At 38.7% G+C, this 72089-nt stretch overlaps 1 protein-coding gene across 1 annotated transcript; it reads left to right on the top strand.

Annotated features, from left to right (window-relative positions):
• The first annotated feature begins 7047 nt into the window (after nucleotides 1–7047).
• On the top strand, nucleotides 7048–36261 carry MEOX1 (mesenchyme homeobox 1). Its single transcript, XM_051994338.1, has 3 exons — nucleotides 7048–7956; nucleotides 33103–33275; nucleotides 33956–36261. The coding sequence occupies exons 1-3, from the start codon at nucleotides 7500–7502 to the stop codon at nucleotides 34076–34078; spliced, it is 753 nt and encodes a 250-aa protein (XP_051850298.1). The 5' UTR covers nucleotides 7048–7499; the 3' UTR covers nucleotides 34079–36261.
• The last annotated feature ends 35828 nt before the right edge of the window (nucleotides 36262–72089 follow it).

Below are 72089 nucleotides of genomic sequence, written 5' to 3' on the forward strand. Positions count from 1 at the left end.
TTTGCCAAAAAAAACTCAAATGGGATTTTAAAGAGTTGTACACAACTGAAAAATACTGAAATGAGTTGGACTAATTAATCTCTGAGATCCTTTCCAATTCTATGATTCTGAGAGTAATTAACCAGTAAGAAGAGAATGATCCACAACATTAAATGTTGTAAAGAGGTCAAGAAACAAAAGGACCAGAAAAAATCCCTTTGGGTTTAGTGATTAGAGGTGAGAGCTGCCTTCTGAAAGAGCAATTTCAGTAGATTTGGAGGGAACAGAGGTCAAACCACAAAGGGCTGAGGAGACAGTACATCTCAATGGAGAAGCAATAATTATAGTTTTGAAGATGTGAAAGGGCAAGGGAAGAGTAGTTAGATGAAGTAGAAGAGTTAAGGAAAAATCTTTTTTAGGACTGAGGAAATCTCCCAAATTTTCAGGTAGATAGAATGAAGCCATTAGGAAGGAATGAAGAGGCAAGGAAAGAAGAGGATGGCTGGGGAGGAAGGGGCGGTTGGGGTGAGAAGTTGACTAGTATTCTAAGAGAATGGTCAGTGAAATATTAAAATGTCTGACCATCAAATGAAAGATGCATTGGGAGACAAATTAAAGCGAGAAGAAAGCAGAAGACTAGAGATGGGTTAACGAATCAGAAGTCATAGTGAAGATAAAGAATAGGTTTAGTTTGAATGAGGGAATGGCAAAAGTGAAAGGAAAAGTAATTGCTCATTGGAAAGTAGGATTTGAAAACTTGAGATCTTTTATTTTATGAGGAAGAGAGCTCTAAGAAATGGTCACCCCAGAGTGAGGTTGAAAGAAGAGTGGAAGAATAGAAAAGGTTAAGGACACATTAAGATGGAGGTCACGTTTTATAATCATAAAATGTTATGAAAACATTCTCCATTATTTCAGGAGGTCTTCAGTCTCATCCTTGTGGGATTGCCTCCAGCGAAGCAGTTCCTAGCTTAATTGTGCCTGTTCTTTCTATAAGACTCTGGTTCCTATATTCTCATTAATCTCCCAATCTCTTGGCATTATATGTGAACAATAGAACAAGTAGGCTGTCCATTAGTTATCTTTCTTTTTTTAAAAATAATAGCTTTTTATTTTCAAAATATATGCAAAAATTGTTTTCAACATTCACCTTTGCAAAACCTTGTGTTCCAAATTTTTTTCCTTCCTTTCCCTTCCCTACTCCCTCCACTAGAGAACAAGTAATCCATATGTTAAATATGTACAATTATTCTATACATATTTCCACATTTATCATACTGCACAAGAAAAATGAGATCAAAAAAAGAAAAAATGAGAAAAAACAAAAAGCAAGCAAACAACAACAAAGGTGGAAATACTATGTTATGGTCCACATTCAGTTCCCTTAGTCCTCTCTCTGGATGCAGATGGCTCTCTCCATCACAAGTCTATTGGAACTGGCCCGAATCACCTCATTGTTGAAAAGAGCCATGTCCATCAAAATCATCAGTTATCTTTCAGTCTCAGTACGTGATCAGCCCATCATTTTTGTAGAGTTTTGGAGGGTCATGTTTCTCTGAAACCATCTATTCCAACAGGAAAAAGTGCCAACTGGATTCAAAAAACAACTGGACTTAAATTCTTCCCCTAAGGCTTATTTCATATGATCCTTGGCAAGTCCATAAAGCTTCTTAGGTTTCATTTTCCTCATCTGTAAGGTGAAATGTTCGACTTGATGATTTCTGAGTTCCCTTTTAGTTCCATATCTGTGATCCTCAATCTCATCCTTTACACTTGAATAATCCTTTCTTTGTAACATGTCACAACCAGCTTTCCTTAATCCTACTTTCATGTTTGCTCTACCGACTTCCTCCTCCCCCTTCATTTCTTAAAAAAGGATTTTATAATTAACATTCCCAGCAATCTCTGAGTGATCCTCAACTCCAGTTCATCAGGAATGATAGAATTCCATATTTCATGGTCATTCACTATCACCAGGAGAATACTGATGAAAATGGGTCCTTGTTCCAAGATGCTTAGGATTTACATGAACTGATGCAGAGTGAAATGAGCAGATACAGAAAAACATTGTACACAACAACAGCAATATTGTATGATGATCAATTGTGAATGACTTAGCTATTATCAGCAATCCATTGATCTAAGACCATTCTGAAGCACTCACAATGAAAAATGCTATTCATCTGTAGGGAAAGAACTGATGGTATCTAAATGCAGATCAAAGCATACCTTTTTTATAACTTCCTTTTTTTTCTTTTTTGGGTTTTGGGGAAAATTCATGTTTTTTTTTACAACATAACCAATATGGAAAAAAACCTTAGGGGGAAAAAAGCATTTATTAAGTACCAACTATATGTCATGCATTATGATAAGGTTATTATTTCATTTTATTTCATTTGAACCTCACAACAATCCTGAGAAGTAGGAATTATTTTTATTCCCACTTTATGAATAAGGAAACTGAAGGACTGGAGTTGAGGATTACTCAAAAGTTGCTGGCAATATTGATAGCTGTGTGACCCTGGGCAAATCATTTAATTTCTACTGCCCCAGTTACACAGTTAGCACCCAGCATATAAAGTATAAGGGATTGTTATTCTTATTGTTGTTGAGCCATTTCAGTCATGATCCTTTGTGACTCCATTTGCCATCTCTTTCTCCAGCTCATTTTATAGAATAGGAAACTGAAGCAAATAGGAACAAGTGACTTGCCCAGGGTCACACACCTAGTAAGTGTCTGAGACTAGAGTTGAACTTGTGGCTCCAGAGCCCACATTCTATCCACTCTACCTCTTTGTTGCCTCATATTATTTTTGTCCGTGGATTTGGAATCTAATCAATATGAATGTTCCCTCTAATGATGCAGATTATAATTCATCTATACCTGTCTATCCTCTGTGACACTTGACTCTGCCCTCCCATAATTTTCTTTCTCTTGTTATTTTGTTTTGTTTTTGAGAGGGAATCGGAGTTAAGTGACTTGCCCAGGGTCACACAGATAGGAAGTAGTAAGTGTCTGCAGTCGGATTTGAATTCAGATTCTCCTGACTTCAAGACTGGTGCTCTAGCCCCTGCACTACCTAGTTGCCCCTCCCATAGTTTTTCTAAACAGAATTTATTCAATGTGCTGGACACAGCACCTTTCCTTGCTTTCTCTTGACATCGCAAAGTCAACAGCACATTGTTTATTGATTATTCTTTACTTTTTCCACACAACCAATTCATTTTCTTTTCCAACCATACATTCCCTTATTGACATCCTTATTCCAGTTCTTCTTCTAGGCTCCTTGCACTGTTTTGCAGTCCATTTACTCACCCTGAGCCCTGCCATTGCTGGCTGAATGATTATGATGATAATCATTTGTGCATAATCAGTAATATTAGCTCACTTTAGTATAGTGCTTTAAAGTTGACAAAGAACTTTTGAGAAAATATCAAGTTCCTGGGAACTCCTTGGGTATTATGGACCAATATGCTCATCTTCTCTCATCTTCTTCATTCATTCATCATTCTCTGCTCTCTGGTTGCCAATAACTCACATTTGTGTCACTATACCGCAATGATTCTACCAGGATGAATCAGAATGGTCCCACTTGACTGACTCCCGTCTCCCTTCCTCCCATGGCCCTAACAAAGTGGGATTGTTGGGTTTGGCATCCATAGCTCCTTTCTTGGAAATCTCTAGTTCGGTTTGTTGGTTCACTAAGGGATTTTCTTTTGCAAACAATTGTTTTCCATCCATCTTGGCCTCTTATCCAGACCCAGATATTGACAAGAGAAATGTTGACTTTAAGAAGGTTAAAGGTGCCAGTCCCAGCAGCATCTAACAAATGGGTTTCAGTGACAAGGAGGAATTGTTGTTTTTTTCTGGTTTCAGAAGAGCCAACTGTCAGGAAGATGTAGAGGGCAAACAACACCCCTGGAGGGGCGGCTGACAGACACAGGCAGCTGCTGAGGGTGTCAGGGGGCTGCAGGGCCAGTGCGTTCTCACCATAAGAACACTGCCCTCTGCCCACCTACTTCTCCTCTATGTATCCCACCGTTCACATCCCATTCCATAGTCCTGCTGCCAAGCTCCAGGGGGAAAGAGAAAGCAGAGAAGGGCATTTATGAGGGACAAACCAGTCTGGACAATTCAGGCTAATGGTTGAGTACTCTGGGTAAATCAACCACTCAAGCTCCGGTCAAGGGCCCAGTCACAGCCATTCCTGGGTCAATAAGCCTGATTTTGAAAAGCTTTCCGGTGTTGCTCAGGAACATTTCCTTTCTATCCTCCCATACATGACTTTCAGAGCTCACAATCAGATACTATTCCCTTAGACTTCCCTCTTCCCTCTTTCTTCCTTTAAAATGAATGCAATCATGTGGTTTATTTTTATAGGCTACGGTTCAGAACCACAGAGACAGTGGGGTGTAGTGGTTAGAGTACTGGACTTGTTATCAGCCCTTATGACAGATGTGCTCGGGGTGAGAGACATCCAGCCAGGCCTGTAGGTCTATTCCAACCAGGAAAAGCTATATTAGAGAAAGTCAACAAGGAGAAGCTACCTTTATTATCTCACGGAAGGGCCTCCCTGTCCAGAGATTGAAGCTAATAGGCAGAGGGAGTCAGGTCTTTATTGCAGATATGCAATAGCCCAGCAGGCTTTAGGTATTCTCTTGCTTCCAGGGAATGGCTGTGAGCCTTCTTCTAGGTATGTTCAATTATAATAGTAACAACAACAATGATGATAATAAGAGGTAATATGGCAAAAGTGAGAGGATAATAATAATAATAATAGAGAAGCAAAACCAGTGTTCAGGTCTTGCCTTTGACACATCCTGGCAGACAGTATGACCCTGGGCAAGGACTTTATCTCTCCGCACCCACAGGCAACAGAATGACAGCTGCTGATCTGCAATTGGTAGAGGCATTTTCCTCACTGGGAGTGCCCCATAGCAATGCAATCACAAGTCCTATGTAACAGTAATAATAGCTGACATTAATATAGGGCTACAGGGTTTCCCAGGCAGTTGTTGTCAACTATTATATCATTTGATGCTGGGTCACAACAACCCTGAAAGAGTCATCTATAGCACAGATATTATTCCCATTTTATAGCTAAGAAAACTGAGACTCTAGAGGTTAGATGACCTGGTTGGGATCATATAACTAAGGAAAGGCTGAGAGTTTGAATCTAAGTTTCACTTGAATTCACCACATACTACTTTGCAACACTTTTTTATGACAGGGGAATCCCATTGCCTTCTGCACCATTATATATGTCATTCTCACATCCTGGAATTCCCTTTCCCACTTCTTTGATACCAGCCTATGCCCCTCATCTCCTTCCAAAGCCATTTCCTTCCAGGAAGTCTTTCATGAGGAGCTGCACCTGCCTTTGGTCTCATGTTTACACTCGGTCCCCTTAGTTCTAAAACACTCAGTTTACACCACATTAACCTGATAATCCCCTTTTTCATTTAGGTATGTACCACTTTCCCAACTAAGTTATTCAGTCCCCGAGAAAAAAAATTGCTGTCTTTTTCTTACCTAAACTTTACAAGTAGGAACTCTTGTAATACCATGCATCCTCCCCCTCCCACATACATATACTCACTCATTACTCAATGCTGTTCAGTGCCCTGCACGCACCAAGGGCTCAATATGTATTAATTAAGTCACTGACTCAAGCTTCCATATTGTCTTAAAAGGTATGACTCCCCAACCAACTCTGCAATGTCTGCCAAATGAGAAAGCCCCCACCCCCTACCACCGACTCTCCTGTCAAGCCACAGAGCTAAGATCTCTGTAGTTCCCAGCATGGGGGATCCCTGGGTCTGCATGATAACAGCAGAGACAAAGTTAAAAGCCTAACCTCCAGACATGGGGCTGTCTACATTTTCTGCACCCAGATCCTACTGCTTCTGCCCATGGAGACATTCCAGATGGCACTGGCTGCCCAGCTCCCCATTAGAACGAGAGGAGTTCTGCTCCCCATGTGTTCAGTGTTATTTCTCTAAGAAATTACAGTAACTTTTCAGGAATGCTGCAGTGCATGGAGCATTACATGGAATGATGTACTTGATTGAAAAATCACTCAGGGAGTGATATCTCCCCAGGAGATCTCAGATCTCCATTACCAGCTAGTCCCAGAAATTCATTCCTAAGGTGAGTAGATGATGGGCTGGGAAAGCCCACGAGCATATTCTGGCTAGAATACTGGAGTTCATAGTAATATTATAAGCAAGAGTCTGGGCACAATTTATAATCCCTTTGCCAAAGATAACTGCTTTGGAGAAGTCGGGTCTCCCCCCATCCCCTTTTCCATCACAGATGGTAAAAAGCATTGACCATGAAAAAGGCAAGTCTGAGGGAACCAAAAGATGGGGGAAGTGGAAAAGGAAAGCAATATGGAGGCAGAGGATACCTTCCATTAGAACTCAGGAAATTCCTGCTCCTATTAATGTGAGGAAGAACCATTTCTGCTACCTATAAAGCAAACCGGTGAGAATGACAGTCTATTGATAGGAAGGAAGGTATCAATTCTTGTGTCAAGTTTCTGGGAAGAGCAGAATGGCTTTCAACAACTCTGTCTTTATATAACTAGATTAAACCATGGTCTTCTATCAAGACTTGGGCAAAAGTCTTAGAAATAATTCTGACTTTTGGAGTCTCGATGAGAACGGTCTTTAAATCAAATGCAGTCAGCAAGCTTGTCTCTTGCTTCTTATTCCCTGGAATTTGGCATCCGATGGATTCTGGATCTGGTTTAAGGCTTTTTCCAAATCCAAGACTTGGGGAATTTTGTTAACAGTGCAATAAAAATAACTTAATAGTGTTACAGGGAAACATGAAAGACTTTCTGTGTGTGTGCTGCTCTCTCCCGTTTTAAAAAAAATACATACAATGTTTCTTTAAAAAGTCTCCATCTGCAAATCCCATTAGATGTGCATATAAGGTTTCTGATGATTAATAGCTGACTGCTTTGCTTTGGTTGGAGGATCTAATGTGTGCAGGTTAACCCCTCCTTCCCCTCTCTCACATTTCACTTCAGAAACTTGTCATTCTCTCCCCACCACAGCATTTAAAAAGTGTCTCCCCAGCCCCCCCTGTCCAGCCTCTCACAGGAGTCTCAGGGCCTTGGGAAGTGCATTTGGGCTGGGCTGCTAGCGACTCCTACCCAGCTGGTGGGTCTGAGCCAGGACAGTGAAAATGTTCATTGACATCCACCGCTTCCCAACAAATACATTTACAATAGAACCAAAATAAACAGGCTGACTCTTTAGAAGGTGGGAAGTTAGGAGCTGAAGTTTTATATAGGTGGAGAGAGAAAGAAGTGGAGATATATTTGATTTTTTTTTTGTAAGTAAAGGGAGAGATTTGTTTGTTTGGGGGTTGTCTGGGTGGGTGTTCTGTTGTCTTAGGTGGTTTGTATTTTTTTTTTTTGTGGTTTCCTTTTAAAAAAAAATCTGAATTAAAAAGGGTAAAAACTGAACTCGTGGGAGGACTGAGCACAGCACAGCAGCCGGAGACGCAGATGGATTCAGCAGCCAACAGCTGTATGAGGGGCCCCCATTCTCCAGCCCCACTGTGGGGCTGCCTGCGGAGCCCCCATTCCGAGGTCAGCGGGCCCATGGCACTGCCCCACTACCCTCCTGCTCCATTCTCCTTCCACCAGAAACCAGACTTCCCAACGTATCCTGACTTCTCTGCCTCTTGCTTGGCCGCTGCACCCCACAGCCTGCCCCGGGAGGAGAGGCTCCTGGCTGACCAGCACCCTGCCTTTCCACAGCCCCCTGACTGGCACTTCCCGGGCTCTGAGGCACGGAGGAGGCTCACCCCAGGCCCAACCTTGAGTTCTGGGGAGGTGGGTGAGAGCAGCCCTGGCCTCATGGATGCTCATGTAGGGAGCCTGGAGGAGGACTATGGGGTCCCTGGGACCACTGCCAGTGAAACTGAGAAAAAATCCGCAAAAAGGAAAAAGGAGACCTCAGGTAAGTGCCATAGGGGCGATGGGAGGGACAGATGGATACTTAGAAACTGTGTGACTTTAGGCAAAGTGTTCAGCCTCTCTGGGCCTAGCTCCTGGTCTGTAAAATCAGAATAATTACTCCAAGGCAGAGGGCTGGGTGGGATGGTCCCTTAAAACTTTGTCTAGTTTGAAGACCTACTACTCTAGAATTCTACACCATATGGAAACACCGTGACAAGGAAAGAGTTTGCTGAGAAAGGAAGGAAAGGCAATTTCTAGGGTCTAAATCCTGCCAAATAGTCTCTTGACCCAAGGGAAGGGATAGACAGCCAAGTGGAAGTGAAGCTAAGGGGAAAAAAAGAGACTGAAATTGCTTCTTCAGGTGCTACCTCAATACCTTTGAGTCACCTTTCTCCCTGGCTTGCTTGACCCCCACCTACCGCCAAATAAATCCTAAATCCTAAGGCAGAGTCCATGTAGTTGGCCCTTAGAGAAGCAAGTGACCACTTGCTTAAACCCATGTCTTCTTGGAGTGACAGTCCCACCTTTGACAATTATTAGCATTTGAGTCTTCAATAAAGACTCTCCATCTAGCAATTTTGATTGTCAACCCAAATCAAAGCCAGCGGCAGAGCTAACTGCAAGAGAATGAATAGGGGAATAGAGGCTAGGGGAAAGATGGGATTCAGAGGGGCTGGGAGAGAGGAAGTAGAAATCAACATAAAATGCGATGTCCCCGAGTGATTTAAAGAAGGGTTAATCAAGGTCAGAATCCCATGAACCTGGTGAAAGGGGTAAGGATTCCAGAATCTCTGAGTTGGAGGGGACCTCGAAGGTCGTCGAAATCCAACCCATAACCGGAAAAGAATCCTGTCTTCCACATACCAGATGAATGGTCATCCAGCCTGTGCTTGAAGACCTCCAGTGAGAATGAACTCAATACCTCCTGCAGTAGCCCATGTCACTTAAGTATGACTAATTGTTAGGAAGTTTTTCCTTACAACATGTCTAAAGCGGTTTCTTTGCAACTTGCAAATGTTGCTCCTAGCTAATCGATAAAAGGGAGATATAAAAGAGGCTGGGACTAGCACAGGAGCAGGAATGAATGGGTGCTGGGATATCGCTGGGATATCAGTGCTACAGAATGGACTGGCATGAGACAGGGAATGCCATAGAGGTCTTCCTCTTCTCTCACCCTGGCACAAACAGGGGGAAGGTGATATCACTTTATGCCCAAGTATCCAAAGAACAAACTTATTTATCACAAAAACATAGGTGACTGGCCTAAGGGCCTGCCCAGGATTGGAATCAGGCTCAGAAAAAAAACTATTTCATTGTGAAAAATGCAATATAGTGTTTTAGGGAATCTTCGAGTTGGATGGACGTCAGAAATGCTCAGAACTAAAGGCAAATGGGCAGATTGAGCCTTAGAGTGGACACTGATGACAAAGCTAGTAATTTATATGGTACTGAAGGACTAGAATTACCTGATAGAATAGTTTTGGTGATGCCTTAAATGAATCCTTCTTTTGTCATTATTCAGTTGTATCTAACTCTTTGTGATCCTATTTGAGATTTTGTTGGCAAAGACACCGGAGTAGTTTTGTCATTTCCTTCTCCAGCTCATTTTACAAATGAGGAAACTGAGGCAAACAGGGTTAAGTGACTTGCCCAGGGTCACATAACTAGGAAGCATTTGAAGCCAAATTTAGACCTAGGAAAATGAGTCTTCCTTAATTTCAGATCCAGTACTCTATCCATTGCACTGCTCGGCCATCTCCAAAATTAATCACTAGTCGTACGAATATTTTCCATTGTGATAATGATATTCTAGTACAACTAGGATCTTTGCTGTCATAATTTCCCCAGCAATGTATTCTAGAGTTGCAGTGGAAAATCTATCTATGATGGGAAATTGATTCTTTTCCATCTTCTTTCATTACTACTTTCTTCCCCCCACTTTACTTCATTTTCCTTATTTCTCCTAACCAAAAATAGCATTTAGTGGGTCTATAGTACACCAGTCTGATTTTATCTGGAGGATCCCAAATGAATCCTACATCACTCCCCTCTCGAAAAAAAAAAAAAAAAAAAAAAAAAAAAAACAACCCTCAGACCTTGGCAGATTTTATAAATTACCAAAGAAGTCATTCCCTAATATAAACTTGCCAGTGAAATTATCTATATAAATTACTTTGCAAAGTTTAAAGTGCTACATAAATGTTAATTATTTCTTCTTATTATTTCATTCTTCTCACCTTTCTGTTCCATGGAGTTCAGATAGAAATTGTCCTGGAACAAGTTGTTAGCTTGCCATTTATTCTTGATGTTTAATGTTCAGCAAATTATTGTGTATCTGAATAGAATGATGGAGTTTTCATTGAGTGAAAGGTTTTCTATTTTTCTATTATTTATTATTTTCATATTATTGCCTTATCATTCTCTATTACTGTCATTATCATTATTCCCTATCTAGATTGGTGCTCAGATAGGCAATACAGTCTGCTACCTGAATTGGGTTCAAGAGTTTTCAGGGCATGATGGATCTGGCCAGACTTGTGTCCCAGTGGCTTAGGTTTAAATAACCTGTGCATTCCTTCCATGACTTATCAGAGCAGGACAGAACTGAAGCAAATTTTCACATGGATATCTTTGTGAGTGTGGTAAGGGAAGAGAGAAGGAATCTATGATTTCATCAGCTTAGGAAACTTTGTTGTTGTTATTCAGTCATGTCCAATTTTTTATGACCCCATTTGGGATTTTCATGGCAGAAATGTTGGAGTAGTTTGTCATTTCCTTTTCCAGCTCATTTTCCAGGTGAAGAAACTGAGGCAGAGTTTAAGAGACTTGCCAAAAGTCACATAGCTAGTAAGCATCTGAGGTCAAATTTGAATTCAGGTCTTCCTGACTCCAAACCCACTAAATCACCTAATTGCTTAGGAAATAATCTTCATTAATAAAATCTGTAATTTATAGTTTTAGAAAGTTGCCTCAGGCATAAAGGTGCTTACTGTCAAACAGTCATTATGTGCCAGAGGCAATACTTGAACTCTCTCTAGCTTCAAAGTTGGCTATCTAGATACAATGCTATGCTGCCTCACCACATGATGCTCAAAACAATTAAAGCTCCAAAGAAATAATTTCCTTTATTTCAAAAAATGGCATGTTTTAAGTTTTTTAAAACTGCTTTTCATTAAACAATCTTTGGGATCTCAATTAGGTATAATGCTTTTGCACATACCAATAGATTTTCCCCAAATGTATTCCTATTTGCTAAACAGAGGTGACCCTTTAAAGCCTCAGTGAAATAAGTAATCTGAATAACCTCCCTCCTGTCCCTTCCCACTTTTACTAGAGCTCTGTGAGTTAAGGTATAGATTCCCCTTGTCTTCATCCAGAGATTCTAAGTAAGTCAGCTCCAGCACTAAATTGGAAAGATCTTATTTTGTATTCTCACTATTTCTCCTCCATCTCTCAGTTCTCTGTAAAGGGAGGTTATATGTGTCTCCCAATGGAACAGTGAATGAAAACAAACTTGGGATGGGACAGGGAAAACCCAATGGTTGGTCAGGATTTGACAAATTTGCTCCAATTATTTTTCATTGCTATAGATAGTCAAGCAATCTTGCTTAGTGCTCGCAAATGGCAAGGGTACTTCATTGAGTTGGGTTGAATGCTCCTCTGTGTTATTCTGGTTTTATTATTATACAAATAACACATGGAGTAATTTTGTTTAGAAAGTTATTGCAATAACAAGGTCTCCATCCACGGAGGTGATGTTGCTGAGCGGCCATCAGGAGACCATATGTTCCAAGTTGTTTTTTCTGTTGAAGATTGGGTTAGTGCCGTTGTCTGTTCCTCCTTGGGAAAAACAGCACATATTTATGAGGTGAGGCTGTCAGTGGCCCTGGTATTTCATTTGCTCCCATATTGTCCCAGAAATACTATTCAGCCCAACACAGGAGATGCTGTCTTATGTTTAAAAAATATAATAATAACAACGACAACATTTATATAATGCTGACTATGTGCCAGGCACTGTAATAGCTAGCTTTAAAGTCTACAAAGCACTTCACAATTATTATCTTATTTGACCCTCACAACAACTGGGGAACATGTGCTGTTATTATTCCCATTTTACAGTTGAGGAAATTGAGGCAGATAAAGAGTGAAACGACTTGTGCATAATCAACTGTCTTTCTGACTGGAGGTCTAGTTCTATCCACTAAACCTCTCTGTGTGTGATATAGCAGAAAGGATGCAGGAATTGCAATCAGAGGACCTGAGTTGAAATCTTAGTTCCCCTACTTATTACCTCTATGATCTTTGGCAAATTCCTTAACATCCCTAAATTTCAGCTTTCCTCTTCTATAATTGGAGAGGATTCTATGTTAAATACCAAATGATTGCCTGAGAGGCAGTGTGATATAGTGGAAAGACTGCAGGCTCTGGATTAAAATCTTACTTCTGATGCTTACCAGCTATGTGATCTTGAGCATGCTGCTTAATTTTAATGAGACTCATTTTCCTCAAAAAAATAGGAGGTAGAATTGGATGACCTTAAAGAACTTTCTGTTTCAAATATATGACCCTATGACCTCTAATATCCCTTTTAGCTCAAAATCCATGATCAAAATACAAATTTTCCCCAAACTGAGCAGGTACGTTTCAGTTCCAAACAAACAAAACTTATCTCAGAGACAATACTTCTACCCCTTCCCACTACTCCTACCACTGACCCCAAGTAACTCAACATGTGGTTATCTCTCATCTCCAGCATCCCAGAATAGTTTAACCAATAGGATTAGGGAAAGCACTATATCAAGTGCTTTGGAAGCTATGGGGATGAATAAAACATAATCCCTGTCTTTAAGATGCTCATAACCACTACTCTGTCTTGAAATTCAGGGTGTTAAATCAGTTGGAATCTTCCAGGCTTTGGTCTAGTGGGTGGAGAGGAGGCAAGAAAGAAGGGACACTAAAGAAAGCTCCTCATTCATCTTTTACCAATAAAACCCTTAAGGGGTGTCTGGACACCTGCTTGTTTAAATGGCACATGTTTCCTTTGCCTGCCCCCCTTCTCCCCCTACTCTCCTCCTGAGAGCTAAACTCTTCACTCCACTCCGAAATCTCAAGTGACTGCCCACACTACTGTTCAAGCATATGCCAAACTGCCATTCGCTTCTTTTGGCTCAACTTCCTGTCATTGTCAGCAGTGTGGGTAGGACATAGGACTTGGAGTTAGGAGGATTTGCCTTGGATATTAGATAAATCGACAACTCTCTACCTCAGTTCCCTCATCTGCAAAATAAAGGATTTGTATTTAATATCCTCTTAAAGTTTCTCCCTGCTCTTTCTATTCTCCTATGAAATGTAATATTATCTTACATGGGACCGTTCCAAGGATCTCACTGTTATCAAAGTAAACACCCTTCAGTGATGACAGCTGTTTGGCTCTCTGTTTACTCATCCTTTAAACTAACTGAATGATGGGACCTCCTCACCCCGCTCCCACCCCTCAAAAAAATCATAAGTCAATTGACTATCATTGTGAAAGAAATTGCCAATTTCATGGTAGAGTTCAAAGGAAAAAAGTATTTAATCATATGTAAAACCCCAATTATCTGAGCCCTGGTTCTGCTCTCCTTCCCCTGTCACATTTCTTCCCTGCTTTAATTATGTTTGACACCAGCCAGCCTTACTCTCCTACCTCAGAATCTACATATAAAATTACTATTTGACCACTCAAATATTCTTCATCCTTGGTGCTGCTTTTATTCTTGATGGTTCTGATCCATCAATCAATAAATATTTGTTATCAATTAAACATCTACTATGTGCCAGGCACTGTGCCAAATGCTGGGGATGAAATTCAATAAAGGAAAAACGAAACATTCAAGAAGTTTGCATTCTAAGAGTAAGATGGGATGAGAAAGACATATGTCCGTTTAAAGTCCACTGTGAGGGTTTCTTGGGAATGAAGCCCTTTTGCTCTGGGTACCCCCCTGAGCTACAGTAACCAAGACATGACTTGATCTTTCCATGCCTGAGAGAGGCACAGAGCTTGTGGCAGTAAAATATGCCTCGGACATAAAACTAGCACCAAGAAGGGCAAGGGTCAGTGAGAAAGAAAAAGCCCCACTTTGAGCCACCGTCTGGGCTGCGGCTTCAGATTACACAGAATGTCAGAGCCGAAAAGGACCTCAGAAGCCACCTAGTCCAGATTGTACCAGAGACAGAACTCCCTCTGCAATGCTGCTAACAAACAATCATCCCAAAGACTGGGAGACTTTCACGGACCAGGAATTCATTACCTCACAAGGCAGCGCCTTCTACTTCAGCACATTGTTTCCCCTTATCCTGAAAGGCAATGTATCTCTTGGCAACTATCACCCACAGTTAGGGATTTAGCTATCTGTATTTTAGCAAACCAGCCCCTTCACAGAGTGCTCCAGGCAAATGGCCTCCCAAAGAGTGGAAAGGAGGTTCCAGTCACACACTAATATAAAGGCTAATCCGAAAATAGCATTTAAGAGGCTCCTGAGATGGGATAATTTCTTAGCCCTGGAGTTGTGAGCTTGGAGACAGGGTTTTCAGTTCTACAAAGAAATAGCAATATTTGGAGGGAAATTTCAAGTACAGATTTTAAGGGGGTGGCAGCCAGGTGCTGTAGTGGATGGAACACCAGCCCTAGAGTCAGGAAGATCTGAGTTCAAATTCACTTACTACCTGTGTGACCCTGGGCAAGTCACTTAACCCTGTTTGCCTTCAGTTTCCTCATCTATAAAATGAACTGGAGAAGAAAATTACAAACCCCTTCAGTATCTTGCCAAGAAAACCCCAAATGAGGTCAGGAAAAAGATGGGGGCCATTCTGACCCCAGCAAGGGAACATTACAGGATGGGAGGGGTGAAAAACTTAGGCAAAAACAAAGCAAAACTAAATTTAAAAACTATAAGTAAGCAGATGATGCTTACTTCTAAAGCAAAGCACAAAATGGCACAGGCACAGAATTAACATGAAGAAAGAGGAATAGGGACATATGGTAAAATGGAAAGAGAGTTTCTGGACTTTGGAGTCAAGGGACATGGGTTCAAATTCTAGCTAAACTTAATTTTAGGCAAGTTACTTAGTCATCCTGGATTTCAGTTTCCTTATCTGAAAAATAAAAGGATGGCATTAGATGTCCATTCCAACTCTAAACTGATGCTCCCGGGGTCCAGAAATTCAGCTCCTCCACAAGAACAGAAGACAATGGAAAGGTTCTCACTCCCTTCCTCTTTTCAGCTTCAGGACAAGCATTGATATGGACAGGGTTCAAGAAGAGAAACTAGTTAGTGTTTCAGTTCTATTGTGTTTGTGATGGCATAAACACACAATGGAAACTGGAAAACTTGCGTCCCCAAAGACTCATAGGCAAGAGAGAGCACCAGCTGGAAAGTGATTTTCTAATTGACTTTACCCTCCATCAAAATGCTAAATGAAACCGGGAACAGTATGAAATTGGGGACAAGCAGACCCAGGTTCAAGAGTTCTGGTGCCAGCTTTGTTATTTGTTAGCTGTGCACCCTTAACCAAGCAACCTTTCTCTGCATTTTAGGTTTGGATTGCTTTTTTTCCCCCTTTGTAATAATAACTATTATTATAATTAAGGATGGTGAGGGGTTGAACTGATTATTTTTCCCCACTTAAAAGTATTTTATTTTTTCTAAGCACATACAAAGGTAGTTTTCAACACTCATTTTTATAAGATTTTGAGTTTCAAATTTTTTTCCTCCCTTCCTTCCCTCCCTCTCTCCAAGACAACAAGCAATCTGATATAGGTTATACGTGCGCATCGTTTTAAACATATTTTCATATTTTGTCGTGCTATGAATGAAAAATCAGAACAAAAGGAAAAAAATAGGGAAAAAGACAAAACAACAACAAAAAAGTAAAAATAGAATGTTTCGATTGGCATTCAGTCTCTCTAGTTCTTTTTCTGAATGTGGATGACATTTTCAATCCCAAGTCAATTGGAATTGTCTTGGATCACTGTATTGCTGAGAAGAGCTAAGTCTGTCATAGTTGATCATCACACAATCTTGCTGTTACTGTGTACGGTATTCTCCTGGTTTTGCTTACTTTACTAAGTATCATGAACTGATTTTTTTTTTTTTTTGAGAGATCCCTTTGGTAAACTTGAGTGCTTTTCTCTAGCTTTGGGCTTATCCTTTCTGGGAAATAGACACAGATGCCAGTGTTGATTGAAAATGCGGTAGGATGTGACTCAGTGTCCCTCTCCGGGCTTTGCAGGAATTGCTCGGATGTTTCTGCCCTTCCTTCCCAGTTGTTGGGCTTGATCTGTTTGACCTTCCTCAGGCAGTTAATTCTGCACTCTCCATCACTCTGCTCCCTCCCCTCTTTCACCCATCCCCCAACCCTCCAAGCGAGAGGCAGCCGGAAGTTGGTCTGAATGACTACACAGCTGCAGGCTGGCTAGAAATCCCTTCTCTAGGTTTACAGCCCTCGGGGAGGAAAACGAAATTAAGATCCAAGACTGTGGGTAAAAGAATAGATTTAAAACTGGAAGGGAATAAGGGGAGGTCTAGTCAAATCCGGCTTCAAAGAAGGAACTATCGCTAAAAGTAGCCCAGGATCATCCTTTTAAGTACCTATGGTAGCATTAGAACCCAGGTCCAACATTTGAGTCTTTATACCATGCGAGAGCCCAGAGAAAGTAAAGGGGGAAATTTTATTGTTTATTAATGGTTAAGTGACTAAGCAACTGAATTTGAATAATTTATTAGCTTTAGCCTGTGGGCTACAATTAATCGGCAGTGCTCTGTGTATAGTGGCCACTTAATAAGTGTGTGTTGAACCAAAATGACGGAGCTCCCTGTGTCCCTCCCTTTGCCTCCAGGACAGATGGTACCTATGCCAGATACTATTTCCAGTCTTTTCCAGTAAAAGGATAGCTTTTTGATGTCTAAAAATTTCTTGCCACTCCCTTCCACCCTCAAAGGTGAACTATTCATTTTTATTGACTGAAAAAGTACCCTGGAGGCAGTTAGGTAGTGAAGTGAATAGAGTATAGGTCCTGGACTCAAGAGGATCTGAGTTCAAATTTGCCCTCAAACATTTACTAGCTGTGATTGACTAAAAGAAAAGAAAAAGTACAGTAGGACAAATGCTATTGTGAACTCATTAAAAGGTGTGTACTTGTTTCTTCTCAACAGCTTTTACAAACATTTGTAAAATAGTAATTTATATGGTTATACTCAAGATCTTTTATCTATTGGAAACATAGATTGGTTTCAAGGAGAGAGGTCAAGCTTTGGAGAGGGGAAGACTAGGGTCCTCTTAGGCAAGTCAGAGAATCTCTCGGTGCCTCAGACAAAGCTCTAAGACCATCAGTTTCAGACCAGTACCCCTCTGCACCTGTAGAAAGTGTTTCTACAATAGGAATTTTTCACACTGACAAATAGAGTGTCGTGGATTTAGATCCATAGGGAAGGCCTTAACAGTCATTTTGTCCAACTCCTTCATTTTACATTTGAGGAAACTCAGGCTGATAAGGTTAAGTGATTTAGATCCATAGGCTCCCAGACATAAAGCTAGAAGAACCTCAGAGGCCAGAAAAAAACTGAGACCCAGAAAGGAAGAGAAGGGACTCTCCCAAACTCAACGAGGCATTTAGAATGTATTTTACTACTTAGTGAACATTGACAAATATTCATTATTTAGGAGGGACTGGATTCAAGCTGATATATGTGTACATATAGGTAACAGAGACAGAGGGACAGATATAAGGAGAGACAGAAATAGAAAGAGAAAGACAGGGAGACAAAGAAAGAGACAGAGACAGAGATATGGGGAGAGACAGAGAGAAGAAACACAGAGAGAAGAGAGATGACAAAGACAGAGATACAAATATGGGGAGAGACAAAGAAAAGAGAGAGAGAAAAAAGAGAAATAGACAAAAAAGAGATACAGATATGAGGAGAGACAGAGATAGAGAAGAGAGACAAAAAGAGATACAAATATGGGGAGAGACACATAGAGAGAGAAAAGAGAGACAAAGACAAATATGAGGAGAGACAGAAAGAAATAGAGAAGAGACATAGATATGAGGAGACAGAAAAATGGGGAGAGAAAGAGACAGAGAAGAGAAACAGAGAGAGAGAAGAAGAAGAAGAAAAAGGAGAAGAAGAAGAAGAGATATGTGGAGACAGACAAACAGACAGAAGTGAGGCAGAATCAGAGAGACCAAGATAGAGAGAACACTTCATATGAATTCAGTTCTTTCTAACTAGTGAAATACATATGTATATATGTATATGCACTCATGTATACATGGTATATATATTGTGTATATATATATGCATAGGATAGTGAATATATACTCATGTGTATATATATATATATATATATATATGTAATAGCTAGTGCTTTGAGTTTGCAAAGAAAGCACTTCATAGACATTATCTCCTCACAACAATATTGTTATCTCTGTTTTTATAGGTGAGGAAACTGAAGCACAGTGCAGTTAACTTATTTGTCCAGGGGCACATAGCTAGTTAGTGTTTGAGGCAGGATTTCTATTCAATTGGTTTAGGGTTGTTTTTTTGTTTTTTGTTTTTTTCCTGATTCAGGTCTAGCACTGTATCCACTGTGTCATCTAACTGATAGAATGATACATAGATACATAAATGTATTGTCTACACTTATTTATTAGATTGAATCATTTAAATGACTTTCAGTGACTCCAAACCCATCCTCAAGACTCACACCAAAGGTAGAAGTCACCTAGTCTTACCTCATTTTTACATTTAAAACTGATGTCCAATGAAGTGACAACTGACAGAAATTTGAACCCAAGACCTCTGACTCCAGTGGAATCCACCCTTCTTTCCTCTGACTATTTAAAGGTATTTTGCTGAAAAGCTGTTTTCTTCCTCCCTGGCTTTCAAACATAGAAAGCCTCTCCCAAGCTCATCTGTTTGCTGCCCCCAGCCCTGAGAAGGGGAAGGATTAAAACCCTGGGGCCTGAGCAGATCTTTTGGGCTGCTGCCTTATAGTAAACTTGCTTCTAATTGGCAGCCCTCCATTCCTCCCAAAGTGAGCAGGCTCACCTTCCCAGCCAGCCCCCAGCCATTCAAGTGAGGCTTTCCCACCCAAACTGGCTCCTAGGCTATGGGCCAGGAAAGACTCCCCTTCCTTCTACTTTTTTTTTTTACATCCTTCTTTCCCCCCAAACCAAAAATCCAGAGAAATGGTGTGAGCCGCCCCGGCACTCAGGCATGCTATTTCCTTCGGTGACAGCTAAGAACAGCATCTGGAACTTATAAAAATAAACAAAGCCAGAGGGGGCCTTAGCCCATCCCCCCTTTCCCTTCCTCCAGCTAGTGTGCCCATCTGACCTTACCCCCTACTGTGAGATAGCCCCTCACCTCCCAGTCATTTCCCCACTCCCGCTGACCATCACTGCTCTCAACCCATCCCGACTCAACCTGCCCTCTCTGCCTCATCTAATCCTCCCATCCCCATGACTGACAACACAGTCCCCCTTCCCTCTGTGTCCCCATCTCATCTCATCTCCCCCACTGTCATTCCTTAGAAGTTTAAGTAGACACCAGTTCCTGACTTTCCCCTTCTATGTGGATTCTTTCTCTTCCCTTAATGATATTTTTAAAAAAATATTCATCTAATACTGGAACCTCCATTCATGGTGAGCAGCATGATACAGTACAGAGGAGGCAGAGGACATGAGGGTTCAAATTCTGGCTCTGCTACTCACATCCCGTGCAAATTATAAGCTCTCTGCTTTTTCTTTTCTTATCTGAAAAATAAGAGGAATTGTGTCAGGTGTTCACTGAGATTCCTTTCATTTCTATATCTTTGACCTGAGCAGCCAGGTGGTTCAGTGGATTAAATGTAAAATCGGGAATTAGGAAGAGCTGAGTTCAAATGTGACCTCAAACACCTCCAATGTGACCTTTACCAAATCACTTCACCTCAGTTTCCTCATCTGTAAAATTGGGATAATAATAGCACCTGCTTAGGGTTATTGTGAATATCAAATGACAAGGATTATCATTTAGCACTTAGCACACAGTAAAAACTTATATTGGCAATCATCATTTTTATTACCTGTGTGATCTTAGGCAATCCACCTAACCTCTCTAGACCTCAGTTTCTTCATCTGTAAAATCAGGGGAATTGTATTAGGTCGATTCTAGCTCTAAATCTGTGGGTCCATCATCTTGTGTAACCTTGGAGAAGTTAACCTCTTTGAACCTCATTTTCCTCTTCTGTAAGGTGAAGAGATTGAAGCAGATGACTTCTATGGTTCCTTCCAGGTCTAGATCTGAGTTTCCATGATCATATAACTTAAAAGTTTCTTTGCAATAGAGCAGCAATGTTTTCTTTCCTCTTCCCTGTCTTCAAGATGAGGTGTCATTTCTGTCTTCCTTTCTTTCTTCTTTCTTTTCTTATTTCGTTTTTCTTTCCTTCCTTCTTCCCTTTGTTCCTTTTTTCTTTCTCCTTCCTTCTTTGCTCCTTCCGTCCTTTCTTTCCTTCTTTCTTCCTTCCCTTCTTTCCTTCCCTCCTTTAATTATCCTTTCTTCCCTTTTTTCCTTTCCTCCCTTCATTTTCCCTTTCTTTCTTTCCTTTCCTTTCTTTTTCTTCCTTCCTTCTTTTTCCTTCCTTTCTTCCTGGCTTCCTTCTTTCCTCCTTTTTTTCTTTATTCCGTCTTCCTTCTTTCCTTTATTATTTCCTTACCTTTTTCTTCCTTAATTTCTTTCTCTCCTTTCTGTCTTTCAAAAAAAATTGATTGACTTTTCAGTGGAAAAAAAAGTACTAATTCTGTCTTCAGAGAGCCTGAAATCATAACTTTTATGTTTAGTATATGATATCATGGGGAAATAATTTAACTTTTCTGGACCTCAGTTTCTTCATTTGTAATATAAGGGGTTTGTATGAGATCACTTGAGATCCCTTCCAATTTTAGCTTGATGCCCCCTTTTTTATACTATTCACTTTTCAATGACTCTGCTTCCTGTTCCCAACTAGACCTCTCTCCTATAGCACAGAAGTACAATTAAAAAATTCAACACATTGGTTGTTTCTGGGGCCACATGCCTCATTCCTCATCTACAGTCAACCACCTTTCTATTGAGAGGCAGGAGGAAGGACTTCCTATTAATGTGAGGTATTATTTCCAAGTTAATCCACTGCCTGACACTGAAATTGAACTTCATAGGTTCGGAGTGGTCAGTAGTATGCAAGTGGGTTCCTCCAAGAAGTCTGACCTCCTAGAGTTTGAGCCTTCTTTCAGCCAAAATTAAAATGCTGACTTTAGGCAAGACTGCCAGATGTGACAGCTCTTTATGAAATAATCTGCTTTGCACAGCATAAAAGTACATCATAGAAACCACAATAACACACACATATACATCCATTCGGCAGCTGTGAAGGCACACTCAAGGATTTCATAAAAGAATTTCTGTATTGGTATCTTCCTATAAACAAGAAACTTGAGTCCCGTTGACCCATGTAATTGTTGACTTGGGATAAACTCTCCAAAGAAGGTTTCTATGGCTTGGCATGGGGGTTAGGGGCATTGGGCTCCTGCCCACAGACAGGACCAGCCAATGCTGAGCTATTGGAACTTTTGAAGATGTATTTATTGCTATGTCTTGAGGAGCCAACATAGGAGAAATAAACTAGAATTTTGTTATAATCAATCAGTAAGCATTTATTAACCACCTACTATGTGTCAGTTACTGTCCACTCTAGGAATGCAAAGACAAAAATAAAATATCCTTGACCACAATATGTACTCATATAGCTACATAGATATAGATATAGATATAGATATAGATATATATATATATATATATAGCTGCATGGGCAGCTAGATGGTACAGTGGTTAGATCACTAGGTCTGAAGTCATGAAGACCCAAATTTAAATTCAGCTTCAGATATCTTCTAGCTGTGTGACACTGAGCAAGTCATTTAACTCGATTTGCCTCAATTTCCTCATCTGTAAAATGTAAAATTTCTTTGCCAAGAAAATCCTAAATGGGGTGACAAAGTCAGACATGATAGAATAATAACAATTTGCTGCAGCCTGTATGTAGTAACAGAGATAGAATTCCAAATCCAACTATGAGAAAATATATTTTTAAAAACCAAGCGTCTTTTAGAGGATTTTTCATGCAGCTCAAGGTCATGTGGAATGTCTGTTGTGATGCTTGGGATTCCCCCTCACTGACTAACCATGCTAACAATAAATATGTCTTCCTGGATTAGTGCATTCCCTGCTCTCTTTATACTCCATCTGTATTTACAGTAGGGAAGGAAGAAGAGAAGAACAGGAAATCATGTTACCTGTCCCCAGTGGGGACAGAAAGCTCCATGGAATTTAGGGAAAGGGGAAGGGAGACCTTGGAGAACAGGATGACAGGAGGGGCCCCAGGACCTGCCTGGTATATTAGCGTTCTCAGATTTAAGGCTGGAAGAGACATCAGGAAATACCTAATCCAATTCTGACATTTTACATCAGAAGAGGAAGAGAAGGGAAGGGTTTAAGCACAAGGTCCCACAGAAAGTAAATATCAGAGTTAGAATTCGAATCTAGGCCTTTGACTCCAAGTCTGTGCTCTTCCCTTTATATCACACCCTGCTGCCTCATGTACTACATCCTTCTTGCATATTATGCAACTACAACAAACATACATTTGAAAAAACAAGAGCCAATAGATTTAAAAAGTAATACACACACAAAAACCCCAAGAACTCAGATGGGAAGGCACCAGAGGAAATCATTTAATCTTTCAAGATTTCAGTTTTCCTATTTGTCAAATAAAGGTATTGGACAAGAAGGTCTTTCTATCTCTAAATCAATGCTCTATGACCAAGTTGAAGGGATAGGCTAGGAATTCCTGATTCAGCTACACAGAACAATCTGTTCTACCAAAGTGTGTAGGGGAAAGGATCTCCAAGAGATGCTACAAAATGACCACTCCCAGCCTCAGTTCCAGTACCCACCCAGCCTGGGAACAAATTATCTGCTGAAGAGATCTTTTCAAGAGATATGTGCATGTCTCTTCAAGCCTTAGACAAAGGCTTGTCCCAGAGCAAACCAACATAGCCCTGCTCCTTTGTTTCAAGTAAGGAGCGTAGGGGAGAGAGACTGAGGAGGACTAGACTTAGGAAAAGCTTCCTAATGATCTGAGTGGTTGGAAAATGGAATGAAATGCTTTGAAAGGAAGTGAGTTCCTCATTTGAGATATTCAAACAGAGACAATAGAAAGGGAAAGAAGTCTTAGAGAAGATGTCTTTGCAGGCAAAGGTTGATCTAAAAATTTGTGCCTCTAAGATTCTGTTTAGAGAAAGGGACTAGGTAGGGCTCCCATATCTGGCTGAGGGAGTGACATGGAGCACTCCAATCATGACATCAAAACTCTCAAGTCAAACCATAAAAAAAAAAAAAAACCCACAAGGATCGAGAAGGAGGAGTGGACTCAAAGAGGCCAGCCCTTTGTCCTATCCTGGTTAGGAAAGCAGAGACTAGATGAGAGCAAACTCTTCCTGTTCTTGTGGTCCTCCCTTGATCATCTTCTCTCCTTATTCCAGGAAAGGGAGATGAGATAGCAAGGGAACATGGAAATGGCTTTATTGATCAGTCCTTTCCTTTCCATGGACCATCTAAAGTCCATGGAAAGATATATGGTCACCATACACTGAAGCTTTGTGTATGGGTATAGGTGGTATCCTCAAATCTTAGTCCAAGCTCTAAGAGTACAAAACTGAACCAATACTTTTGGGACATCCTGTATGAGTGTGGTTTGTGTTTTATATTTCTTTCCATAGGGAATTAGAAATTAGATCTGTGATTTCACTGTTATAGGAAACTCCCATATGGAGAAATTCCTTGTTCTGCTGGTGCAGGTCAACACCTCTTCTGAAACTTAGTGTTACATAGTCCTTGAGAACATTGAGAAGTGATTTGCCCAGGACCACTTGGCCAATATGTACTAAATGCAGAATTTGAACTCAGGTTTTCCTGGCTCCAATCCTATCTAATTTAGAGAGTTGCCAAGAAGCACTGAGAATTTGTGACCTGTCCAAGTATAGCTGCCATAGCTGGAGGCAGCTGTGTAGTACATAGGATAAAGCACTGAACCTGGAATCAAAAAAATCTGAGTTCAAATCCAGCCCCAGATGCTTATTAGCTCTGTGACCTTGGACAAGTCATTTAAGTTTGCCTATCTACTATACCAAGGTGCCTGACTTAAAGTAACCTGTTACCTTGTTTCCACCAAAAACAACTCTGGTGGGGCTGGGGGTGGGGGGAAGGAAATATCATTATATCCATTTTATAAATAGGAAAGAGCAGATGTCATTATACTAAAGACAGAAAAACTGAGGCTGAAAGAAATTAATTTTTCCCCTTTGACATAGTGTTGGTTAGTAGAAGAGTTAAGGCAGAAAAACTCTGGATTTTCCATTGTTTTCCAGGAGGCTCAGGACCTCCCAGTTTATATGTTGTTAGGAGGGCCAAGTCCATGACAGTAACCTTATCCCAGGGTTCAGGACCCAAGTCCAGCTTTAAGTTAGCCAAGATCTTTTCAACTGCTCTCTCCCTTCCTGTCTCTATCCCTCTTCCACCCTCTCCCCAGGGTTTGTCCTTCATTAAGAGCTCTCTATAGTTGAATTATAGAAGTTAACACCTAGATGTTTGGGAGAAAAAACTAAGAGATTTGTCCAGAGGACAGAGTCCATAACCAAGGATAAGATGTGACAGCTGATCCCACTACATTTCTTTCCAACCCTCATCCCCCCTCCCATTCTCTATCTTTCCCCATCCCTTGCCTGAACTATGACCTATCTCCTTGACCTGGCAATGGAATGTAAAGAAATTCATTATTTGAGCTGATGAGCAAACCCCCCACCCCCTCCCAAACGGTTGCTTCTTCCAAGCAGACTTAGTGGTAGGCAGGCTGGAGTAATTCCTTCCTTGGTTAATGATCCCTGACAGAAAGGCAGGATCAGGAATCCTCAGGGACCCAAACATTTTTGGCCCTGTGACCCTGAGCCCTTTCCCCTCACCTCACTTCCTCTTCCCTCCTTACTTTCCCCAGTTTCTGTTTCTTGAAAGGTCTGACCCCTCTCCTTTCCCAAGGTGGGCCGGCTGTTTTCCCTGCCAAAAAAAAAAAATGACCTCTACTTTTCTCCCCACCTCTATCCCTAGGGTAAAAGGGGCTCAATGATGAGCAGACCTGGAATTTAATTCATATATCATCTGTTAAATGAAAATATTTCACTGCCTACTTTATCAAATTCTTACAAGGAAGTGTGTTGAATTGTAAATAAAATAAAATTGTATTTTTAAAAAGTTTTTTAAAAGAGGAAGTGCTTTGTTAATCTTAAAGAACTATATGGACAAGAGCTGTTATTATGGTTAGATTCTAAAAGCTTTGGAAAATATTGTATCAATAGTCATAGCCATTTTCTCCAGCAATTTCCTAATATTATTATTTTTGTTTATTTATTTCATTCATGACTTCCGGATCCCATTTGGGATTTTCTCTCCAGCCCATTTTACAGATCAGAAAACTGAGGCCAGCAGAGTTAAGTGATTTGCTCAGGATCACACAATTAGTAAGTGTCTGAAGCCAGATCAGAACATTAGAAAATGAGTCTTTTCTGACTCCAGAGCTGCCACCCAGATGCTCAAATTATCATTGTCATTGAGAATCTATTGAAAGCAAAAGTCAGGCTCATCTCCTCATTACCTTCCCTATCCCCATTCTCCATTTCCCACTCCCACCAAAACCCCAGCATCACAAGGTTACTCCTGTATTTGGTACTTCTTTGTTCTACTTCCCTGGAATGCCCCCCCACTGCCTCCTTTCTCTCATATCCCTCCCATCTTGACTCTTAGTCTAAGTTCTTTCTACCTTATAGAATCCTTCCTAAGCTTTTTAAACCACCCTATCTCTAAACCCTCCTATGCCACACATACTCAGTACCAGAGAACTGTTAATGTTAATTATGTTAATCATGAATGTCCAAATGTATTGTCAATTTCTTGGGGACCATATTTTATGTTCCTATGCAGGGAAGTGTTGGAGTAGATAAAATCAGTTCCCAAAGGATGGTAAAATTTTCAGTGAGTATTTATACTTCTGAGATCAGCAAACAGCTACAAATCAGGGCTTGATTGTTTTGTTTATTATCTTGACTTAAGAAAGTGATGGAGAAAAATGTGAATGCAGATTACACTTGAAAGTCTGTTGTGCATTTGTGGGGAGCCAGTATATTCGTATTTGTGCTTTTATGTTCTACACAGTTTCTAATGTAGTACTACACATAACAATAAATATTTCCTGAGTATTACACATTTTTTAAATTGGTATAAATATCCACAGATAATGGTTGGCTTGAATCCTACCAGGTTCTTGAATAAATTAATGAACAAGCTTTTCATAACCTCTTACTATGTGTCTAGAACTTCAAGTGGACGGATATATCCCAGGACAGCAAAATTCCCTGGAAAAGAAGCACTGATACCAGACTGCAACCCCCTCCCTCCTCCACACTCAGTGCCTCCCACCTGGCCCGAGGCTCCAATTCCAAATCCTTGTTGATTTGGGGTGTTTGTGGCTTTCTCTGCACTTTGTCTAAATGACTTAAGGGGGAGAATCCAGACCTCCTCAGAGGCCCTGCAGCCAATTCATCTTAATGATGTAAAACCTGAGGCCACATCATAGAAATTACTTGGTAGAGGGATGGGGGTAGAGTGGAGAAGGGATTAACAAGCGCAAAGTGGTTTGTGCAGAGGAAGGATGGGGAAACCCAACACTGTCTGCTCACGAATTGTTTTAGCATGAGTCTTTCCTTGGCTTTTCTGCGGAGGGAAGGAGCCAACTATTCCCCTCTCCATTTCCTCATGTGCTCCCCAAAAAGCCCAGGATAAGGAAAGAAGCCCAGGACAGAGATACTGAAAATCTCAATTGTTTGCTAAGCATATTTCCCATAATGGTAATGGTGACAGTGGTAGTAATGATGATAGCAGTAGTAATTGTGAGTGAAGGTCATAAGATCATAAATTTAAATTAGGGTGCTACCCACTGTGAGTTACCTGCCCAACTTGGCACTTCCCAGCAGCCAGCTACTACCTGGATTCAAAGTACTCTGTGGATCTATTTTCTATAGTTTATAAGCCCCCATCAGTGTGTTTCCCTTTTATAGACAACAATTACACAAAATCAGCTCAAAGCAAAGGCATTTACTGAAATAAGACCTAAAGAACAATAGCTACAATGTTGTCCCTTACTATGAATCTGGGGGAAATTCTTCAACAGATACATTAAGCATCAGTGGGAAGAATGAACACATATACAAAGTATACTGGTTGAGAGACGAAAATATAGAAAATACTTGTAGCCAAGACAGCCTATACATCTGACACTACAGAGCCCAGATATTATTTCTTTTCTTCTTACAATTCTTCCGTATGTCATTTCTTCTAGGCATGTCATTCAGCTGAGTTCCTAAGACCTTCTCTTCTTTGAATCTGTTTTCAAAATTTCAAGACTATTTCTCCTTTAAATTTCATATCTAGTTCTATTTTCTGCTTCCCAATGTCATAATTTCTCAACTCTCTACTTCTTCCCTTTCAATATAATGTCTCTCTTCTAAGGAAGGAGATATTCCCTCTCAAGATTTGGGTCTTAACTTCACAGCTGAGTTTTTTCTCTGCTACTAAAGGTCACATTCTTCAAAGCTACCTGGAATTGGTGTTAATGACTGGCTCCTGAAGTTTGGCTGAAAACTTTTTTCACACTTCTTAGAAAGGGGAAAGGAGTGTAACAAAATTTCCTTCTAATTCTATCACCTTTGAGTGACAGATTCCTTAAGGCTTTCTTTAAGATTTTAAAATCTTGTCCTTATTATGACTCTTAACTTTCTATTTTATTGACTGGGCCCGAAAGGGAAGAAACCAGTAAATTAGTTGATCCAGGGTGTCCTGATCAGCTCACTCCACTAAACTAGTAATAGTAATAAAAAAAGAAAATGATGATGATGTGAGGTAATGGTTGGAAAGATAGACTGGCTTAAAGTCCCTTGGAGACATATTGGCTCTCTGGGCAAGTCACTTAATTTCTCATTGCCTCTGAGAAGCTCTCTAAAACTAGAAATTAACAGGTGCTAAATCTGTAAAAGTAAAGGGAGTTCCTACTGGGAATTCCAGACAGCAGTGAGATCACAGTTAAGATCTAACAACAATAAAAATGTTTACATTGAGCCTTATATAGCACACTATAGGGAGTGGAATATTGGATTTGGAGTTAGGAAAACTAAGTCAAATCCTAACTGTGTGACATTGAGTGAGTCATCATTTCTTTTACTTCAGTTTTCTAATAGGTAAAATGAGAATCCTCACAGAGTTGTTATATGTGAATAATAAATAATAATAGTAGTAACATGGAAAGCTAATAAATTATTGCAAAGTATCTTTTTGATAACATGGAATAATGTGTAAGTAAACCATAAGTCAATATATAAAGTTCATTTGTTATTATGAAGTGCTTTTCTCTTTGTATCTTGGTGAAGCAGTTTGTATAAAGGTCTCTATCCAGATGTTATAATCAGAAAATGGAAAGGTCTAATGAATTCAGGATTATGCAGCTCAAAAATGTTAAAAGTCTCTCTCCCTATTGCCAATTTAGTATACTTTTCTTCCATCCCATTCTATACCTCTTATGTCATGATGCAGGACCTTTTGTTATAAGTTTTTGTAGATAAGAATCAGAAATTTCTGTGCATGTGGCGAGAGGAATAAGAAGACCTTGGTTTGAAGACCAATTCTGCTACTCAAACCTTATGTTACCTTAGACAAGTCATTTTCCATCTATAAAGTATTATCTTAGATGATCTTTATGATCATTTCCAGTTCTAAATCTACAAATCAACAAGCTAAATCTTACTCATCCTTCAAGATCTAATTCAAAATCTTCCTCTTCCTTGAAGCCTTCCTGGACTGATCCAGTCTAAGCCTTCCTTTCCCTGAATTCCTAAATAGAGTAGTCACTGTCTGCATCATTCAATTAGTTTTTCTTGTGTCCTAGGCCCAATTAGGTTGTAAGTTCCTTGAGATCAGGAGGTCTGTCTGGGAAAATAGAATAGGAATCAGGAAACTCAATTTTGGGTCTTGGCTCTGGTGTGACCTGAGGTAGTCACTTAACCCCTCTGCATTTAAGGTCATATAATGCCAAGGATATTGTAAGGAAATAATTCTATGACCTTGAAAGTATTATAAACATGTGGAAATTATTAAATGAATGAATGACTCAATTCATTATCTTTCCCAAAAAAACTTCCTCTCTTCCAAACTTCCCTATTGCTATTAAAGGAACTACCCTCCTCCCAATCACCTGGACTCACAACTGAGGAGTCACTCTTTGTCCCTCTTCTTCTTTCTCACTCCCTGTATCCAATCATGGTCAATCATCAAATTGATCTTACAAACAAGTATTACCCTATCACCCAATATCTACTTAAGGGTTCCCTATCTCATCTAAAATCAAATATAAATTCCCCCTCTTGGTATTCAAAGCTTTTTATAATCTTGCCTCTTCTTACTTTTCCAATCTTTTTTATTTTTTTTTTCTTTTTTTGGCAAGGCAGTAGGACTTAGATGACTTGTCCAGGGTCACACAACTACTATCAAGTATTTAAGGCTGGATTTGAATTCAGGTCCTCTTGATTCCAGGATGGTACTCTATCCACTGAGCTACCTAATTGTCCTTTTTCTAGTCTTCTTAAGCCTTATTTCCCTCTACAATCTCCAATCTTATGACACTGGTTTCCTTGATGTACTTTGTATACCATACTCAACCTATCTACTTTGGGCATTTTAAAAAATTATTTAATATTTTATTTTCAAACGATTTTAACATTTATTTTTTAATTTTTGAGTTCCAATTTTTCTCCTTGCCTCCCTTCTCACACCCAAACCTATTGAGGGTTTACCAATAATTCAATTTGGGTTTCACATGTATAGTCATACAAAACATATTTCCATATTAGCTATTATATATTTCCATATTTCCATATTGTGAAGGAAAACAGACCAAAAAAACTCAAGAAAAAATAAATAAAATATGACTCAATTTGTATTTAGATACCTTCAGTTCTTTTTTTGAATTGAAAGGGGATGGATAGCATTTTTCATCATAAGTTCTTCATAGTTGTCTTGGATCATTGTATTGAGAATAACTATTCATTCACAACTGATTATCTTACTATCTTGCTTACTTTACACACAGTATATCTCACTTTCTATCAGCTCATGTAAGTCTTTCCAGATTTTTCTGAGAACATCCTGAACAGCATTTCTAGCAGCACAATAGCATTCCAACACAATCACATAGCACAGTTTGTTCAGTCATTTTGATGGGCATCCTCCCCGTTTTCAACTCTCTCTCTACCACCAGAAAAGAATTGCTAAAAATATTTCCATGCATACAGGTCCTTTCCCTTCTTGTTTTTAATCTCATTTTGGATACAAACCTAGTAGTGGTATAGCTAAATCAACAGTTTGCATTGTTTTATAGCCCTTTGGGTATAGTTCCAAATTGTTCTAAAGAATGGTTCAATCAGTTCACAACTCCAAAAACACTTCATTAATGTCTCATTCCCCCCCCCAACATCTCCTTCAACATTTAGCATTCTCCCTTTCTGTTCTATTAACCAACTTAATAGATATGAGGTGGTACCTCAGAATGGTTTCAATTTGCATTCCTCTGAACAATAGTGATTTAAAGCACTTTCTCATATGTCTATAGATAGCTTCAGTTATTTCATCTGAAAATTGTTCCTATCTCTTGATCATTTCTCACTTGGGGAATCAATTGGTGTTATTTTATTGTTTCTTGATTTGTTATAAAAATCATTCATTTCCATTTGCTCAATTTGCTTCAGTGAGCTTTTGTACTTCCTTTTCCATTTGGCCAATTCTACTTTGTAAGTTTTGTTGTTGTTTTTTTTCAGTCCCTCTGTTTTCATTAGGCTAATTCTTCTTTTCTAGGCATTCTTCTCCTCACTGGTTTTTTTGTATCTCTTTTACCATTTGGCCTAGTCTGTTTTTTAAGGTATTATTTTCATCAGTATTTTTTTGTTCCTTTCATATCAACCTGTTGACTCTTTTTCCATGATTCCCTTGCTTCATTCTCATTTCTCTTCCCAATTTTTCCTCTACCTCTCTTAACTGATTTTCAGAATCCTTTTTGAGCCATAACCTGAGACCAATTCATATTTTTCTTGGAAGCTTTGAATGTTGGAATTGTAACTTTATTAATGTCTTCTGAGCAGATGTTTTGACCTTTCTTGTCACCATAGTAACTTTCTATTCTCTGCCATTTTAACTCTCCCTCCTTCTCTGGCATTTTCCCTGGCTTTTCCTTCCACCTGGAATGTTCTTCCTCCTCTCTACCTCCTAGTTTCCCTGACTTCCTGGCAATCTCACCTAAAGTCCCATGTTCTGCAAGATGAGCAAGATGATTTTCCTAATCTTGAATCTCAATGCTTTCTTTCCCTCAGAGATTACCCAAGATTTATCCTGTGTATCTTTTATTTGTACCTAATGGTTTTCATGTTGTCTCCTCCTATTGGACTGGGAGCTCCTTGATAATGTATTCCTAGCACTTATCACAGCAGTGGAATTAAATAAATATTAGTTGACTATTGGGAGCAATTAGGTGGCACTGTTGATGGAATGCCATACCCAAAGTCAGGAAGAGCCATCTTCCTAAATTCAAATCTGGCACAGACACTTAGTAGTTGTATGATCCTAGACAACTCATTTAGCCTTCTTTGCCTCAGTTTTTTCAGCTGTAAAATGAGCTGCAGAAGGAAATGGGAAACCACTCTGGCTTACTTTAACCAAGAAGAGTCACAGAGAGTTAGACATGACTGAAAAAATAGTTGACTGACTAACAATGATTATCTAAGCATACCCAGCTTTCCTTGTCAGCATATCCTTTTACATTTCAAAAGAAAAAAATTGTATTTCCTTTTCTCCTTCATTCCATCTCCCCCTATCAAACACATTGAAAAAACTGATCAATCTATGAATTTCTAATGTTCTTTAAAATAGAATGTAGACTCCTTGAGAGCAGGAACTTTTAGTTGTCTTTGGGTCCCACGATCAAACACGATGAACACAATTAGGTGTTTAATGAATGCTTATGATAATAAATTTAGAGCTGGAAGGGAGCTCAGAGAAGAGCAGCTAATCCAATCTTATCATTTTACAAATGAGAAAAATGAGGCCCGAAGTGTTAAGTGGTTTAGTCAAGGTCATACAATTAGTATCGGAAGTAGAATTAAGGACAATTCCAATAGATTTGTGATGGAGAGAGCTATCTGCATCCAGAAGAAGACCTTGGGGACTGAATGTGAATCACAACATAATATTTTCAGCTTTTTTGTTGTTGCTATTGTTTGCTTGCTTTTTTTCTTCTTTCTCATTTTTTCCCTTTTGATCTGATTTTTCTTGTGCAGCATGACAAATGTGTAAATATGTTTAGAAGAATTGCACATGTTTAATTTATATTGGATTACTTGCTGTCTAGGGGAGGGAGGCAGAAAAATTTGGAACACAAGATTTTGCAAGGATGAATGTTGAAAATTAGCTTTGCATGCATGTATTTTGAAAAATAAAAATATTATTGAAAAAGAAGTAGAATTAAATTTAATTGAATTATATTGTTGAATGTTTTATCTCTACTTATCTATATATAAATGTATTTATAACTATAGGTATTTGTATGTATATAAAGAGTTATATACTGTTATATGCTGTGTATGTATATGTAAGATAGGTACAATTGAAGGGGTTAAGAGGATTTAGAACAAGAGCAAAAAGAACAGTCCAAGTTACTTGAAAGTGACACACTGTAGAGGTGAGGGAGGTTAGACAAAGGTGCTATCTTTTCCATTGGAGGTCTTTTAAAATGGAAAAGGAGAGGAACAGACCTACTTAAATGCAGAAGGAAAACACAGTGGCTTCTAGAGAAGCCTTCTCTAGGCTTCTGGATTCTCCAATTAGTGTCTTCCTTCTGAGAATAACAATTTCTCTGCATCCTTTGCACTTTCTCTCTCAACCCCCAGAAAACCAGGATTGCAGAGGAAAGCCAGAAACCAGCAGCAAAGCTCGCAAGGAAAGAACCGCATTCACCAAGGAACAGCTGAGGGAACTAGAGGCAGAATTTGCCCATCACAACTACCTGACAAGACTCAGGAGATATGAGATTGCTGTGAACCTGGACCTCACTGAGCGCCAGGTGTGAGAACCTATTTGGCTTTCATTTTCCCTATTCTTTGTTCTTTTCTTCTTATCTTCCCATTTTCTTTCCTTCCTTTCCTTCCCTATCCCTCCTCTTCTTTCATTTCCATTCTCCCCCTTTCCTTACTCCTTCTTTAACTCTTTCCTCCACATTCATTTTTCTATCCTTCCACTTTCCTCCTCTATCCCCCTTTTCCCAATTGCCTCTCTTCATCCCTCCTTTCTCTCCATTTTCTTTCCTTCTCCTCCTTCCTTTTATTCCATTCTTCTCCTTTTTTCTTCTCTTAATCCTTTCCTCTTCTCTCCTTTTTCTCTCTTCCCAATGCCCCTTGCTTTTTCCTTATTTTCTTTCTCCACACCTCCTCTTCCTCTCCTCACAGTTTCTTTATCTTCTTTTTCCTGACCTTTCCTTTGTTTATGTAATGACTATCTTTCTGTGTCCCAGATGATCTTAAGGTTTGTCCTCAGGCAGATTCTTGAGCTTTCTGGAGTAGTTGATAGGGAAGATAATGAAGCATGTCAAAATATTGAAGATGCACCCTTTTCCATCTCTGTTTTTTGGGCATGTTAGGCAAACCAGCTATTCTATCCTTAGGACTAGACTAAACAATAACATAGGGAAGAGGTCACATCAATGCTAAAAATCACTGAATCTGTCTTCATCCTTTCTTCCCCAAGGTCAAAGTGTGGTTCCAAAATCGAAGGATGAAATGGAAGCGGGTGAAAGGTGGGCAACCTGTTTCCCCCCAGGAGCAAGATACTGAAGATGTAGACTCTGCAGCTTCCTTAAGTTCAGAGTGAGATCCCCCATGAAGAGAGTAATGGGACTGAGAGCTGTGATCCCAAACAACTCTTCCCTCTACCTGCCCCATTCTACAGACTACACCTCTGAAACTCTAAGGGACATCCCCAAAACTCTTCTCCTCTCTGTGCCTCTTGGAAGTCAGCTCCTCTGGAACCTTGAAGCTCCAGAGGGGAGAAAATGTTCTGTTTGATCTAACTCACTGATGCTGTCTACTTCAAAAAAATGACTCAATACCTCTCCCACGTCCCATCCCTATCCAACCAGAAAGCCATTGGGTGCCTACATCAGGAAGCAGTTGCAAAAACTGGAGACTCTAAGACAAGAAAAAGGCTTCCCTTTTTCAGCCAAGGTGGCTCTTCTGGGGCCTTTCTGGACCCCTGACTGATCCCCTACCCCAATCCCCAGCATCTCCTATTTCCTTTCCCAGTCCCATCATGGAGCCAGTACTCAAATGGGTACTCCTAACTTCATATGAGAAATGTTTTCTCTATCCAGTGGCACATACAATGGACCCAGTGACAACCTTTCAGAATGAGAACAAACACAGGAAAAAGACATCTCTTTCCTAGCCCTCATCCCAACCAGTCTGACCTGCAAGTTCAAGACTTTGGATCTCTCCTCCCAGATATTCGATATTTAATATTTTTGATATTTGAAATCTTCCAGAAAACAAATGTAAGAGAGTTTGCCATGGGTAGAAAGCTCTTGGAGAGTCTACTTTGCTATGACTCTTCCCTTCCCCTTTGATCTAACAAAATTTGCTTTACAAGGATCTGGCCATGAAGCTAAGCAACCCATTTCCTAGTTGGAATATTACCAGATAGCCAAAGCCTTAACCTCAGAATGAGTGGGAGGTTGAAGGCAGCATATTGGGAATTATAGAGTTGGGTCACACGAAACTTGTGAACAAGCCTGTTCACATCTATTTTAACTGCCACTAATTCTGTTGAAGGAAAAGAGAAGAGACATACTCCTTCTTACAACTAAATATCTCTACAAGACTGATGACCTCCTCCATATCTTATTCAGTGTAACACTGAGCCCACACTTAATGTGGTACAATGACAGAAAAAACACTGCCTTTAGTGATAGAGACCAAAGTTCAAATCTCAGCTCTAACACTTATCACTTGTACTGTCATTTCATATCTATGCATGGACCTCAGTTTCTCTATCTATGTAATCAAGGAATTGAACTACTCTGAGATCCATTTGATGTATAGATCTGTGATTAACGACAAATATCTGAAAATGATAATGGTCTGGGAGCTGGGATTTAAGTATTATAAATGAGGTCCCCAATACAAAGAAAGTCAATAGTAAGGCTGGATGGCCTATGAAAAAGGAAAGGTATCTGATGTCAGTGTTCCATGTCATAACAGAACTTCAGCACTAAGTATTTCAAATGAAATATCCACTTTTTGTACCAACAGATCCATCTGTACTCTTTTCAACTCAATGCAACAAACTTATTTCATATTTACTGTATGCTGAGCTCTATGTTTCTATACCTTGTCCATAGTTGGGTTATAGTTCTCATAATTTGTACTTCCCTATGGTGGGGTAATAATGCTGATAGTCAGGGATGTGCCTATGGGAGCACATCTAATCCTGTTGCTGGGTGATAAGGTGGATCAAGTGCTAAGCATTTCCCGAGTTCAAACACAGTCTCGGATGCTTCCTAGATGTGTCACCCTGGTCAAGTCATTCAATCCTGTTTGCTTCCATTTCCTCTTCTGTAACATGAACTGGAGCAGGAAATAGTGAAGCACTTTAGTATCTTTGTCAAGAAAACATCAAATGAGGTCAATTAAGAATTGAATACAACTGAAAACAACAGAATGACTGAAATCCTGATGCTCTGGTAGATGGTAACATATCTTCCTGGGAAAGAGAACACCTCCCCCCATTCGGCAAAGAAGACTCCACTCAACTTTATTTCTCAGTCCCCCTGAGTCAACCCAGTGCAGAGGGTAAGGCAGCCAGGGATTGCGTCTTTGATCTTTCATACATGGTTTTAAATGGTCATGAAAACCATGGAAATTGATCTTCAACCAAGATGACTGATTTTAGCATCTGTAATTTTTTGTAAAGTAAACTGTATATTTTTCATCAATCTAACATCATTATTCTTTATAACAAAAATCCTGAAGAAAAAAATCAATAAAAAATACAAAATACATGGGCGTTTTTCTTCTTTCCCCCTGATCTTGTGCACATTTATCTTTAATTTCTAGTAACAATCCTGATTCTTTCCTGAATGAAACTAGAAAAATCTCATCAAATAGTTTGTCTTTGCCTACAAAGCAAATTGGGAGGAAAAGACATTCTGCAGATGGAACTATTTCTCATCTTCCTTTCTATATATTTCTGAAAAGTGGTATAAAGGAAGTCTTGGCCAAACAAGATATTTTCACATTCACATCAAGTCACATTGACTTGAAATATAATTTCTCTCATAAAAATAAATGTCTGGTGCAGGGGGGTTATGTAACAATACTTGTCTATACACCAATGCCAATCAATTTGGGAACATGTTGAGATTAAGGTTGAGGTACTATCGAGACATACATATAGGAATGTACAGTTTGACTGTAGGAGATGTGGGGCTGAGAAGAGACTGCTACTGGAGATAAAGGCTATGGAAATCATCTTCTAAAAGATGATAACTAAAGCCATGGGAGCTAATGAAATAATAACAATGATAATAATTGGCATTTATAACACTTTGAGGTTTGAAAATTGTTTTATTTTTATCTTTTTAACAGTTTGGGGAGGCAGAATATAATAATTACCCTCATTTTACATATTAGGAAATTGAGGCATAGATTGATTAAAATACTTGCCCTGGATTATATAGCAAAGTAAGTTTCTGAGGCAGGATTTGAATTCAAGTCTTTCTGACTCCAAGGATAGCATTCTATCCACTCTGCCATCTAAATACCCAGAAAAAAAAAGGTGAGGTATAAAAATGAAAGAAATGAATTGTAGAATCTCAAAATTGGAAAGGACTTCAAAAGTTCCTCAATTCCAACCCATGAATTGAACAATAATTACCTCCACAACAACTCTGGCAAGAGGGTATCCAGTCTTTGTTTGAAGATCTCCAAGAAGGGAGAACCCACTATCTTCCAAGGTAAGACATTCTACCTATAGATAACTTGTAGGAACTTTTTCCTTAAAGATCAAAGGCTGAAGTTAGGGAAGCCTACATTTAGAACAAAGACTAAAAAGAGGAAATGATAAAGGAAAAAAAGATAAATGGGAGAGGGGGAAGAAAGCATGAGTATAGACCATTAAAAATCAAAAAAGGTGGGCAGCTAAGTGCAATGGATAGAGCATCAGCCCAGACCTAAATTCAAATCCAGCTTCAAATACTTATTATCTGTGTGATCAGAGGCAAGCCACATAAGCCTGATTGCCTCAAAAAAAAAAAATCAATGAGTGTCTATAGTGTCAAAAGATATAAAGAAGTTTAGAATGATTTTTAAAAAAGAACACTGAATTTGATGAGAAGGCCATTAGGTTACCAGTGAAGAAAAGAACCTGATCTTTGAAAAAAAAATCATTGCTGGAGAGAAGAAAGAGGGAGAATGGAAACAAGATTTCTCTCTCCTCCTTCTCCCCCCATTGCTATTGATTCCTTGATGAAAGCTATTTCACTTGAACATTAGGAACAAAAATCAATAATAATTTTAAAATTCAATTTTGTTTTTCATTTCCATATTCTCTTCTTTTCTTCTCTTCTCTCTCTCTCTACCCTTCCCTCCCTTCCTGAGAAACCAAGGAAAATATAGTCTGTTATAAACCTGTATAATCAAGTAAAATAAAATAAATTTTTGCTGTGTCCAAAAAAAAAAAAGCCTCAATCATAGCAAGAAGTTTATGAGTGAATAGGTGATTAGTGGACTGGATGAATAAGTACTATCTACTCCTAATAGTTTGACAGTAGAAAGGAGAAACAAATAGAAAATAATCTGAGAAGCTGAAAAATCTATAAGTTTTTTTTCAGTTGCAGGAAGATCTGAGAATTCTATAGATTAAGGAGGAAGAAATCAATAATTAGGGGAAAATTGAAGACTTGAGAGGAAAAGAGATAAATGGAATAATCTGACAAAGACAAGGAAGGTCACGGAATCAAGGACACAAGCAGAGTAGACTTAGCAGGAAGGAAACTCACTTCATCATTTTATCAATTAAATAAAATTTATTAAACACTTACTATATACCAGGCACTAGCCTAGGCACAAGAGAGACAAAGGTAAAAATAAAACAGTAACATGTCCTCAAGTTTACATTCTATCAGGCAATACAATATGTACACATACCTTTATTATAATTTAATATGCATTACATATATAATAATATATACATATATAATAAATAAAACTATAATTTATTATGATATAAATATATATATTTATATATGATGATGTGGAAGAGGAAGCATTAACAAGTGGAGGCTGAAGGAGAGATGAGGGAATTCCTCATGTAAGAGATGATATTTGAGCTGAATTTTTTTTGGGGGGGCTCCTCCCTTCTCTTTATATATATATACATATATATATATATTTTATTTTATAATAACTTTATATTGACAGAATCCATGCCAGGGTAATTTTTTACAACATTATCCCTTGCACTCGCTTCTGTTCCAATTTTTCCCTTCCCACCCTCCATCCCTCCCTAGATGGCAAGCAGTCCTATATATGTTAGATATGTTGCAGTATATCCTAGATACAATATATGTTTGCAGAACCGAACAGTTCTCTTGTTGCACAGGGAGAATTGGATTCAGAAGGTAAAAATAACCCGGGAAGAAAAACAAAAATGCAAATAGTTCACATTCGTTTCCCAGTGTTCTTTCTTTGGGTGTAGCTGCTTCTGTCCATCATTTATCAATTGAAACTCAGTTAGGTCTCTTTGTCAAAGAAATCCACTTCCATCAGAATACATCCTCATACAGTATCGTTGTCGAAGTGTATAATGATCTCCTGGTTCTGCTCATTTCACTTAGCATCAGTTCATGTAAGTCTCTCCAAGCCTCTCTGTATTCATCCTGCTGGTCATTTTTTACAGAACAATAATATTCCATAACATTCATATACCACAATTTACCCAGCCATTCTCCAATTGATGGGTATCCATTCAGTTTCCAGTTTCTAGCCACTACAAACAGGGCTGCCACAAACATTTTGGCACATACAGGTCCCTTTCCCTTCTTTAGTATTTCTTTGGGATATAAGCCCAGAAGTAACACTGCTGGATCAAAGAGTATGCACAGTTTGATAACTTTTTGGACATAATTCCAGATTGCTCTCCAGAATGGTTGGATTCGTTCACAACTCCACCAACAATTTTGAGCTGAATTTTTAAAGAAACTAGGAACTCTAAGAGGTAGAAATAAGGAAGAAACATATTCTAAGCATCTTGTCCAAAAGCAGAGCTATAGGAGATGAAAGATATAGAATATCTTGTCTACAAAGTGGCAGAGAGGGAATGAAGATGATCATATAGGATAGTGACATACTTCCCAGCCAAGTAAGAAGGTAGTTACCTAGATAAAAGGGAAAGTGATGCAATGGAGATGGAGTCTTGCAGAGAGAAGTAGTTTGTGGGAAAATGGGAAATGTGATGTAGTCAAACAAGATAAAAACAAGAAATGCTATGCCATTGTGACTTAGATAAAGACATATTTGGTAAATTTGTGCTATCTATAGATAACACCAAGGAATAGCTAAAACACTGAATGACAAAATCAGTTCCAAAAGGATTTTGACAGTTAAGAATATTGGGTTGAATCTAATAAGATAAAGTATATGTATAAATGGAATAGATTAAATTTTTGCAACTTAATTATTATGAAATAGGGGAGGCATAGATATTCCGCAGATGTTCTGTAAAAGATCTGGGAGTTTTAGAAGACTGCAAGGTCAAATTGAATCAACTGTGTGATTGTTACATTTGTTGTTGTTGAGTTCTGTCCAACTCTTCATGATCCCATGGACCATAGCACACTGGTCCCTTCTATCCTCCACTATCTCTCAAAATTTATCCAAGTTCATATTCGTTCTTTCTATTGCTCTATCTCTCTCTGTCCTCTGCTGTTCCATTTTTTCTTTTGTCTTCAATCTTTCCCAACATTAGGGTCTTTTCCAATGAGTCCCATCTTCTCATGGCCAAAGTACTTAAGCTGCATCTTCAGTGTTGTACCTTCCAGTGAATCGCTTATATTAATTTCTTTTGTATTGATTGATTTGAAGCAAAGAATTCTCAAAAATCTCAAGCAATACAGTTTGAAAGTGTCAATTCTGCACCACTGACTCTCACAGGTATATATTGCTACTGGGAAAATATAGTTTTGACTATATGAACTTTGGTTGGCAAGGTAGATCCTCCTCCTTAATATGCTGTCCAGATTTGCTATAGCTTTCTTTCCAAGGAGAAAATGTCTTTTAATTTCATGCCTGTATTCTCTGTCTGTAATGATCTTTAAGTCCAAGAATATAAAACCTCATACTGCTTCCATTTCTTTTCTCTCTATTTTCCAGGAAGTGATGGGATCAGTTGCCAAGATCTTAGTACTGGGTTTTTGTTTTTCTTTTTTAACATTAAGCTTCAAGCCAGCTTTTATGCTCTCCTCTTTCACAATTATTAAAATTAAATTATATAAAATATAAATAATAAAAAATAATTACTAAAACAAGCTCTAGCGTCCCCAAGCTGGGGTGACAAAATGTACCATTGATTTCTAGAGCCCCCACATCGGGGTGATTTAAATATACCTTCCCAGTGGAGAAGTGATGAGGTGGGACTCCTGAGGATGGGGAAAAAATGGATCCTGCCTCATCACTTCTCCACTAGGAAAGTATATTTTAATCACCCCAGTATGGAGTCTCTAGAGAGCAATGGTACATTTTGTCACCCCAACTTGGGGGCTCTAGAAAGCAGGACACAACAGTCATTGACTTGGTGTTCAATTTCTTTGTAAAATGCAAGTACTTCTGTCACTTGCAACCTTAGTTAAAAGGAATTCTCTGAGTAAGTAAGGACAAGGACAACCACTTTTCACAAACAATTACCATCATACATATCCAGGCTACCAGGTCAATGTGGCTAGCAGGTGGGAACCAATTTTGGTAAATCAGCCATGATGAACATAGTAGCAACTCCCCTGGAAGTTATCATGGTGCGGGATTTTACATGTACTACATAAAGCTACTGATAACAAACATGCACCTCCAGCAATACTGGTGGACTTGGAATCTGGCACGAAGTATTTAGTCATTGCTAGACCAGGTGGCTAGACTTTTAAGCCAGATAACCTCATTTTGGGCCAGCATGATGAAGAAATAATTGGGTAAATTGATAAATGGTCAAAGGATATGAACAGACAATTTTCCGATGATGAAATTGAAACTATTACCACTCATATGAAAGAGTGTTCCAAATCACTATTGATCAGAGAAATGCAAATTAAGACAACTCTGAGATACCACTACACATCTGTCAGATTGGCTAAGATGACAGGAAAAAATAATGATGAATGTTGGAGGGGATGCGGGAAAACTGGAACACTGATGCATTGTTGGTGGAGTTGTGAACGAATGCAACCATTCTGGAGAGCAATCTGGAATTATACCCAAAAAGTTATCAAACTGTGCATACCCTTTGATCCAGCAGTGCTACTACTGGGCTTATATCCCAAAGAGATACTAAAGAAGGGAAAGGGACCTGTATGTGCCAAAATGTTTGTGGCAGCCCTGTTTGTAGTGGCTAGAAGCTGGAAATTGAATGGATGCCCATCAGTTGGAGAATGGCTGGGTAAATTGTGGTATATGAATGTTATGGAATATTATTGTTCTGTAAGAAATGACCAGCAGGATGAATACAGAGAGGCTTGCAGAGACTTACATGAACTGATGCTAAGTGAAATGAGCAGAATCAGGAGATCATTATACACTTCAACGATACTGTATGAGGATGTATTCTGATGGAAGTAGATTTCTTTGACAAAGAGACCTAACTGAGTTTCAATTGATAAATGATGGACAGAAGCAGCTACACCCAAAGAAAGAACACTGGGAAACAAATGTGAACTATTTGCATTTTTTGGTCAAAGGATATGAACAGACAATTCTCAGACAAAGAAATTGAAACTATTTATAGACATATGAAAATATGCTCCAAATCATTATTAATCAGAGAAATGCAAATTAAGACAACTCTGAGATACCACTACACACCTGTCAGATTGGCTAGAGTGACAGGGAAAGATAATGTGGAATGTTGGAGGGGATGTGGGAAAACAGGGACACTGATACGTTGTTGGTGGAATTGTGAACACATCCAGCCATTCTGGAGAACAATTTGGAACTATGCTCAAAAAGTTATCAAACTGTGCATATCCTTTGGTCCAGCAGTGTTTCTACTGGGCATACTAAAGAAGGGAAAGGGACCTGTATGTGCCAAAATGTTTGTGGCGGCCCTGTTTATAGTGGCTAGAAGCTGGAAAATGAATGGATGCCCATCAATTGGAGAATGGTTGAGTAAATTGTGGTATATGAACGTTATAAAATATTATTGTTCTGTAAGGAATGACCAGCGGGATGAATACAGAGAGGACTGGTGAGACTTACATGAACTGATGCTAAGTGAAATGAGCAGAACCAGGAGATCATTATATACCTCAACAATGACACTGTTTGAGGATGTATTCTGATGGAAGTGGATCTCTTCGATAAAGAGAGTTAATTCAGTTTCAGTTTATCAAAGATGAGCAGAAGCAGCTACACCCAAAGAAAGAACACTGGGAAATGAATATAAACTGCTTGCATTTTTGTTTTTCTTCCTGGATTATTTATACCTTCTGAATTCAATTCTCCCTGTGCAACAAGAAAACTGTTCAGTTCTGCACACGTATATTGTATCCAGGATATACTGTAACCTATTCAACATGTAAAGGATTGCTTGCCATCTGGGGGAGGGGGTGGAGGGAGGGAGAGGGAAAATCAGAACAGAAGTGAATGCAAGGGATAATGTTGTAAAAAATTACCCTGACATGAGTTCTATCAATAAAAAGTTATTTTAAAAAAAACTATTTGCATTTTTGTTTTTCTTCCCGGGTTATTTTTATCTTCTGAATCCAATTCTCCCTGTTCAACAAGAGAACTGTTTGGTTCTGCAAACATATATTGTATCTAGGATATACTGCAACATATCTAACATATATAGGACTGCTTGCCATCTAGGGGAGGGGGTGGAGAGAGGGAGGGGAAAAATCGGAACAGAAGTGAGTGCAAGGAATAATGTTGTAAAAAAAAATTACCCTGGCATGGATTCTATCAATATATAGTTATTATTAAATAAAATAAAATAAAACTGGGAAAAAAAGAAATAATTAGGTAAAAGTCCACATGGAAAGAGTTGAATTAGTAGACTCTAGATATGGAGATGAAAGAATAAAAAAGATGTGAGTTTGCAAGATTTATGGCTAACCCATTCACTGGGAGGCAGCACTGAATCTGGAAGGGGAACCCTTCTTATCACCAAGGTCAGGGAAGAATGCTCAGATCGAATCATGGATAACTTCAGTATGATTCCTTTTCCCAAGATATCAATTCAGTCTTACAATGCAAACCTATCTCTACCCATTTGGTGGATAACACAGAAGAAATTTATTCCATTGACCAAAAAATTTTGTATGACATTTGCTTCCAAACCCTAAAATCAACTACATCCAATTATAGAGAGTCTAACCATTTACTTTCTGCCACCACATACAGTCAGCACCTCAGCCTCCCCCCACCAGCTGAATGATGAATTCTACAAACTAGTAATAAATAAATAAATACATATATAGTATCTAGGATATACTGCAACATATCTAACATATATAGGACTGCTTGCCATCTATAAGTATCTATAAGTAATATAAGTCATTCCCCCATCAGCACTTTATGCTAGGTTTAGTTCTAAAAAATGGAATGGCTACTTATAACTGCCAGTAGAGTTGCTATCTGACTACAAGGGCCAACTTCTGGGCCACATGTCCACAAAGGAGGTGAATAAGCAGAGATTTGTGTATGTGCAGTTCAAGAAGGCAGCTACTTTGATAGTGGATTCCCAACAATGTGAAGAATACCAAGTGTGACTTTATGTTACATGACCACAAGATGTTTTCCACATTCATTGACAATAACATAACCTATTCAAATGCATTCTAATGCAATTTACATCTATGTTCTGCCATCAAACTTTGGTACCCAGGGGAAGGCATAAATGAGATGAATTTCACAGATATAAACATCAGTGATTGAATATCAGCAGTGTCAGGATATCACTGCTGGTGAACCTGGGGAATTTGAGGAGGAAAGGGGGAAGGATGAGGTATCTGAATATATCATACATCTTAAATGAACTCTCTAATTTTTTTTTCCCCTGAGGCAATTAGTTTAAGTGACTCGCCCAGGGTCACACAGCCAGGAAGTGTTAAGTTTCTGAGATCAGATTTGAACTCAGGTCCTCCTGATTTTAGGACTGGTGTTCTATCCACTACACTACCTAGCTGCCCAAAATTCTCTATTATTATTCTTATTTGTGGTCTTTCTACTCAAATCCTAGGGAGCTCATCTTGGTCATTGTTAGAGTTAACATTAGGGATATAATAATATGCAATATCTATATTAATTATAATATCTATATTAATTATAATGTTATAATTATAATATCTATATAATATAATATCCATGTTATAATGTTCATATCAAATTATATTACACTATGTTAATTATTATATTTATATTAAATTTATTGTTATTGTTGAGTCATTTTAGTTGTCTGACTCTTCATGATTCCATTTAAGGGGTTGGGAAGAAAAATACTAACGTGGTTTTCCATTTGCCTTCCCCAGTTCATTTTATACATGATGAAACTGAGACAGACAAGATTAAATAACATACCCAGGGTCACATAACTAAGAAGTCTCCAAGGTCAGATTTGAATTCAGGTCTTCCTAACCATTGCACATGTATCTAAAAATAATAATTAAGAAATAAACCAAATAAGAGTATTGACTTCAATCCTTTGATCTTAAACTTTTTCCATTTGTGACCTCTCTTTGCCTGAGAAATTTTTATATGACCTCAGGTATATAGCTGTATAAAATAAATATACAAATCAAATATTTACTAATAACAAATCATAATTCTGCAATGTTTGCATTTAGTTATAAGACCCCATATGGGATCATGATCCACAGGTTAAGAAGCTGGGACCTAGATGATCTCTAAAATACGTTCCTTTTCAAATTCTCTATAAAAAACTACAGTTAGTATTCTACAACAGACTTCTGGCTAATGTTTATTGAATGAAGGAAGGAATAAAAAAGCACTTATTAAAAGCTTACTGGGTACCAAGCACTATGTTAAACAAAACATAAACTAAAATCAAATTTTTCAACTTATGAATAGCTTAATTTATTAAGTTTCAGGAAGGTTTCCAAATCAGTCAAGAAAGTCATACATACAACATTAAAGGATGTGTTCATATCTCAATCAGATTTTTAAAATTTATAATCAAGTATTTATAATCAGCCTAATAATCCTAATAATTAACCCATTTCTGAATATTCATTAAAACAAGACCAAGAAATTCTCCAAATTTTGAATTACTGACCTCTGATTTCATTATTCCACAGGGCCATGTGTGTGGGGAAGTGCCACTCAGAGTAAGTTTTTCTAGCTTTTGGCAAGTGACTGCCTGTATTAGAAGGGAACAATTTGGTAAAGATCCAAGCAGTGGGAGACCCCAAGCTGTGATTTTTTTTTTAGTGACTGGTTTCTTCCTCTTGGGAAGAGTATCAAGGATGAAGTAAGCATTTATTAAGCTTCTAACATTAGTTACTCTATATTCCCTTCTTCCCCAGTGAAAAGAAGTTGCCTATAAGTACAAGGAGGAGAACACCAGTTTTAAAACTCATGCGTATGTTGAACACTCAGTGTTTCCGAAACACATCAGCAGCTCCAAGACTGTGCCTTGGACTTTGCCTGTTTCTGACAGCACTTTGGAACCTGAGATTGTCCCATGCGTCCCTGCTCACTTACAAAAGGGAAATGGTGTCAAGCAGGGAGACTGTTCCATCCTTTCTCACTCTTCATAACTGAGGGATTCCATAGTGGGAGGCTTTATTTCCTTTCCATGGACTGGAAATTAGCTCTGAACTGCCTAGCTGAGCCAGAGATCATTTGCAAACCAAGAGACTTTTGGAGAACTAGACTCTATTAGTTGTGGTAATCCTCAGTCTCTCAGCCCAAAAGGACCCTTTGTTACAGATAATGACAGCAAAAGGGAAGCAGTATGAGAAAAAGGGTTTCCTTTTTTATGTGGATTAGCTGGCTCACCCATCATCCTTCAGTTAGACTGGCCAACATGGTATATTATTCCTTCCTTCTGTTTCAGAACACCGGTTTTCTATTAAGGCTCTTTTACAATTCTAGATGCTATGATCTTCTGGTCAAGAAAGTAAAAGGGAAAGGAAGGAGAGAGGGAGGAAAATAGGGAGAGAGAAAGAAAAGAAGGGAGGAAGGAAGAAAGAGGAAGGTTTGGGAGAGAGAGGGAGGGAAGGAAGGATAGAGGGAGGAAGAGGAAGAAAAAGAAGAAAAGTAGGAGGGAAGGAGAAAGGAAGAGAAAAAAGGAGGAAGAATGGGAGAGAGGGAGAAAGTAAAAGGGGAACGAAAGAAAAAAAGGAAAGAAAAGAAAGGAAAGAAAGTCATAGGTCTTTTCTTCCATCGTAGGTAAATTACAGGCACTATAAAACTGACATGTTTTCCTCATTTTCTTTCTCTCCTTTGAGTATCCTTCAGGATACACTGAATTAAACAGGATATTAATGATTCTGACTTTCTGTTTCTGAAAAGTCCTCCACAATATCCCTTATTGACACATTTTGTCCCTCCCTACTTCCCTCCTTTTCTCTTTCCCTATTGCATTATATTATTTTCTCTTTTCCTTCCTTCTCTATATCCTTCTCTCTTTCCCTTGATCCTTTTCTCTTTGTTCTTTCCTTCTTTCTTTATCTTTTCATCTTTCCTTTTCTCTTTCCTTCTTTCCCCCCTCTTTCCATGTCTTTTTGTCCAGAAAGAGTCATTTACTTGCTGAACAACTGCCATGATATGCAAACATAATATCAATATATAATGAAGAAGCAGAGATTTGGTTAGACCTCACTCTCCCAACATGATATAATCACAGGATGCAATTATGTACAGATGATTATGTGTTAATATGTTAAAAAATGGTTAGGGATGTTTCACCTTCCTGTACTACTTTAGCAAAATATCTCTCTGATTTCATCCTTAGAGAGCAACATTGCATAATAATTGGCCAAGCCCCCAGGCACCCTTGAGAGTTATAATCCAGTCAATTTGAGTCCATCATGGAGGTTATGTAGTTCAGTCAAGAACTGGAGACAATGCAGTCTAGGAGCCAGGAGTGGAAGGAAAAGCCTGCTTCTGAAAGGGAATCGATCTTGTAGAAGAGGAGGGTTTTTCTCTCTCCTCTACCCTCAGCCTCCACTATTAGCTATAGCTTTAACTGTCAAGCTACTAGCCTAAAATGAGATATTTGTTGAGTTGTTTTTCAGTCATATTCATCTCTGCATGAACCCCATTTGGGGTTTTCTTGGCAAAGATACTGGAATGATTTGCCATTTCCTTCTCCAGCTCATTTTATAAATGAGAAAACTGAGGAAAACAGGGTTAAGTGGCTTGCCCAGGGTCATACAGCTAGTAAGTGTCTGAAGTGTCTAAGTTCCTAGATTCAAACTAGGAATATAGCACTCTAACCATTATACTACCTGGCTGCATCATAAAATGGAATATCCCATCCAGCAACTGGAGAATCAGTTTGAGGAATAGCTGAGGAAGCAGAAACCCACTCTCCAAACAGACATGGATACAAAAAGGCAATCACTCCAGAAAGTAGCAGGACTTCTAACAGTGAAGGAGAGATGATTATAGACTTACAAGAAAACTAGCCCTTTTAACTGAGGTTTGAGCTGCTGACAGGATTGCAAGAAGAGAGGAAGAACTTTGAGGTATGTCAGTACTAGAGGGGTAAATAGCCTTAGCTACACGTACTTAGATGCCCTTTTACTCTAAGATTTTGCTCACTCTTTTCATGGATGTGGAATTTTTCTGTGGGAAAGTATGTCCCAGGTTTATCAATTGGTGGGGAGAAGGAGGGAGGGTAGAAGAAGGAGGAAGGGAGAGAGAAGAGGAGAATATTTTGTAGATACTCTTTTTACAATGCAATCTTAGTAAATGTCTTTCCTAAGAATTAACAGTGTCTACCGGCTGCCTGTTAAGTAAAGTACACTGGTCAATGCTCATGGGCTATAATAGTAAAAGTATTGACACACAGAAGTATCCTAGAATCTAAAATCAGTAGACATCCAATGAGGACCCAACTCAAGAGTATAAGTGAAAGTTAGAAGAGTAGCACAGAGGAGACGCTACAAATAAATTAAAGTGACTCTTCAAAATGCAGTCCTTCTTGGATCACATAGTCAAAGCTATGGTTTTTCCAGTGGTAATATAGGGTTGGAAGAGTTGAACAATAAGGATAGATGAGTACTACAGAATCAACACTTTCGAATTGTAGTGCTGGAGATTTTCAAAAGTCCTTTGGATCACAAAGAGATTAAATCAGTCAATAATTAAGTCAATAATTCCCTAATGGAAGGGAATTGCCCCTTCCAAAATTGCCAGAATCTGAATTGAAGTTATCTCAGAAGTAACATAATCCAATTCATATTTGAGCAGGAATTCCCTCTATAACAAGTAGTCCTTGAGGCTTCCCCTAAAGACTCCTATCACTGGGGTATTTACAACATCTTGGGAAAAAATAAAAAATAAGATTACCTCTGATTTTACAATATAATTGATTTTATACTGCATTGATTTTTGTAATTGGTTTAATATCTGCCTGAACTCACTATGCTCACTTTCAGTTTTCCCAAATAAGTTTACAGGTATGGTTGAAAGAGAATGTTGCTATCATTCATGCTATTAGCTCTGTGATACCTATTTGCTGTAGTAACTAACCAGCTTAACCTGGTGGCATTCCTCCAAAAGTCAGGTCACCTGTCCTGGACTGTCCTTGTGTAATTAGGGGAGGTTTGATTTCCCCCTAGGGGACAAATAATCTTGTGGTTCCAATTTCCTAGCCAAGATTACAAGAGGCTGATGAGTCCTATAAAACAACTAGCATCCCTTAATTATCAGAGAGGGGTGTAATTAGATATATCTAAATGCCAACCCATTTTTCCTAGTATAGACAACTGTAGGGTCTAAAACTACCCAAACCTGTCTCCATTGCTGCATCAATAGAGAGGGCCCGCCTTTTCTCACTGGAGACACTGACCTTACTGAGGTGCCAGTCTGACACATTTTGTTAATGGGTCACTGTTAATAAATGGATTTTGCTTGAAGTATGTACTTCAGTTTACCTTTATTGCGTTTACTTGCTGCAATCTCTTCTACTCAGGGACAGTTATAATTGTTAGTAAGTTTTCCCTTACACTGAGAAAAAATTGCTCCTCTAGAAATTCCAGCCATTACTACTAGTTCCACTCTCTGGGACCACCTAGAGTAACATGAATCCCAGTTTGGGTTGAAATTTTGCCATCCTGCTTTGCTACCCATCTGTTATTGGGCAAATCCCTTCTCTCTTTTTCTTCTATAAAATGAAGGCTGTAAACTAGTTGATCTCAAAGGTTCCTTCTATTTGTAGCACTGTATCATTCCACACTAAAGCTAAAGGAAATAGAGAGGCTTTGTTTATGACGTCAAGAAGTTTAAAGTTGTATGGAAAAATCATAGAATTTAGGTTTAGAATGGACTTCAGAAGCAGTATAAGCCAACCTATACAATAAATGAGAATCCCTGTTACAGCACATATGGAATGAGTCATCAATCAACTTTGTGTTGAAGATTTCCAATGATGGGGACCTCACTACCTTCCAAAGTAACCCATTCTTAATTTTTCAAAATTCTAATCATTAGGAATTTTTTCTGATATCAAGTCTAAATTTATCTTTTTGTAACTTTTACCCATTGCACCTTTCTTCTGGAGCAAAACAAAACAAGTCTAATCTCTCATTTAACAGTTCTTTAAATACTTGAAGACAGGAATGAGGTCTCCTTTAGTTTTCTCTTCCCTGGATCAAATATCCTCAATTCTTTCAACCAAAGCTTGAATAGTATGGTTGTTAAACTTCTCATCCATCATTTGTCAATGTGCTTCCAAAAATGTGTGTCCAGCCTGGAGAGACTTACATGAACTGATGCTAAGTGAAAAGAACAAAACCAGGAGATCATTATATACGGCAACAGCAAGATTAATACGATTATCAATTCTGATGGACACGGCTCTTGTCAACAATGAGGTGATTCAGGCCAATTCCAAAGTTTTGTGATGGAGAGAGCCATCTGCACCCAAAGAGAGGGTTGTGAGGACTGAGTGTGTATCACAATATAGCATTTTCATTCTTTTTATTATTTGCTTGCATTTTGTTTTCTTTCTCATTTTTGTCTTTTTGGATCTGATTTTCCTGTGCAGCATGATGTTTGTGGAAATATGTATAGAGAAATTGCACATGTTTAACTTATATCGAATCGCTTGGTGATTAGAGAAGAAAAGGGAGGGAATTAGAACACCAGGTTTTGTAGGAGTGAATATCAAAAATTATCCATGTATATATTTTGAAAATAAAAAGCTATAATTAAAAAAAATGTGTGCCCAGAAGTAAATACAGTGGCAATCTGATCAGAGCAGAGTACAGGGCCCATCATCTTCCCCTTTCTGGACTCTATTTCCTCTGTTAATGTGGAAGGGAGAATGAGAGATTTGCTTCTTCTTCCCACCTAGTTGATGCAATCATAAAAATCAAAGGATAGATAACCTTTTGCTTTTGAGCTATTAATATATTGGGATAGTACATGATGTGTTGAGCAACTAGTGAACCTTGGGGAAGTATGAAAAAGATTTTCCTTCTTGGAAAGTGATGTCTTGTCATCCCTGGACCAGGAATCAGGAAGATCTGAATACAAAATCCAGTCTCAAACACTTACTGGCTGTATAGTTTTAACCAAGTCAACTAACCTTTGTTGCCTTCAGTTTTCTCATCTACAAAATGGAGATAATAATAGCAACTACCTCCCCAAATTGTTGTGAGGATCAAATCATGAAATATTTTTAAGTACTTTGTAATTCTTATAAAATATATTATTGGCATCATTATCCTTATTATTATTACAAAATGTAAAGGAGGGTTTTTTAAAATTAGATTAAAAGAGACTTGGCTATTGGCTGGTGAGGATGGATTTTATAAATAGCCTAGTCAACTCTGGATCCAGGCTAAGTATAAGTACTTATACCAGAGGACAATAAGATGAGGGAGAGTACTTTTTTCTTCTCCTAACCCTGACATTTTCTGCCAGGCATTTTATAACTGACTTATTAACATAGTGAGAAATATCAGGTAATCCACCAGGTAAGAAAGACGTACATTCTCTCCAGAAAGGCACAGTCACAGAGAGAAAGCAAGGAAGCAGTTCCAAGGAGATTAATTAGTAAAGAATAGAGCCAATCATGTATTCAAGGGAATCAAGAATCAACTATGAAGAGCAGCGGACCCTGGGATCCTAACTGAGCAAACTGCTCTGCAAAGACACTAGCTCCGAGCCCCGGCAGGGAAGGAGTTGCCCTGAGAACTCCCTAGGAGAGAAAAGACACGGAGATCATGTAGTACCTGAGGTATGAGGTGCCCTGCCCACGTGGGTTTTCTAAATATATTCCTCACTATCAGGGTCTTGAAGCTCGTGCCCGCTCTTCACACGGACGGGCTATTCATAATTCTGGGAAACGACTCTGCGGTATTTGGGGAGCCTGTGTCGTAGTTATTGTTAGTAGCTTGCCAACTGGGTAAATACCATTGCTCTGAGTTAATTGTGTCTGCTGGCTAATTGGGGGGAAGTTCACCCACAAGGGCTTGTGAACTACAGTTTTAGAAGAACACACCTATAGGGTAAACAGAATCTGAGAGCAGTAGCCCCTGGGAACCCAACCTGCGAGTGCCAAGTGAGGGAGACAGCCCCAAGGAGGTGCCATAAATGCAACCCAGTCTGAAACCTAGTTAGCTTTTTAGGACTGTTATGTCACACCCTTTCCTAATTTAAATCTTTCTCATGAACCCTTGTTATGAACTGCCGAACTTCCCAAACTTAATTCTACTTTAGCCTACCAGTGAACCTCTGGTCGATAATCATTGATCCTGGTCACAAGATCAAGATTTAATATGTTCACCTTTTATCCTGGATAGAATTGGAATATCTGAAGTCTAGTCAGTTGAGGATCCTGCGGCCCGGCATAGAAATAGCTTAGATGGACCATAGTCAATAATAGAAACCAACCCAAAAGAAAAAGAGAGAGAGAGAGCCCGATAAGAAGCCTGGAGAGAGAACTAAGTTCCTTTTCTATGAAGTGTGATACTTAATAGCTTCAGGGTGACATCAGGGTCGAGACTAATATCCGATTGAATAGAAAGAGACATGACCTAACTCATTTCTCACTGTTCAGTCTGTCTGTGAGCACTTCTCCCTCTTTATTAATTTCCTCAGCAGAACTGCCGACTCTGACTCTGGGCCCTTCCCCAGAGCTGGGGTCTCTTGCTTGGATTTAATTCTGATGTTACAAGAATAGCATAAAGATCAGCTGGTATTGGAAGTCCCACGAACTGTAGTGTGCCGAGAAAAACGTGCTCCCTGAATGAAGGAAATGGATCTGTGCTCATCTTGGACTAGGGAGACAGATGGCCTAGCCAGGGGGGACTAGCAGTGCCTTAAGCAGAGCTCCCAGAACCTAGTTCCCTCCCTTGTTTTCTGCTTTTAGAGAGAGCAGTAGGTTAAAGGAAAATGGATATTGGTATGAGCAGAGAAGAAGGCTGAATTTGGATTGAGAGGACCTGAGTTTGAATCCCAATTCTCCTAATTAGCATCTGGAAAACCAAATGTAAATCTCTCTTCCTCCATTCCTCTTTCCCTCCCTCCCTTCCTCTTTATTCCTCTCTCTCTCTCTCTCTCTCTCTCTCTCTCTCTCTCTCTCTCTCTCTCTCTCTCTCTCAACTTAACATAGGTTTTTCTTTCAAGTCAGTTAGAGCAGGCTCCAGCACTTCTCTGACAATAAGGCTTTGAAGCACATGCCACTTCAAGTCCCTCTTCTTATTGTCCTCTGGTATAAATACTTATTCTTAGCCTGGCTTCAGAGTTGATTAAGCTCTTTATAAAACTCTGAGGAGTGTGATCAGTCCTTACTGCCAATAGCCAAGCCTTTTTTAATTCAATCAAAGAAAACTCCTTTACATTTTGTAATAATCATAATGATCATTATCCCTCTCCCCCATCCCCATCAACTATGTCATGCTCTGGGCTACATGGGCTAAAGTTCATTCTAGTCCTAAATACTGTGCTAACTTTTAGTGAGGAATTAGGCCTGGAAACTAGGTAGCACAGTGCATAGAGTACCAGGCCTTGAGTCAGGAAGACTCACCTTCTTGAGGTCAAATCCCATCTCAGACACTTATTAGCTGTGTGATTCTGGGCAAGTTACTTCCCTGTTCCTCAGTTTCCTTCTCTGTAAAATGAGCTGAAGGGAATGGCCAACAGCTCTAGTATCTTTGCCAAGAAAAAGAATCTGAACAACAACTGAGTTCAAATCATGCCTTTCCTATAAAAAGGCCTCCACCCCTTCATCCATCCAATGAGAGAGTGAGCCCAGATGTTTTTATGTCCCTTTAATTTTTTTAAGTTTTTTATTTTCAAAATGTATGTTTAGGTAATTTTCAACATTTACCCTCGCAAAACCTTGTGTTTCAATTTTTTCTCCTTCTATTCTCCCATCTCCTCCCCATAGACAGCAAATAATCCAATATATGTTAAACATGCACAATTCTTCTATACATATTTCCACATTTGTCATGTTGCACAAGAAAAATCAGATCAAAAAGAAAAAAATGAGCAAGAAAGCAAAAAGCAAGCAAACAACAACAAAAAGAGTGAGAATGTTATGTTGGGGCCCACATTCAGTTCCCACAGTCCTCTCTCTGGGTGTAGATGGCTCTCTTCATCACAAGATCATTGGAACTGGTTTGAATCATCTCATTGTTGAAAAGAGTCACATTCATCAGAATTGATCATTGTATAGTCTTCTTGTTGCCATATACAATGATCTCCTGGTTCTGCTCACTTCACTCATCATCAGTTTAGGTAAGACTCCAGGCCTTTCTGAAATCCTCCTGCTGGTCATTTCTTACAGAACAATAACATTCCATAACATTCATATACCACAATTTACCCAATCATTCTCCAATTGATGAGCATCCATTCATTTTCCAGTTTCTTGCCACTACAAAAAGGGCTGCCACAAACATTTTTGCACATGTGGGTCTCTTCCCCCCCCTTTTTTTTGATCTCTTTGGGATACATGTCCCTTAATTTTTAACTTCTCTCAATGCATCCACCCATTTAGATGGACCCTTGTTTCCAGAAAACACCAATCACACATGTCACATGGGTTGACACATGCAGCATACATAAAAGTCCAAACTCTATAAAGGATTCCTCACTTTACAAAAGAATTCATTATATTGTTCTATTAAGTAGCCAGATATTCTGGAACATTTAAAGAGGGATTTTTAAAAATTATTTGGTAAAAAGTGGTACAGATTGAAGTAAGCAGAACCAAAGAATAGTGTATGTATGTGTATGAATATAATAATGTAAATGATTTATTCTTTAAATTTGTATTGATATGTATTGGGAGTTCCTATTAAGGAACTACCTCTACCAATGATGATTGGAAACTTTTACTCTTAGAAAGTTTCTTGGATACACAGAAACTTTAGGTGATTTGTACAATATTTGTCAGAGATGAGACTTGCATCTGTAATGTAAGTGATAGTAACACTTAGAGGCAATTGAATGCTAATGAACTACAATGAACAATCTCAGCCCCAGAGTATTGATGATGAAAGTACACCTACCTCTTCTCAGTAGAGAGGTATAAGGCTACAGAGGTGGAATGCATTATATATGTCATAATCCATTAATAGCAGTTTATTTCAATATCTTTACTTGTTACAAATTCCTATTCAATGCAAGGAGAGAATCTTGGTAATAGGAAGTTAGTGAGGTATAAAAACAATTATTGCTGTTCAGTCATGTCTAACTTTACATGACTGGGTCTTTATTGGCTAAGATTTTGGAGTAGTTTGCCATTTTCTTCTCCAGTGTCCCATTTTAGAGGTGAGGAACTGAGGCAATTAGGAGTTAAGTGACATGTCCAGGTCACATAGATAGAAAGAGTCTAAAGCTATATTTGAACTCAAATCTTTCTGACTCTAGGCTTGGTATTCTATCCACTGCACCACCTAACTGCCTTTATAAAAACAATAGGCAACAATAAAACTTTTAAGCATTTTAAGCATTACACATAACTTTCTAGCATCACAACTACTTAGTGTTTTTTTTAAATGGCTATATAAAAAAATTTTATATCAGTTTATATCAGTTAGAATTACTAGACCCAAGGGATCTAGGGCACTGTATCTTCTTACTTGTTACTATGGAACTCTTTGCCTCTATATATAGAGGATTGGATACTGGATTCTCATCAATCCTGGAGAACCTTGACCACCTAAAAGAAGAGTCAGATTTCTTCCCTTGCCTTTTTTGATTTGTAACATTTCCATTCCAGCGTGCCAGGAGAAAGTTATTTAAAGTTTAGATTTTAACTCCTGTTTAGGATCTCCCCAAAGGGAAGGAAAGTAGGAAGATAAACACAATACAGTGTATGAATCATATATGGAACACTTTTATTTCCTACACAGAAAAGAAATACTTAACACAAAAGACTCTCACAAGCGCGCATTAAAAGAAAAAAATGTATGCAGGTTATGGTAACGTGAAAGAAGTAGAAATTTAAACAGCAGAAAATTAAGCAATTTTCAGGACTACTGGATAAGCATTGTTACATTTCACCTTGGCTCTGTATTGTCCAATCATTTCTCAACTGGTCTATGTCTTCTAGCCAGCCAGGTCAGTGGTTGAGTTCCTTCCTTCTCTGCCTCCAATCAGTTCTCATTGAAGACCTGTGATCTCCAAACCTTTCAAACTCATATGTTTGACTCCAAGATTAGACATATCCATCTCAGGATCTCTGTTCAGATACCCATACTCAGAAAAGAACAAACGAAAGCAGCCGAAAATCCAGGATCAGATTTGCCTAGGCAAGACCTGTGTTTCAGCTGCCATGTGCTAACAGACCAATGTTTCTGCTGGAATGGAGTTAAGGATAACATCTCCCTGCACCACCCCCTTCTTCATGAGAGCATTACTTGAGATTCAGAGGAAGAAGAGAAATGGGGTTGTACAGTCATTCCCTTTTAAAGTAGTATTGAGTCATCAACTTTGTTACTCACCATGCAATAAATGGATGGCTTCAACACCCCTAAAGTACTCGCTGAGACTTAACACATGCATATGAGCCATAAGGAGTAGGGCAACTCTGTGCATGCCCTTTTATATCTGCAAATATTTATTATTGTATGCAAAGAAGTGTGCTAGGTATTGGAGAAGAAATCAAATCCCAGTAAGTCCCTGCCTCCAAAGAACTTTTAGTCTAAATATCTAAGACAAAAATGAGGACCACTGAACTCGAGCTCATTCAGTTCCATTACAGCTTTGGACTCACTCACATTCTCTCTCTATCCTCCATTTCTTTCCATTTTTCACTCCCTCTCCCTGTTTTCTTTCTCTGAGTATGTGTCTCTGTCTCTCTGTCCATTTCTCTTCATTTCTCTCTCTCTCTCTCTCTATCTCTCTCTCTGTCTCTGTCTCTCTCTCTCTCTTTCTGTCTCTCTCTGTCTCTCTGTCTCTGTGTGTGTCTGTCTGTCTTTCTCTTTCATATATACACAAACACACATGACTACTTTACATATAACAGCATCTAGGTATTCTTAACAAGAGAAGCACAATTACAAGAATTGAGTGGATTATTCTTTAGAACAGAAGGCATATACTTAGGTATATTGGAACATCATGAGAGAAAGAGATGAATTCTCTTTACAGAACTAGTCTCATCAGGATAACATGATGGGGAGAACACTAGGAGCAAGAGATCTAGCAATAGCTAGATCCTGCATTCCTAACTAAATTTGGGGAAATAATTTAATTGATCTAAATTTAATTTTTCTCATCTCTTAAATGGGCATGATGCCTCAAGCAGCTCACTACAATGCAATGAGACTCAAACGAACAAAGTACAATGTATACTTTGTAGTTTGAAGTACAATGTATACTTTGAAAACATTCATCCTTCATAGGGTATTCTGGCAGCTGGGCCAAATTCAATTGAGTGAGGAAGATCTGAGACTTAATTATATCCATTCACAGCTGAAGTGGTACAGAAACAGATTATAGGAATTAAAGTGAGGAACAAAAGGGGGCAGGTAGGTGGTGCAATGAATAGAGTATTCCCAAATTTTAATCCTGTCTCAGGTACTTATTAGCTATATGCCTATAAGCAAACCATTTACTTTCTCTCTATCTCAGTTTCCTCATCTGTAAAAAAGAGAATAATAATACGCCTACATCATAGGATGTTTTGTGAGAATCAAATGGAATAACATAAAAAATGCTTTGCAAACTTTAACATGCCATAGAAATGTTGTTGTTGTTGTTGATGATGATGATGATGATGATGATGATGAACTGGTAGGTCCGGATGTTCTTTTTTATTAAAGCTTTTTATTTACAAAACATATGCAAGGGTAATTTTTCAACATTGACCATTGCAAAACCTTTTGTTCCCAATTTTCCCCTCCTTTCCCCCTTCCCCTAGATGGCAGGTAGTCCAATACATGTTAAATATGTTAAAAATATATATATGTTAAATGCAATATATGCATATATATTTATACAGTTATCTTACTGCACAAGAAAAATCAGATCAAGAAGGAAGAAAAAACTGAGAAAGAAAACAAAATGCAAGCAAACAACAACAGAAAGAGTGAAAATGCTATATTGTGGTCCACATTCAATTCCCATGGTCCTCTCTCTGGGTGTAGATGACTCTCTTCATCACTGAACGATTGGAACTGGCTTGAATCATCTCATTGTTGAAGAGAGCCATGTCCATCAGAACTGATCATGGTAATCTTGTTGTTGTCCTGTACAATGATCTCCTGGTTCTGCTCATTTCACTTAGCATCAATTCATGTACGTCTCTCCAGGCCTCTCTGAAATCATCCTGTTGGTCATTTCATATAGAACAATAATATTCCATAGCATTCATATACCATAATTTATTCAGCCATTCTCCATTTGATGGGCATCCACTCAGTTTCCAGTTTCTGACCACTACAAAGAGGGCTGCCACAAACATTCTTGCATCTACAGGGCCCTTTCCCTTCTTTAAGATCTCTTTGGGATATAAGCCCAATAGTAACACTGATGGATCAAAGGGTATGAACAGTTTGATAATTTTTTTAGCATAGTTCCAAATTGCTCTCCAGAACAGCTGGATGTTTTCACATTTCCACCAGCAATGTCCCAGTGTCCCAGTTTTCCCGCATCCCCTCCAACATTGGTCATTATCATTTCCTGTCATTTTAGTCAATCTGACAGGTGTGTAGTGGTATCTCAGAATTGTCTTAATTTGCATTTCTCTGCTCAATAGTGATTTAGAGCATTTTTTCATATGACTACAAATAGTTTCAATTTCTTCATCTGAAAATTGTCTATTCATATCCTTTGACCATTTACCAATTGGAGAATGGCTTGAACTATTATAAATTTGAGTCAATTCTCTATATATTTTAGAAATGAGACCTTTAGAATCTAAAAATGTTTTCTTAGTTTAGTACTTCCCTTTTAATCTTGTCTGCATTAGTTTTGTTTGTACAAAAACTTTTTAACTTAATATAACCAAAATTATCTGTTTTGTGATCAGTAATGATCTCTAGTTCTTCTTTGGTCACAAATTCCTTCCTCCTCCAAAGATCTGAGAGGTAAACTATGCTATGTTCGAATTTGTTTATAATATCATTCTTTATGTCTAGATCATGAACCCATTTCATAGGACAGGATATTCAAGGGGAAAAAGATGTGGTTGGGAAAGAAATTGTGAGTCAGTTCCATCATTAACTATATTGATTTGATGTAAATTCCTTAACAGATTTGAACTTTATTTTCTCCATCTGTAAAATGTGCATGACACTTTAACTGGAGCTTATTGGGAAGTGTAATAATGACCTAAAAATTCACAAATAACGTCCAAAAAGACCTAGAAATCAAAGCGGTGCACTGTGAGAGAAAATGGTAGACTGATGATCTGACAGTGGCAATGAGGAGAAAAGAGCATACCAAATATTCCTCCTGGTCCTGTATTCTAGGGAGAGTGGAAGTAAGGGCAGCCTACTTTGGAAAGAGTGAAGAGTTTGGTGATATCTCCAGAAGAAGGCACAGGGATCATCAGAAAATGGAAAGAATGTGAAAGAAAGCTATAAGGTAAAAGGAAGTATGTTAAAAAAAAAAAAAAAAACAGGAGGATGGGGTGGTTAAGTGGCACAGTAGCTGGAGCACTGGCCCTAAAGTCAGGAGGACCTGAATTAAAATCTGACCTCAGACACTTGTGAGAAAGACTCAATTCTGTTTGCCTCAAAAAAAAAAAAAAAAAAAAGGAGAATGCCAGAGAAAAAAGAAAAGAGAGGCAAAAAGAAGAGCGATTGAAGAGATTTATGGCTTGAGTTTACTGTGGGAGAAGCAACACATGGGGACCAATCTGCCCTTATGAGAAGGTAGTCACACACTGATGACCAAGGAACCCTGTGGGATGGCAGCTTCTGTCTGATGACAGTGCCTTGGGCAAATCCCAATTCTATCTCTAAGCTCCTTATAAATATACTAACAGATATATTTATAAATATACTAATAGATATATAGTAATATGCTATATTATATATAATAGTAAATATACTAATAAGCTAGTTCTATCTCTAAGCTTTTTATAAATATGCTTACCATTGTTCCCTGCATCAATAGTGAGAATGTAGCCTTCCTGCTGTAAATGAAAAGGGAAATCTGCCCCTGTAGCCCTACATCTATGAGATAATCATCAAAGTTCATGTTTTTAATAATGCTTTATTTTAAAAGTGCTTCTCTACCAAAAACCTGATGAGGTGGGTAAAACAATCATCATTCATCATTCCCACTTTATAGAAGTAGAAAAGGAATTCAGAGTTAAGAGATTTGTCTGGGAGTCATACAGCTAAGGAACTAAGCAGCTAAGTGGCACAGTGGATAGTACCAGGCCTGGAGTCAGAGACCCAAGTTCAAATCAAATCAAATTACTAGCTGTGTGACCCCTGGGCAAGTCACTTAACTCTATTTGCCTCAGTTTCCTCACCCATAAAATGAGCTGAAGAAGGAAATGGCAAACCACTCCAGTATCTTTGCCAAGCAAGCACCAATTAATAAATGCAGGATACTTCTCTAGACATTAATGGATCTTTCTGAGAGAGTTTCTCCAATCCTTTGACTTGATAGGATTGGAAGGGATGTTGGCTTTTCTATTACCATTAGCCTAACTCTAGGAGAGAGTGACTCCTACTTATGACTACACAAAACATGAACCTTCAGCCTAAATGTGATCAGGACTTTTATGCTCTTTGCTTAGAGAAGGAGAGCGTGGTAGTATTCTTTTTTTTTTTCTGGACACTGGTCTCCTGAGGATGTTTCTGTTCCACTTTATGGCGGTTTTCTGTATTGGAAGAGACCCATCAAGATGCTAAGAACCAGAGAAACCTCAATTCTCCTTAAAGAAATGATCCTGAAAAGTGCCATCTGCAGCCAGAAAAAAAGAACTAAGGAGACTGAATGTAAATCAACACATGGTATGTTCACTTTTTTTCTGTTTTTTTTTTTTCTCTCTCCCATGATTTTTCCTTTTTGTTCTGATTTTCTCTCCCAACTTGATTTATAAAGCACTGTGTATTGAAAATAAATAAATTTACTAGAAAAAAAAGCAACATGTATTGAAAATAAATAAATTTACTAGAAAAACAAAGAAAAAGAAATGATCCCGGAGGTCCCTGGAGATTCCATGAATTAACTATTCTTTCCACTGTTTGTCATGAATTGTTTTCTGTAAACATTGACTAAGATCACAAACTAGGAAAAGGGTTAAGGGTCAGGAAGACTGCTTCCAGCCTGACCTTTCCCAGCACCTGATCCTGGCAGTGCCCAAATCAAACACTCAATTCCTTCCCCAGAATGTATTATTTTAATGGGGACGGCTGCATTTCACGGGGATCAGAGTGGAATCCACAGAGTAAAAAATGTAAAGGAACAGCCCCATTTCTAAGACCCATGCCATATCCCCCTTAATGATTTCTTAAGCCACCTGCTCCCTTCCCTTCCCCGCAAATAGTGCGGGAGAAAAGCTGCTATTCGAACCCACAATGGCAAAACTGTCTCCTGTTTGCCTGCTGAGGCTGAAGGAGGGCTGTGATGTCTTCTCCACATCCTCCCTAGAGGTCTATTCTAAGAGAGGACAGGGGGAAAGAGGGGAAGGTAAGAGAGGGGTTCTGCGGCAAACTAGAGTTGAGTGTGTGGGGCCGGAATGTCTGTGGGATCTCCTTGACTGGAACCACACAGCTCTTGATCCTGAAATTTGTGACTCTTCTGGGGGCAGCTGACTATTCCCTCCCAGACAAACACCGCCAGGCTGGATGGGCTGCAATCATGTGAGAGGACATTAAATTACCCTGAGCTCCCTGCTTTCCTGGAGCTCCTTCTTCCCCGATCATTTACTATATGTAATATATGCCAGAGTTTGGACAATGGAACTCTTTGTCAGAAGGGATCTGGCCAACAGTCAGGGAGGAAGTTAGACAATGTTTTCAGCAAGGCTGCTTCTGTATAACTCCATGGGAGTAGGGAATGGAGAGAGAGAGAGTACATCCTGAGACCAGGACACAGAACATACATCACACATAAACACACACACACACACACACACACACACACACACACGATTTTATCTTGAGCAGGATACTTTGGTAAAGAGGACAAAGCTATTTAGGGAAGGGGAATGATTTAAATCAAACTTCCTTTACAACCTGGCCCCAATTTATCTTTCTGGCCTTATTACACATTATTTCCCTTCATGGATCCTACAAGCTGGTCAAACTGGCTTTCTCACTATTCTTTATACCCTATATTCAATTTCCCATCTTCATGCCTTTGCAAACATTGTTTCTCCTTGCCTGTATTAAGTTTCTTTGAATCCCTAATTTCTTTCAAGATCTAGGGTTGTTTTTTTTTTAATTTGGCCTGTTGAAAAGAATTTTGTTTTGTTCTTTTTTTAAATAATAACTTTTAATAACTGTTTGGACATGTATACATATCTTGTTTTTAACTTATACTTCAACATATTTAACATGTATTGATCAACCTGCCATCTGGGGGGAAGGGTGGGGAGAAGGAGGGTTGGAACAAAAGATTTTTGCAATTGTCAATGCTGAAAAACTACCCATGCATATATCTTGTATATAAAAAGCTATAATATAGTAAAAAAATAAATAAATAATAACTTTTATTTTTAAAATACATGCGCTCTTGTATTCACTCTCACAAAATCCTGTGTTTCAAGTTTTTCTCTCTCCCTTCCATTTACACCCCTCCCTAGACAACAAGTAATCCAATATATATTGAACATGTGCAATTCTTCTGAACATGATTCCATTTTTGTCATGCTGTTCAAGAACAAAAAGGGGAAAAATGAGAAAGAAAAAAAAGCAACCAACCAACCACAAAAGAGGTGCAAATACTATGTTGTGATCCACATTCAGTCCCCATAATCCTCTTTCTGGATGTAGATGGCTCTCTATCATAAGTCTATTGGGATGGTCTTGAATCACCTCATTGTTGAAAATAGCCAAGTTCATAAGAACTGATCATCATTTAATCTTATTGTTTCTATGTACAATGTTCTCCTGGTTCTGCTCACTTCATATAAGTCTCTCCAGACCTCTCTGAAATCATCCTGCAGGTCATTTCTAATAGAACAATAATATTCCATAACATTCATATACTATAACTTATTCAGCCATTCTCCAATTAATGGGCATCTACTCAGTTTCCAATTCCTTACCACTAAAAAAGGATTTTACAAACATCTTTGCACATGTAGGTCCTTTTCCCTTTTTATGATCTCTGAGATACAGACCCAGTAGACCTACTACTGGATCCTCCTTCAAGATTTGTAAGATTTTTTCCTGATTCCTCCCCCATCACTTCCAACTCACCCCCAATACTTCCCTTTCCTCACTCTAATCATCTTGTGTTTAGTTTATATATAGTGGTTGTCTGCTCTCAAAGTCTCCATCAGAAGCTATTTTATTTCTGTCTTTGTATTCTTAGCACCTAATATGGTGCTTGGCAAACAGTTGGTGTTTAATGAAAATTTGCTGATTGATAAAAGAACTGTGTTTGTAAAAGACTCTGAGCTTGACCTGTAAATTAGCAAAGATAGCAAATATAATTGTCAATGTAGGATGGGCTGTGGGGATATAGGCACATTGTTAACTAGACTTAATCACTGAATGGGTGCAGCCTCAATCAAAGTGAGATCCATTAAAGAACTTAGCTTAAAAAGGCCCATTGCATCCAGGGCCATCTCCAGTTCTCCTGATTTGTATCTGGCCACTAGACCCAGATGGTTCTGGAGGGGAAAGTGAGGCAGGTGATCTTGCCCCGTCCTCCCTCACTTAAACCCAATTCATTTGTATGTCACAGCATCATCTCTCTCCGACAACAAAGTACAAACAACAACAAGGAACATTAGGACTCTGTTGATGGAGCTACGGAAATTGAAATTCTGCAAGAAAAGTGACTAATCCATTGTTTCTGCCCTTTGATCCAACAATCCCACTACTGGGCATAGATAGAAACTAAATTCAGATATGTAGTGAAATGTTCTCAAAGAACTTTTTGTGATGACTAAGAACTAAAAAATTATGTCAGCCCAACCATTGTTCATGGCTGAACAAACCATGGTATATAGATATAATGGAATAGTATTGGATAATAAAAATTATGAAAGTGAGGTATTCAGAGAAAATGAGAAAATTTATATAACAGATTCAGAGTAGAACCACAACAATAATACAACTAAATCTCATTTAGTACTAAAAGAAGTTCCTTTAAGTAGTCGCATTATCCAAATTTGCACTTCATATTTCCATTGGGCTGGAATCAATGATCATATTGCACATAATCATAATTTTGAATAGTACAAATATCATACATTAATTATTCTCAATCATTAGGGACCTAATTGTAGATATAGTCATTATATCAGTATAGACAATATAAATGAAAAGATCTCTAAAAGGAAACTAAATTCTGGGAAATATAACAGTGGAAATACCCCTGTCTTCTCTCTGTAGGGGATTAGGGGACTATAATGTTATATACGGTGTCATATATATTTACTTTACCAATTGTTTTTGCATGTTTTTCTGTGTTACAAGGAAGGAATCAGTTCTGTGGGGTAAATGAGTTTTTATATAGATATAATAGAGATGGGATATTAGGGTTATCAATAAAACTTTGTGGGACATGTTTAAAAAGCAGACTGAGAAAAAATGTCAATAAAAATGAAAAGAAAAAAAAAATGAAAGAAGCTTCCTCCAGCATCAGCAAAAATCTAGATTTAGAAAAAAGTCCAAGCTCACCTCTAGAGAGTCTGTCATCATGAACCATCTTCCTGACCAACAGAGCCACTGAGCCAGGGTCAGCCAGTAAAGCACTGGGGGCTCATGGGATTCAAAAGGGATATGCTCCCACAGCTCATAGCTCTTAAAAATCAGCCACAGATGGCAGAATCTCCAATAACTCTCTCAGCCATTTGTCTTACAGGAAGGAAAAGAAAGGAAGCTCCCGCCTCTTGACTCCCGACCCTCTCACCTCACCCCCTCAACATCCAGTAAGCTGAATCTCCACATCTGGGCTACAGGTGACTGGGAAATTTCCCCAATTCCCCGGACAGAGTTATTCCTTACAGAAGACATGATAGCAGAAAATACCATAGTTCAAGCCTGCATCCTTCCCTTTCCCTCCATGCTCTAGAAGAGGATATAAGCCATCAAATAAATAGATAGATGAAGGATTTATTAAGTGTTCACTATACACCAGACACCCATGAAGGGCAAGGTGGGAAGCTGGTGTGGAATGTCATGGGTTAGTCCCAGTTTGAGAAGAGCATGATGGTCAATCTAGATTTTCCTCAAATGGAAGTCTGTGGAGGAACTCAAAAATCAGAAGTTGAGGCAGGACATGTGATTTCTGTGAAAGAAATATACCCCAAAAGATGAGGATCTTTTTTTTTCATTCATTCAATAAATGTTTATTTATTGACTCAATATACATTTGGTATTGGAAGAATTTCAGAACCTAACACAGTGCCTAACACATATTGTTATTATTTTATCGTCCTTCATTTTTGAAGAGAACCAGTGACATCAAGGAGGGATATCTTGACTTGAATGTGAATTAGATTTATGTGAAGAGTTGCACAAAGTCATCAGTCTCATTCTCTTTTCCTAAGTTGACAAAGTCCAGTGGCAGGATGAGACAAGATGACTGGTAATGACCTGGTTGCAGTGAATGATTTTTGTGCTGACCAAATGTTAAATATTCCATAGACTCTACTAAAGCTGCTTTCATGGCTCTCATCTGCCTATTCTTCTGGGGAAAGTCTTAACATACTAGGATAGATATTCCCCTAAAATAGGTTTAAGACACCTCAATTACCCTCAACCTAGATTGAGGGTACCCAGACAATTTACTGGTGTATGGCCACTGTGTATACTACAAGAGACTACCATTTCTTGGAGCCACAGAGCAGGTGAATCAGGTAGCCACAAAAGGTGAATGAGCAGCCATGAAAAGAGATTGGTAAACTCTCACACCAGAGGAGATAGTCCTTCTGAACCTCACAGTTAAATCTAAATGAATGAATGCAAAATTTGGAAAGTTATTCCTCTTATAGAACTTGCAAATAAAAGTGATATATAAGACCTGAGTCAGAACTTGGAATTCTTGTGTCTTAGGCAAATTCACTTGACTGAGATTTAGTGGGTAGGATCATGCCATGGATTTTCTGTCTAAGAATGTACAGCTAAATCCCAATAAGTACAAATAATGAATACCATGAAGTCATTGCATGTATTACCATTTGTACTATTTGAAGTTATAATTATGTTAAACATGGTCATTGGTTCCAACCCAATGGAAATACGGAGTATGAATTCAATTAACATGACTCCTTCACAGGATTCATTATTCTCACTAAACCAGATTGATCTGTAAAGCTGGTAGAAGGGGAAATTTGGCCCCTGTAAGAGCCAGTCTATGTCTCCATGAGGGTTAGGGTAGCAACATGAATACTCTCTAGACATCGGTGTTCTGAGCTATCACTCTTCATTCTTATCCTTTTCTCCCAACATAACTGAGCAAAATAGCTATTTCAACTGAACAATTACTGCTTTATTTTCACATGTCTACTATTCAGAAGATGCTGTTCTAGGAATTTAATTTTAAAAAAGAGGAAAAGCAGCAGAGCCCCTCAAGAAGCTTATATGATAAGACCAAGAGGAATATGATATATACAGCAATAACATAATCCAAATTAGAAAGTGACAAGTGAAAAGAAGTTCAGCAAGAAGAAATCTCTAACATAGATGAGCAGGAAACAAACACTTTGAGTTGAAAGGATGGATCATGGACTCTGCATGACATTCTAGACCTAGATTCTAGAACTGGTAGGGATTCAGAAGTTATCTTATCCAACCATTTTTCAAATGGGGAAACTGAAGCTAAGTGATTTGTCCAAATCCACACAGGCAGTAAGCCTCACAGCTTCAAGAAGGAAGTGGTGATTGAATAAAGCCTTAAAGAATTTCAACAGGTAGAAATGAAGCCGTTGCCATTCTCACCTCAAGTACTACCTCTGCTAAAATGTTGTCCCCCTGTGTGAGATTTTTCCTAATTTTCCCAGCCACTAATGCCTTTTCTGCCTTCCTTCCTAAAACGTTTTTGTTTGCATTTTTCTTTATATACTTATGACTGCATAAGAAGAATAGAATAGCTTAGTAGATAGCTTGTAGCCTCAAAGCCAGGAAGACTAAGGTACAAGACTGACTTTTGAACTACACTGACTGTGTGCCCTGGACACTTAATCTCCCTGTACTCTCTGCCCTTAAAAGGTCACTTTCTAAGACTGTATTTCAGGAAAGGTGTTTACCTACATTGGTAAAGGGAGTTTCCTCACATTAGAGTTGTAGATACTAATGTAATCTTAGGTACAGTTCCCATCCCTCATCCTCTAATCTTATGTGTCCATCTTCTCTCCCCTACAGAATGTAAGTTTGTTAAAGGAAAAAACAACTTTATTTGTAAGTCTTTGCAATTGCCAGCACCTTGGACAGTATCTGACATACTATAAATACCTGATAAATGCTTATTAATTGATTTATGAGGGATTATTGCTGTTGTTGTTGTAGGGCAGCCAGATGGCACAGTGGATAGAGCATCTGACCTGGAGTCAGGAAGACTTACTTGAAATCCAGTCTCAGACACTTCCTAACTGAGTGATCCTGTGCAAGTCATTAATCCTGCCTGCCTCAGTTTCTTCATCTGTAAAATGAACTGGAGAAGGAAACGGTGAAGCACTCCAGTATCTCTGCCAAGAAAACGCCAAATGGGGCTATGAGAGTCAGACACGACTAAACAACAACAATAAATGTGTAAGGCAGAATGTTAAGGAACAACTAGTATTCCTATTTGGCTGGAACATAGAGTACAGAAGAGAGAGTGAGGGTGTTTGTCTCAGTTTCCCCTTCTATAAAGTGACTGGAGAAGGAAATGGTAAATGATTCCAATGTTTTTGCCAAGAAAATTCCAAATGGGATCATGAAGAATCAAACACAACTGAAATGACTGAAGCATAAAATAAAGTACTACAGTACAGTGTGGTATTTTGATAGGTAAGTGCTATTAATATCCTCCTTTAGAATCTGAGAAACAATCACATGACTAGTGATATGAAAAAGTAGCCTGGAGCTACCATACTTGGGAGTCAGGAGCTGTTATTTCATCTGGGGAAGGACTGAAGGCCTTTGTGTAAGGGACCAAAATGGTCAGACCTGTGATTAAGAGAGATTTATTGTGGCAGCTGTGTGAAAGATAGATCAAAGAAAAGAGAGGTGGAAGGCCTAGCAGTAGTTTGTTGCCTATCACAATAATCCAGGTGGGGAAAAAATGTTCAGGTAGGAAAGCGTGAGAGCCTGAACTGAGTCTACATTGATGGAGAAGGGACAGATGTATTTGTTTTCGATAAAGAGTGGTCTATACACAAAATGAAAAAGACAAAAAATCCAATAAAAAGAAACATCATTATGTAGAAAATAGAGAGCCAAGATAGAAGTGGGAGCCAAGATTCTACAAATAGCTACGGCCTGGAGTCAAGACCTTGGGCAAGTCATTTATCCTGTTTACCTCAGTTTCCTCTTCTGTAAAATGAGCTGGAGAAGAAAATGGCAAACCATTCCAGTATTTTTGTCAGGAATACCCCACATGAGATCATGAAGAGTCACTGAACAACAAAATAGAGTACTTACAGGTTTGTAAGGCATTTTATATAAGTGCTATTGATATCCCCCTTTTACAGATGAGGAAAATGGAGTCTGAGAAATAATCCCATGACTAGTGCTATGAGATAGTATTCAAACTCAAACCTTCTTGATTCCAAGTCTAATACTCTATTGTCTTTGCCATCTGGCTATCTCAGATTCGCTGCTTGGGTTGTCATCATCCAAGTAAACATATCTAGGAGTTTGAGTCAGGGAGGGTTTACCCAGAGGGGCACTACATGGGCAAGGAACAAAGCTGAAACATCGAAATATTTAATTGGAACAGAAATGAATAGTAAAGTAATGGAAACAGTGTTGGCCTTTATATTCCTGATCAAGTACAATCCCGTGCCCTTTTCTCTAGGGTAATTTGGGAAATGAGCTGATCCAAAGATTTACAGCTTCAATGGGGAAGACTTAAGCAAAATCTCAGCAGTTTGAATGTATTCCTGGATGATGTTAGCTTGACCTGACCTCAGCAAAAGGCCAAGTCTATACCTGAAGACAATTATCTATTTCCTGGTCACTGTCACCTCTAGGCAATTCTAGATTTGGTTTGCTTCAGCTATCACTTGCCATTCCCAGTTTTGACAATCATGAGCTTTTCTGTAATCAGGATATTTCATCTCCTTGCCCTGCTCTGTTCAGAAACTCCCCATGGAGAAGCCAACAAACAAACTAACAAAATCCTGCTGCTGTTGCTGCTTTTCCCAGAGGCCCCCATTGATCCTTTTGGTCTTGAACCCAATAAAGACTTCCATTCTTTCTTCATCTTCCTAGGAGTCTACACATAAATCAACTACTGTGACGGGAATATATTTCATTGGAAATGGAGTCCTTCACTTCCAACAAGCACTTAGTCACAAGTATATTGAGACATTAATTCAATTCAAAGTTTTGTAAAGTACCTACTATGTACAAAATACTGTTCTATGTGCTGGGAGTAACAATTAATTAACAAACATTTATTAAGCATCTACAACATGTCTGGCACTGTCCTTATGCTGGGGATAAAAAGAAAAAGTGAAAGCAAAATAGTCCCTGTCCTCAAGGAGTTTACTTTCTAATGGGGGAGATGACAACATGTAGGCAGAGAGAGAGAGAGTGGGGGAAGGAGGGAGGGAAGATATGTGCAGAGTAGAAGGAAGGTAACTTTAAAAAGGAAAATACAAAACAAAATAATTTTGTTGTCCAGTCATTTTTCAGTCACGTTGGATGCTTCGTGATCCCATTTGGGGTTTTCTTGGCAAAAATACTGGAGTGGTTTGCCATTTCTTTCTCCAGCCTGTACTTGAGTGTGAAGGGCTTTAAATGCCAAATTGAAGATTTCATATCTTATCCTAGAGATATCAGGAAGCCACTGGGGGGTTTTGAGGGGACAGACTGATGTGATTAGATCAATATTTCAGATATATCTGATTAGCAGCATATCTAGCTTGGAAAAGGGAAAGACTGGAAATCAGCTATTGAATTCATCTGGGGAAGAGGTCATAAGGGCCTGAATGAGGCTCATGATTGTGTAAACAGTAAGAAAGGGATAGATGTGAAAAAATATAGATCTCTTCTGATTGGATTTTCCTGTTACAGATATAATCTTTACATACCTGAGAAATTGAGAATGGAGAGACATTCAGTGGATTCCCATTATTTATTGATTAAAATATGAATAACTTAGGGTAACATTTAAATTACTCCATTCTCATTTCATGAAACTCCCCTGCATGAACTCTGAACTGGGATACTAGTAACTCCCCAATCTCATCTTGTCATTTTAGTGCCCCCAAGGACTTTGCATAGGCTTCCTCTCAAAATCAGAATAACTAGAATATGTTTCCTCCTCATTTTCCTGTGCTAAAATCCTTTCCATTCTTGCTTTGATATACTTCAAAGAGAGAGTGATATACTTCAAAGAGGAAGGGAGGGAAGGAGAAAAGGAGAAAAGGAAGGAAGGAAAGGAGGAAGGAAGAAAGGACAGAGGGAAAAAGGAAGGAAGGAAGGGAGGAAAGAAGGAAGGAAGGAAGGAAGGAAGGAAGAAAGGAAGGAAGGAAGGAAGGAAGGAAGGAAGGAAGGAAGGAAGGAAGGAAGGAAGGAAGGAAGGAAGGAAGGAAGGAAGGAAGGAAGGAATTTAGTAAGCATAAATTTATTAAGGATCCACTATGTGTCAAGAACTAAGCTAAGAACTTTACAAACATTAACTCATATGATCCTCACAATGTCCCTGAGAGGTAGTTGCTATTTATTATCCTCATTTCATGGTCAAGAAAGCAAAGGCATTCAGAAATTGTCATACTTGAACTCAGGTCTTCTAGATGCCAGATTGATCCTTCCCATCACCTAGATCTCTACTGCAGTGGAGCCAAAGAGAATTCTTCCCTGATCTCCCAAACAAAAAGGGATTTTGCCTTCCTCAAATTTTGCAAGAGCACTTGGAATGAGTCTTTCCTTTGCCCTAGTCACATTTTATATAATATTATTCTAAGAACACTGAACCTTGATTCAGGAAGACCTGATTCAAATCTTGCCTCAGAACCCAGCTGTGTGACCCTGGGAATGCCACTTTACTTCTCTGAGCTTCAATTTCCTCATCTGTAAAAATGAAGAGATTAGAGCCCATGGCCCCTTCCTGATCTAAATCTCTGGTGCAATGTAGTTATGTCAAATCATTCTTAATAGAATGGAAGAGACAGTAAGGACTATCCAATCCCAATTCCCTATTTTACAGGTGAGAAAAGTGAGATTGGGAGAATTTAAATAACTTATCCACAGTCCTACAGGTAGTGATCATCAGAAATACAATTTGAAATTCTTTGCTATATAGAATAGCTCTCTGGGAGAAAAGATGGGGACAATAATGGGGGAGAGGAGGATTTAGATTATGTAAAAAGATACAAATAAAAATTTATCATTAAAAGAGAAAAAATTAAATTTAGATTCTCTGACTTCTACACAAGAACTCTTTCCACAAAAACAGTATGGGAAGTATTAAAAAAAAAAAAGGGAAGGGGGATGGAATGCCAGGAAAAGCATTTATATAGTGTCTACTATATACCACGTGCTTTACAAATATTATCTCATTTGATCCTCATAACAATCCTTTGAGGTAGGAGCTGTTATCACCCCATTTTACAGTTGAGGAAACTGAGGCAAATAGTACTTAAATGACTTAACTAGGATGACACAGACAGTAAGTGTCTG

This window comes from Antechinus flavipes, chromosome 4 (genome assembly GCF_016432865.1).
Source record: "Antechinus flavipes isolate AdamAnt ecotype Samford, QLD, Australia chromosome 4, AdamAnt_v2, whole genome shotgun sequence".
NCBI lineage: Eukaryota > Metazoa > Chordata > Mammalia > Dasyuromorphia > Dasyuridae > Antechinus > Antechinus flavipes.

Coding starts and splice junctions, on each gene's coding strand:
- MEOX1 (XM_051994338.1), top strand. CDS start 7,500: ATGGATTCAGCAGCCAACAGCTGTATGAGGGGCCCCCATTCTCCAGCC. Junction 7,957..33,102: donor AAGGAAAAAGGAGACCTCAG/GTAAGTGCCATA, acceptor CTCAACCCCCAG/AAAACCAGGATTGCAGAGGA. Junction 33,276..33,955: donor TGGACCTCACTGAGCGCCAG/GTGTGAGAACCT, acceptor TTCTTCCCCAAG/GTCAAAGTGTGGTTCCAAAA.